The 72089-nt window shown below is 45.9% G+C and overlaps 1 protein-coding gene across 1 annotated transcript; it reads left to right on the forward strand.

The window, feature by feature from the left end:
- Positions 1–16676: 16676 nt before the first annotated feature.
- Positions 16677–32720, forward strand: LOC144719477 (ras-related protein Rab-34-like). Its single transcript, XM_078595428.1, has 11 exons — positions 16677–16807; positions 19018–19119; positions 20754–20845; positions 23424–23489; positions 24211–24312; positions 26308–26372; positions 27278–27329; positions 27497–27578; positions 27701–27791; positions 28582–28701; positions 29124–32720. The coding sequence occupies exons 2-11, from the start codon at positions 19048–19050 to the stop codon at positions 29180–29182; spliced, it is 801 nt and encodes a 266-aa protein (XP_078451554.1). The 5' UTR covers positions 16677–16807; positions 19018–19047; the 3' UTR covers positions 29183–32720.
- The last annotated feature ends 39369 nt before the right edge of the window (positions 32721–72089 follow it).

Here is a 72089-nt window from a genome sequence, read left to right on the forward strand (position 1 = left end):
CCAGTGGTGGAAATTACACGTTCCTGTGGCAGGGGCGAGTGTATCCATGGGGACAATCGCGTTTGACTTTTATCTGCTGCTGGGCCGCTGAGTCAACTCCCGAGCGGGGGTGTCAACTCGCAAAACCGTCCGGTTTGGAGGCGCTCACTCTGCCGCAACGCGTGAGTGACGGCGAGAAATCATCGTCCTCCTGCACAATGCGCACCAAGAAGGGTTGTCGGCTGGCGCACGCGGCAGGCTATTCTCGACGCAAGACTCTCGCAGTGCGAGTTCGTCTAAATTCCACCACATCGCCTTCAGTCGCTCGGCGTTAACTCCTGCGTGATAGGCCGTGCCGCCGCTGCCGCTGCTGCTGCTGCTACACCCCTGGGGTAGCAATTAAGCAGAACTTGCAAGCAAGCGCGTTTCTCCCTCCAGGAGCTCCTTTAGAGTCGGATTGGCGGGCGGTGGGGGGGATGGTGGAATCAGCGCAGTGGAAAAAAAATACACCCTTTAATGACCACCGCGTCCGCTGCAATGATCTCCGTGTACAACCACGTGCGGGTGGTGCTTTCATCCTTGGGGATGATGCCTCGCACCGCCTCGCAGGCACGGAGCGCAGCAGCAGCAGCAGAAGCGGGCGGTTGCGTCTCCGGCTGCACACACTCCCGGGCTCCGTGTTGTGCTCGGGGCGCACAGGGAGGCTCCGTTAATGAGAAATCGTCGGCGTTTTTAGATTAAGGCGCAGTCCTGCAATTGCCTGGCTCGCGCCGCTGCACGCGAATGCCGAACCTCGGTGCGGTTGTTTAATTCTGGTCACCCTCGTATTCAGCAGCGTCGTCGGCGGCGGCAGCTGCAGTGGCATTGATCGTTCCACTGCTGGATGAAAGCACCACCCCCTCCTCCCCCCCTACCGACACATCATCACTCACGCTCTAGCGGCGATGCAACACAATCCATCTCGCTCGTGCGCGTGAGTTGGTCTCATCGCTCAGCTCCTACGGGCGTTCTTCCTTAATTGGGCGTGAACTCATTTGGCTGCCGTTCCGTTACCAGTCTCGTCCATCTGCTCTCATCCCTTCTGAGCGACGCGCACTCCCGAAGACTGACTTCGGTACCTTGCCCCGCGATATGATGTCTATAATTTTGAGTGTGTTTTGTTTTGTTCACGTCTGACTCGTACACAGATGAATGCATGGCGGCAAAAATAGCTCTCTTCGGTGGTCGCAGGTTGTGTCGCGTGTTGTACCCCATTTGATGCCAACTGAAGAAGCTCTTAGCACGCGTGGGCGAAACGTCGGACATCATGCGCGGTAGAACCCGAAAACAGAACCCCGCCCCGCAAAACCTAATAGAGCACAACAGCGAAAGGCTGCGTGGCAAGTGGCACAACGCAACGCGTTCTTGGTCTTAGCGGGAGAGCGTAGTAATGGTCTTTGCCAGCTCCTATCTGCTGCGCGGCCTCACGGATAGTGCCCCCCCCCACCACCACCACGACGCATGCACCCCGCCGGGACCCCCCCCCCCACCGCCCCCCAGCGCCCCCCACGAAGAGCCGTGATTATTATCACCATCGCCGTGTTTGTTTACACATGGCGAGAGACACCTCCACTCCTGGGCTCGTTTGTTTTCCGATCATTATTTTACTGGCGTGTTTGCCCTGCCGCTCCGTCGCCACCACGACCACGACCACCACCCACTCCCGTGTCCTCCTCCTCCCTTGAGAATGCGCGCGACACGAACGCGCAATCACGCACACGCGCTCCCGAGTGGGCGGATTACACCTGCCCGTGTTTATATAAAGGTGAGGAGAGACAGAGCGCAAGACGGACCTGCTGCTGGCTTTCGCAGCTCCCAGACGCGCGTGCCCGCGTTTGCACGCACGCGCGCGCGCGCGGGTGCGTGTGCGTGCGTGCGTGCTTCGAGTCGTGCCGCGTGTTGCTTCCGTTCGGCGCGAATGTCCGACGTTTCGCTGCACGCGCTGGGCGCTTCCTCGGGAACTTGATTTTGAGCAGCGATAGCTCGATTGCGTTGGCGTATTTGAAGGGAAAAAAAATGCAGCGGATGCAATTGCATCTTTACCGAGAGAAGCGTCTCCCCCTTACGCCAAGCGCACGGAGAGAGACGTCGGACATCGCGCGCGCGGTACATTCGGAAAACGCGTCGGTCCGAGAACCGTGCGGCACAACGGAGGGCTGCTGTGCATCAGTGGTTAGCGTCTCGTGCACCCCGCGTGTCGTGGCACCTCGATGTGGGCTCACTGACCAGGAGGGCAACGCGAACGCTGCTGTGCAAGGCGCCGGTGCAAGCTGCTTGCCGTGCGATTTCACGACGTGGGATCGTTCCCGTCTTCTTCTCTCTCTCTCTCTGTGTGTGTTGTCGGATTATGACTTCGCGTTTCTGTTTTTGGTTCATAGTTCTATTTATTTAAACACGTAGTAGGGTTTTCGCGACCAATATTGTCCATAATACAGTTTTTTTTTTTGGGGGGGGGGGGGTTAGATCGTGTAAATATGTAAATGTGGCGTTAAACCCGCCACCACCCGACACAACCAATTAGTATCGGGGTTTGTCACGTAAACAGAACGTGCCAATTCGTTACTAGTACAGCACACCGGTGTGTTGGAGAGCAAAGCCACAACATTTACAATCTGAGTAGCTAGTTGTAATTACTGGCGAAACGTCGTACTCAGATTGTAAATGTTGTGGCTTTGCTCTTCAACACACCGGTTAGTGCTATACTAGTAGCGAATTGGCATGTTCCTGTTTACGTGACAGACCTTCGTAACTGTCTGTGTCGGGTGGTGGCGGGTTTAACGACGCATGTATATGTTTACGCGATCTAACCCAAAGAACCTGTATTGTGAAGTTTTAAGTATCTTATAATATCCGCCGCGCGAGGTGTTGTTATGTGGACAATTCCTCGGCCACGTAATTTCAACTTGCACGCATCTCCTGGTGAATAGCGCAATGCAAGGCATCGTGTGTGTGTACACTGTGTGTGTGTACTGTGTGTGTGTACTGTGTGTATGTACTGTGTGTGTACGCGTATGTGTGTATTGTGTGTGTGTACTGTGTGTATGTAATGTGTGTGTGTACTGTGTGTGTGTACTGTGTGTATGTACTGTGTGTATGTTCTGTGTGTATGCACTGTGTGTATGCACTGTGTGTATGTACTGTGTGTATGTACTGTGTGTGTGTACTGTGTGTACTGTGTGTGTATGTACTGTGTGTGTACTGTGTGTATGTAATGTGTGTGTGTACTGTGTGTGTGTGTACTGTGTGTATGTACTGTGTGTATGTACTGTGTGTATGCACTGTGTGTATGCACTGTGTGTATGTACTGTGTGTGTGTACTGTGTGTATGTTGAACTTCTTTTCACACCGTACCTCGCCAATCCGTGCTCATCGGAGGCGTGGGTTCGATTTCATAGTCGCTTAAGTGTTTCCTCCCGTCGGTTTTCGCGGCGGTGCCGTCGGTCTACAGCTCTCCGATCGATGCGTTTTCGGGCTCGCGTTGCCGCGTGTTGGCTTGCAGCACGCGGCAGCGAAACGTCGGACGTCGTTTGCCCGGACAATGCGCGCAGTTCACTTCGAACACACACATTCGCAGAGCCTTACGAGTCCTTGTGACACGAGGTGGGTCAGTGTCGTACATAAACGCGACAGCTTCGTCACTGCGTCTTGAAACAATGTGTCGCGCGTGATCGCAGTTGCTCGAACTGCATTTCTGTTATCGCGAAGTCGCTCGCAATTGGGTTCATCCGGAATTACAATATACGCGTCTTGTTTCAGGATGCACGTGGACAGCCCTTGTGTGAACCCACTGCCGGATGAGGGTCTCCCTACGCTGTGCGGTTCATGGGGGGTGGGGGGGGGGGTACTTGATCATACTTCACCACGCTGGTCATTGCGTGTTGGTGAAGTCTCGAGGCTGGAGCGTCATCAGTGGATGTGTAATATGAACAAGAAGACTAGGTGTTACCCTTTCTGGCAATAAAGCAGGTGTTAATGGCTGTGTAATATATGGTAATCAAATTTGCGTTGCGGTACTGTGGTTGCGGCGGTGGCGAAATGTTAACTACCTCTCTTGATTTACAGGAAGTCGTGGGTTCGATCCCAACCCTGACGCGTGTATATTTGGAGTTTAGGTGTCTCTCTCCCCGAGGTTGTGTGGATTTGTATCCGGGTCCTCCGGTTTTGCCCTCCACATTTAGAAACGTGCGTTTAGAATACTTGGCTGCTATACATTTTCACATGATGAGCCACATCATTAGGTTGTCATTTGTGGCCAGGTCGCTTCTGAAAAGAACAAAAACAGCTCAGTGGTCCTTATCTGCAAAAAAAAAAAAACTAGTTTAGTTTGGTATATATTGGCGCTGGATTTTGAATTAAATGTTATTTCGTTTTGTCATTTTGATTCATGCGTGATTTTATTCCACCTATTGTCTATATACATTTTTTGGCCTAGGATGGAACCGCAAGTGTTGGTGCTATTATTGAAGATCCCTGCTCCAGACGACGGTGCAAAGTGTCCACGTTGCATGATATCTAGAATTCCCTGCTCTGAATGGTGGGACAAATAAGGTGGGTTAATTGCCAAACAAACTGGAATCTCTCTTTGATGGTCCTGAATGGAAAACGCTTCCTAGTATTCGTTCTCGGATGAACCGATATATTGAAGATGCCCAGACCATGTGCATTCGCCGATTGCCAATGATTTTGCGTGGCTGAGAATTACACACTGATTATGAACTAAATGATTAAATACGGAAGTCGGCATACACTCTAAACCCATTAAACGCCTGAAATCCGTATTACATCATTTATTTAACCATATATATTCTTGGTTCTTTCGGTAAAGTCACGTAGAAGGGAAATAATAAAATAAAAATATTTTTATTATAATATTTTTATATTATTTTATTATTTCCCTTCTACGTGACTTTACCGAAAGAACCAAGAATATGAATCCCTGCAGTCACGAAAGCTTTAAATCAAAATGTAACCATATATGTTAACAACAAGGTCCAGCCTTTTGTCAATCTACTACCCTCAAGCACGCGGTGTCGCTCATGGGGGTTGTTTAACCATTCTTCACCACACTGGTCAGTGCGGGTTGATGAAAGCGGGTGATGAGCCAGGACAGGTTGCCGTGGGCTGGAATTCAACTCCGGTTGCCGAGTTTATAGCGACGTTTGCGAACCACTGCGCCACCGCTCCCCCATCTCTTTGTATATTGATAACCTGCAAAGCCAGTATAGAAAGCAATGTATACGTGGAAATGCACGACATGTATTTGCACAGTAAATAATCCACGAGTCCCAAGACTGTTCCGGGAAAGGTCTTGCATTGGGATGTGTTTGACCAGTTCCATGATTGGGGCGTTTTGATTCGTGTTTGGTGGAAACTGGAAATCCCACCCAGAGGTAAACCACCAAGCACACTCAGACGTCACACCACTCGAAGGTCCGCCCAGACCCGTGCTGCCCACTGTTGGTCACCTTGCAGCCCCACAGCCGCGTATGAGCGAGCTCCGTATCACAAATCTCGACGTGATCCACCGACCCTTCCCTCTGAAGCGCTTGCTCGCGGGCGTTCGCCACCGGAATCGAACGTGTGTTTCCGAAACTCGAGTAAAGCCAATCGAGCTAAGAAGCCCTTTGTGTGTGAAGCGCGGCAGATAAGATCGAAGCAGCCCGGCACTTGCGCAGTAAACGCCACTGCCTCTCGCGATGGGAATCGGCGATGCCAGTCGAAGGCCGTCAGCTGTCCGCGCGAGACGGGGAAGCGCCCCCGTATGCGTCGTGCAGCGGGGGATGAGTGTGCATAATCCACACTCGAGCTGGGAGAAAAGAGTCGCTTGAGACCACGATCACTTGTTTTGTGGTCAATCGCCCGGGGCCCCGTTACAAATGATGGCCGCCCCAGACATCCTATCTATACCGAAGGCGGGCAACCCCCCCCCCACACACACACAAGCCACGCTCAGCGTGACCACGGTCTGATGATGTCACCAAGCCCGGCCGATTACCTCCCGTCCAGCGGCACACTTGGGAATAAAGATGATACTTTTTCCATTCCCGCCCCCTCAATACCCACGTGATAAATTCACGGCGCTCTTGCGGTGCCAACCGCTGCCGCTCTGAAATACCACGCGGCAACCGATGACGTCACATGGGACATGTCAATCCATTGCTGGATAGAGGGCCTCCCCATGACGTGTTGGTGACGGAGTTGTTTGAACAGAGCGGTCGTATTTACTCTTTGGTTGTAGACAGCAGGGGGCAGTACAGCCAAATCAAATTGTTCAACCAATCAATATGCCTGTACCAAAATAAAATTATAGGGTTTTCCCCATTTTTTCTGGCAACAAAACTGAAACCTTTTAACAAGGAATCATGTGTGCATTAACCCCGAGCCCTCATTACTTTGATAGTGCATTGTCTTTGAGCTGTACGCCTTTTGGCGTCCTCTGGTCTAGCACCAATTGATACGAGGCTCAAAAGAAAGCCGTCTCTGGTGTGGACCAATCAGTTTCAAGGACAATGCATATATTATCAGAGTGTGTTTTTGTTTGCATTTTGACCACAAGTATTGTGGTTAATGCAGACATGGTTCCTTGTAAAAAGGTTTCAGTTTTGTTGCCAGAAAAAAGGGGGAAAACCCTATTATAATCAATACGCCTGTTTAGCCAGGAAATTCCGAGCGAGTCTCATGACTGGCTTTTTCAGCAGGTCTCCTGCCAAGTTTCCCCAGTAGGGTGTTGTCCTGTATTATCCCTGGCATCACTAAACTTGCAACGTGGTGAAATATGGTCAAATCCCCCCCCCTGCCACTTCACGCGACCTACATGCCACGGGGATGCCTTAAATCCATTCAACCACACAGGCTCGCGAGTTCGATTAAAACAATAACTAGTTGTTTTGTTACGGGGAATATATCAGGCCTGGATGTGACTGAAAGTATCACGTGAATCCATTCGATGCGACATGCACGAATCGAAAAACGCTTTGAGGCGCGTGTCGTGAGCCGATACTGAATCGATGGTTACAATCCTCCTTGTTTGTACAACAGCATCTGCACTTACGCAACAGCATCTGCACTTACGTTTGTACAACAGCATCTGCATGTGTGTGTGTGTGTACGTGCTGCTGTTGCGTAACATCATCTGCACTTACGCAACAGCAGCACGTACACACACACAGACGTGATAATGAACACATTGGATCCGCACGTATTTGCTGTACATACTCCTACTTTAATTACAACGCCTGTTTGCCCAGAACATCCTCACTCAGTCTCATTAGTCTTTTTTTTCCATGAGGGTTCTGTGACTTTTTCGCATTGTATAATTATAACTGAGTAATTTGCTGGTATTTTTTTTTATAAATTGGATAAGTTTGAACCATGACGCCGGCACACAAAACGGCCTACTCTTGCGAATGACATCACTGAATATTCTTAGGTTTTTTCGGTAAAGTCACGTAGGTAAAAAATTTAAATTAATAAAAGTAAAATAAAAAATAAAATAAAAATCACGACGTTTCGGAGGCAACACAAGCTTCCATCTTCAGGTGTAACCGTCACAGCACGACTGCTGCATCAAGTAATCTGAATCATTAACGTTCACTGTCAAGCAGACGACGCATATCTCTACGGTTAATACAGCCGCAGTATTAACCAGGGCGGCCGCTGGAGCAATTCGGCCAACGCGCCGCCGTTAGGCCACGTCACCACTGCACGTCACAGTTGGCCCAAGAACACGTGACATAATGTTTTACCTCATTGCGTGGAGAGGTGCAACGCTTTGAAGTTACATCGAATGACAGGAAGATGAACACGTCCATCAGAGGGCAATATGCAAGGTGGAGACTTAACATTTACCGTTAAAAAGTAATTGAGCTTGAGAAAGATATGCGCCAAGGGGGTATGATGATGATGGCCTGTTGCCCAGACTGACGTGTGGCAAACTATCCATGATGTATGTCTGGCTGCAGCTCGCTCAATAGCGATACGGATGGGGCAAGTATTGCGTGTAAGTAGTGCGAAACATCAGTTTGAATCCATCACCTTGCAGTCCCGCTGACCAAAATACTGTATGTTCACCCAGGTCACTGAATGTTATCATTTATTTAGTACACATCATGCTACATGCAATTTATAGCACAACAACGCACAACAAATCATATTTTATATTCGTTCGTTTGCCTTCCCGTGCAACGCGTTATCGGCAAAGCTATTATAAAAAAAAACCCTTATACAGTTTACTACAAATGTTATATGTACCTGTCTATCACGTGAAGCCTTTCTTGCACAACCCCATCCCCCAACTCAAATCGCGACCCTTCTACGTGCTAGAAATTCATCTTCTTGGTTCTTTCGGTAAAGTCACGTAGAAGGGAAATAATAAAATAATAAAAATGAAACATAATAAAATATTTTGTTGTTTTTTTTTATTTCCCTTCTACGTGACTTTACCGAAATAACCAATAAAATGAATCCCTACAGTCACGAAAGCTTTAAATCGAAAAAAAATGCTAGAAATTCACCGAAAATGAATCCGCGATCTCCAATCTCATTGGAGTCTCGTCAGCTACGCATGGCTGAGCCTGGTCAAATACGACATTTGAATTCGTAGCCACCAGGGCTTCGTGCCAGGTGTTGCAGCGGTCGGGTTACGAGGTGTGGTCGGGATGCGTCAGTGTTGGGTGTCATCCTGTAATCAAATCTCTGCATTGTCTACCAGTTACATTTCGGGTCCAATTTAAAGTATTGCTGCGAACATTGCACTATTTTACATTTAACAACTGATACACCTGCACGGACCGTCACGACGTCTCCGATCCGCCGATTTACATCTGCTCCACGTGCCGAGAATTTGGTTCTGTACCTGGGGTGGCCGAGCCTTTGCATGCGCTGCGCCAAGACTACGGAATGCCCTCCCCACAGGTGGTTATACAGGCGAACTCACTCGTCCTGTTAACATCTCGCCACGATGGCCACAGTAGCAAAATGTAAACTACCTCGTCTAGTCTACAAGGAGGTCGTGGGTTCGATCCCGACCCTGACGCCTGCTGCATATTTGCAGTTTGCATGTTCTCCCCGTGGTCGCGTGTATTTTTCTCCTGGTCCTCCGGTTTTCCCCTCCACATTTAGAAACACGCGCTCATAGTATTCGGCTGATGTACATTTCAACATATGCTACTTCATTGAGAGATCAATTGTGGCCAGGTCACTTCTGAAAAAGAGCTATATAGCTAAGTGGGCCTTACCTGGTAAAATAAAAAATAAAAGTTTCATTGAATTCAATTTTCCTAACATCCCCATGCAGCAATCTCCAGATACAGCATCCACAGTCTTGGGAGCTCAGTGAGACTTTCCTGGGTATATAAAAATAACTGAACGACCTCTGCTAGAGATGTAATACGTACTTTGTTTTAACCCACGCGTGTGTAAGGATCGACGTGTTTCATGCCCCCCCGGTTGTTGCTCCTGCCATGGTTGGGCAGTGGGCCCAGTTGCTCTCTCGTCCGTTTCCTAATCACGAGGGTGTCGTGGACTCAAGATGACAATCGCGCCCCCCACGATGTCATTGGCGCTTGAAAAAAAAATTTACGCAACAAAAATGTTGATGTCTTTTCATTGATATGCGCTGTCCATAATGATGTAGCCACGAGTTGGCTGCCCCAATCACTCCGACGTAAAATGTATCGAATTCGCTACGATGAAACTAGAAGTGGTCGTTAGATCACAGGAGGCACGGAAATCGCTACCGCCATATCACTGATGAATTGTCGCAATTCTACATACGGTAAGTGTTCGCTTAACGCGTGTTCACACAACGCGCTTTCGCTATAGCACGGTGCTGCCATTAGGGAATAACTTTTTACATAACGCAGAACGCGTCCGTTAAAATGCAGAACGGTCCTGTTACCACGTGGGTTCTGAGCAATCGACGACACACTCCTTCCTTGAGCTGCGCGGCGGAGTGGTATGATATAGTCGGCGGAATGACACAGCAACGTAGCGCCATAACCTCAGCTATTTGTCCCGCAATCTCACTGCCTGTGCGTGCATCGCAACTGGCCAATCTTTATCGTTACATTATTTGTGGGAAATTGTATCTTCGCCGAACGCGTTTTTCGCTTAAAGCAAAGCATCGCTGAATCAGCAGTTCCACTGCTGGATTATTTTTTCCGCCTGAGGATGACCGCTTGTGATATATTATTTTTGTTACCTACTTGACTTTACCGAAAGAACCAAAGAGTACAAAGCAGCGCTCTAAGGAACGCATCTACCGCAATAAACGAGGACTTACTGTAACATTCACGATTGCCTCGCCCGTTTAACATTGTCTGTTAAAGATTCTCTGTTGAACATCGTGGTTATTCGTAGGTTCACCTGGTGGCTCGCAGGAGTCACCTGAACCAAATATATGCAACACACACGAATGAATTTTTGCATTACCAGCGTAATAATCAACATGAGTCGACGTCATATTCACAGGTCACCTCAATAAACAAACCATCCCACCACGTGCTCGGAGCACGACAATGGAATCGGGTCACGCGGTCTCGTCACACGTGCCGTGGGCTGACGTCGATGGCAGATTGTACACTCCCATTCACGTCCACCCTGCGTAAACACACGGAAGCCACACGACACGCGCGCAATATAATTACACACACACACAATATAATTACACACACTCAAGAGGCTCTTGTCTTCGGAGCTGAGCTATCTAAATATTTAGGTCACCGATTACCCCGTTGATGATCGGTTTCAATTACTCGACTCGTCGGATAACACAAAATTCACAGGCACGATTTTTGTCGGTGTTGTTGTAGCCGTTTGTAATCCACATTTGGCAGAGCGTTGGGTATTTCGTCTCGTGAACTTTCACAGTGCAGTGCCCGCGGGCATCTCTGTTTCGGGAGTCGAAGATCATCGCAGTCGTGCATGGCGAGAGCTTCGGAGCAGAAACCCTCAAGCACGCGGCCCAAGTCGGAAAATCACACGTGGGATTTCTATAATTTCGATTTAAAGCTTTCGTGACTGCAGAGATTCATCTTATTGGTTCTTTCGGTAAAGTCACGTAGAATGGAAATAATAAAATAATAAAAATAAAACATAATAAAATAATTCTCACGACGTTTCGGCCACAACGCAAGCAGCCATCCTCTGTCTTCTCGACAGACCTGTTCTTCACCTGAGGACGGCTGCTTGCGTTGTGGCCGAAACGTCGTGAGAATTATTTTATTATGTTTTATTTTTATCATTTTATCATTTCCCTTCTGCGTGACTTTACCGAAAGAACCAAGAAGATTTCTATAATTGTTAGGCCGGGGGGGGGGAAGGGGGAGGAGGTTTACCTCTGCTCCCACGTGCATCGCCGCACGCGAAGCGATGAGCTGGACTTGTTGATGCCGCCGTCGGCATTAGCATCAAACACTGAGCGTGGATTGTCGGGGGGGGGGGTGGGGGGGGGGGGTCCCGCCTTCAAAACGGAAGACTGTCGGGGCAGCTGCTATTTTAAAGGGGCCCAATTAATTGACCACAAAAGGTAGTCGGTTATAATTTTTAGTCGAGGCATCTATTTAATTGACTGATCGTAAGAGCTCTGGGTGGCTTCAACAGAGAAGCAACATTCTAAGCACGTTAAGATTGCATAATGGCCATTCCTGCGCATATAGTGAATAGCAGCTTACAGCACAATCTATTCAGCATTAAGGTTAATAACTGAATCGGTCAACATCTTGAACCTGGGATTTCTCAAACGTGTCCTAATTTCACTCCCTCTGTTTTGTGGATCGGTTTTCTCAAATCGCAATCAGACTCGGTATGAGCCATTTATGTTCGAGTTGGATTCTATTCATTACCCAGTGGCGTCGCGCGTTTGGCACGAGCCTTGGTGCGAGGAATTGGAACGAGACCCCCCCCCCCGCCTCCTCTGCCTCATATCCAATTCCAGACGAGATGTGAGCGCGTATCCCGGGTGACGTAGTCATTGTCGTATCGTGGCACCTCGCGTTTTTTTGTATGTAGATGAACACCGAATTCCGGGCAACGAGTTGCTCATCGACTTTGCAGTAGCAAAGTTGTCACGCTGTTAGTTACACGAGAAAGTAGAGAATGGGTGTATGCATTCAGTGTTGTGTTGCGATGGCCTAGGCTTACTGTTTTAAAGTTGTTTTGTGTGGAAAACAAGCACACAGCGTTGTATGTGGACTACTGTATAGCTGCTGATATTAGAACTTTGTTAATTGAGTTTTTATTTTATTTTGCATTTGTGTCAGGAAATAAGAGACAAAATGACCCGATATTTTAGCAAGACGGACGATGCAATTATAGTAGACACCTTCTTCATCGCCCCAACCCCTAGGCAGCAAGTCAGTGAAGATTACGCTGGTGATGATGGTGATGGTGCTGCTGGTGATGATGGTGATGGTGGTGCTGCTGGTGATGATGATGACGGCGCTGCTGGTGATGATGATGACGGCGCTGCTGGTGATGATGATGGCACTGCTGGTGATGATGATGATGCTATCGATGATGACAGTCGGTGGTCTAACCGAGCATTGGCTTTGCACCACCGCGGTAGCAGACTTGAGATGGACTTTCTTAGCGCGTTGCTGCAGGCGATGTTGATAGCTGGCGTGGTGACGGATGTGAGAGTCCTGAGGATGGTGATGGGGTTGAGGCCGTAATTGGGGAAACGCGGGCAGAGATTGAACATCAAGCACACCACCATATAGATGTACGATGGGCACCACAGTACCATGGCCACCATGGCCACTGCGATGACCGAATACGAGCTCGGGGCACCCGTGTCTCGTTCGTTGGGCTGTCTGCTCGCGCGCTTGGCGTGGCTTCTGGCGATCAGGCATAGCTTTACGTTCATGCCGCCCATAATCACGAACATGGCAATGTTGGCCAGCAGGGTCGAGATGGATTGGTAGGCGGCGGATGTGCTCTTGGGCCCGGCGTTGATCAACACGATGGGCACGACGGGCAAGAGCCAACACAGCGATACGACGACGAGTGTCTTGCACCGGGTCACCCTTTGCACGTAGCTGAAGGGCGACTTGATCGCGTAGTAGCGGTCGAGTTGGGAGAAGAGCACGGACATGCAAGAGATGCCGACGAACGACGGCTGGATGAAGCACGTGTCGAGTTTGCCCGACGCGTCGTCGACGTCGAAGATGCCGGCGTAGAACCAGGACGCGCCGCAGCAAAGGTCGCTCATGCACGTGCTGAGCACGTACACGAAACGGTTCTGTTTGAGTGGAAGCCGCGCTTTGATCAGAGCCGCTATGCCCAAGGCATTGAGAACGGTGGCCGAGGTCGCGACGGCAATGTGGAAGAGCAGCAAGAAGACGTACCCGGCGGTATTCAGCGGCGCGAAGAGCGGCTTGGTGACCATTGCTGCAAATTGGTAGCGGCGGAGCGGCAGCGAAGGGAACGAGATGGAGATGGAGCGATGAAGTCAGCTGGAGCGAGAGAGTCTGGACGGGGGGAGGGGGGTGTTAGGTGGATTGTTACATCGCAGGAGGATCGTGAGAGACGGCGGCTGCTTCGGGGAAGACTTCATCCAACGGTGGAATTGACCGAGGCCAATGATGTTGAACGGTTCAGGTCTCTTCATGAGTAACGCATCTTATACTGTGCGTGCATATATAAGGAGAGAGAGAGAGCTGTGCTTCTGAAAGCGAGCCATTCAGATGGTCGATAGTCCCACAGGTGACCATTAAACGAACAGTGTGAATCGTTAAGGCAATTAGTGATGAACCTAGCGTAGTGCTTAATTAAACGAGCCCGTCCCGTTAATTTACTACTCATATAATGAATTAATTAATCTCGCTTTGCCAAACGAGGCGCAAGGAATTGAATCAACACGCGGGTGCCCATTGCGGGATTCGGGGATCGTGGGTGGTGTATACATGGCCGTGGGTGGTCAAGGTGCAATGTCTTGGAATTGATTTCCATAATTGGTTGTTGCACAAATTAGCAAGCGACAGAGAGCCGTTTTATTATAACCGCGACGACCGCACAAATCGACAGCCTTAAATATAAACGGTCACAAATGATGACGTGGTGAAAACATTAATTGGCTACTTAAACGTTGCTCCTAATGCACGCGTGTTTAGTGAAATTAAAAGCGTCGTTTGTCGCGTTTGTTTTCCACTCGGCGCGCGGCTCTCTCCCAGGTGGACACTTAAATTTGAGTTCGTCTTAATCAATCTTGATTTGAAGCTTTCGTGACTGCAGGAATCAATACCTGCGTGACTTTACTGAAAGAACCAAAGAATATGGATTCGCCTTCGTATTTGCTGATGTTGATGTAGAACAAGAAAAACAACAACTATCATTTTACATTGAGGTAGTTGAGCCAGATGATTGCCTCGGAAGCAACGGAGTGTATCGATGTCGCTGTGACGATGCCTCCATGGTATTTGTGAATCAGGCAATTGAGTCGTTCAGAATCAGAATATGTATTTATATTGGAGGAATCCGACGAGCTATAAAGCTCTTCATCACAGACTTCCAGGAGGGTCGATTCTGGAGGACCACAGTCGCCGCACACTGACAGTAGAGTTTTTCATTTCCATCTGTGCATCAGGTATATCCGCATCTGCTGCCATGGTGTGTGCAGTGGATGCGGTTTAAGGTTGCACCCAAAAGCTTTGCGTAAGCCAGTGAGTGGATCTTCTGCCCTCGGGTCTTGTTTTATGAACGCCATGGCTAAAATCATTCGAATTGCGGCCACACCTCGTCTGATTGTGCAAGGTAAGCAGGTCTTGAGCCTGCTTGGATGGGTGACCACTTTGTGCTGAAGGGGCCCAAAGTTACCCCCCCCCCCCAGATATGGGGGTAAAAAGTTCATCCAACAGGTTTCCAAAAATTGTCGACTCCGCAAAATGTTCTTCACCCCCCCCCAAATAAATTTATTTTGTAGGCATATATGCCTACACACCCTACAAACAGCAGCAGAGTCAGTAGTATCTGCACACATGGGGGGGGGGGGGTGGAGCTGAGGGCATCGGTGGGGGCGACGGGCAAGGCGCAAAGCGCTGAGATGCCCTCCCTAGGACCCCTGCGGAGGGCAGCAGGAGGGCAGGAGGGCTTATCAAACAAATGGAAGTGATAACATTGTCAGCAGAAGGCAGTACAGAAGAGTATATTGCTGGGCGACAGTATCACGCCAACGTGCATACTCATATACCGAACCCGGCTCTGGTCAGTGTGGTGAAATATGGTCAAGTCACCCCGAAACGCCTTTCGTATAGATGAAAGAATTGTATTACTTTGTTGCTACCGGACACAAGTTTGTTAAACACTTCCAGAACGCCGTGGTGTTGGTGGGCTGTGTAAATTATCAGAATCTTTATTTAGACTGCAGAAGGAATCCGATGAGATATGAAGCTTTTTGTTTGTTTGTTTACAGATGCCCAGTATGGGCGTGTCGACAAGTCACGACAAACTATTCCAACAACACGATAGGAGTGAAAATAGAGAGAGAAAAAAGTAAGCAAGTCATAAAATGTTCATAAATGATTCCTTCATTAATTTGATAAGTTCGCTTTATCAAGCTTGGGCAGGGCAGCAAAAACAAGAACATGATAGCCCCAAGACCACACCAAGGTAAACACACAGTCACTCAATAAAATATACATTTTATAAGTGTTGCACACTCGAAATGAGGGACGTGGGCAGGTGCTCCAAATCGAGGGCAAGCACATTTATTTATTGTGGTTAATATTAATCTTGGGAAGAACAGCACCGTCACTCTGTAAAATGCAACAACACGTGTGTTACAACCAGCCTTGCTCCCGAGCCGCCATTCACCATGTGACTGGTATATCCGCGTGGTCATTCAATAACCCTGCCAGCCACCTACAGGCCCGACTCAGTCATCACATGCTGCTGTACACACATGCATTGATGCACTGCACAGCACATCAGGACTTTCACAGAACCACACTTTACTCCCTTGCTGCACAAGGACATTCTTAAAAGAGTGATCCATTCCTAATGTGCCACATAAGGGGCGACGTATTATCTGCTTCTTTATATAATTTCTTACGACTTATAATCCGGAATGTGTGTATGTTGGCACAGTAGGGGGCACAGGTGGTGCATCGTCGGCCACTCATCTCGCTCAGTCGACACATGGCACCTGCTGGGTCTGTCCCGTGACCTCCTGACACTTCACGTGGCCTCAACGTGCACCTAGCCTGGCACAAAGAGCCGTGGTGACGTCACCGCCACTTAGTGGCGAATGGCGGTTGTTGTTGTATATCAAGAGTAAGATTTGCATATTTTTTATGGAGAGAGAGAGAGAGAAAAACAATCTTTATTGGTGCGTCTTATAATCCGGTAATTCGTCATCGTGAAATATCTACGACACCGGTGACTTCATTCATCCGATGCGGGTGACGTCACCGCCAGTTGAATGCGGGGGGGGCGGGGCGTGTTTAAATAAATAACTCACGACCTACGATTTACATTTCCCAGCGCGGATAGTCGCGCAGCCCCACCCCCCCCCCCATATTGACCAATCAGCGAACGTTCTCCGCAACGCTCCAGCCAACCGCCGCGCAACTCGTCTCGCGCCACGGGCGACCAATCGGCGCGGGTCCCCGCACCGGTCTATGTTAGGGAATTGAAAGCCCCCCCCCACTTACCCCCCCCCGCGTGGTGCCCGCGTCGCTTCCTGGATACAGCGGCCGGCTGATTTCTCTCTTCTCGGGATTTAATTCGCGCTCAGCGACGACGACGACGACGCAGTTTCGACCATCGAAGTAACTTTATTTCGCCTGGAACGGTGAGTGCGAGCGGTGGAGTCGAGCGAGCGGAGACGCGGGAGGGGGGTTGACGCGCGGCCCACCTCTAGATCGACTCGGCCTTTAAAAAAATGTTTTTTTTTGGTTTTCTCTGCACTGTACCGGGCGCCCTTGTGGGGTTTTTTGTTTCGGTTTAAGTCGTCGAGGTCGCCCGCTGGATTGTGAGACAAAGGCGGCCCTGGGTTCGTGGTGCTCAATCACACACACGTGTGTGTGTGTGTCCTGGCAGCTCCTAGGGGAGCGGTAGTGTAGTGGCTAGCGCCACGAACACCCGGTGACAATGATCTCAACCGGTGCCCTGGGCCTCCCCTAGGTCGACTCGGCATCAAATGAGTACCCGGTGCGATGTTGTGAACATCGCCACTAGGGAGACAAAGGTGGCCGGGCGTGGTTCTGACCACAGCCGCGTCCCAACTTCTTCTGCACCGTTAACGGTCTTAATAGGTGCTCGCTAACATAATTTTAACCAACGTGTTTAAAGCCTGTATGGGAGATCTTAGTCTGTTATGTTTTCTTTGGACCGTGTGTGTCTTTGTACAGTATTCATGGTCATTGTTTGTGCGTGACCCGATGAGTTTGAAAGACTTGAGGTGGCATCGAGGTGCACCTAGCCTGGCACGGTCGCCACGGTACCACCAACCCCCACTTAATTGGGGAAAAAGATATCGTCAAACTAATCTTGTTCTTCAACATTGCGGGTTTGCCGATAAACCACGTCAGTGGTCGTGGTTTTATCTACGTGCCAAAGTTCTTATATCGGCTCTGTCGGATGGTGGAGGGTTATGGTTAATAACACTGGTCAACACACTTTTTCTGGCATAAGGTACTCCAACGGTTTTAAGGTAAATTTGGGGTGCTGATTCCAAATCTGGCATCAGTTTTTGTCTATCACATCAGGTTTTTGAGATATCAAATATTGCCTTTTCAATAAAAACTGCAGAAGAAAAATATTAAATAAATGTGGATATCTACATAAAATGATATTATATACACACTATCCTAAAAAATACAGTAGCATATTTTAACACGAAATCAGTCACTGACTCGCAACAACTTGCAATCATAAGTGACAGAGTTAATTTCGGGTAAAATCAATGAAAATGGGGTATGCCGATAGCATAAAAATGAGATGTGATAGAGCAAATCTGAGATCGGATTTGGAATCAGCACCCTGAAATTAGTCTAAAACAGCTGCAAAAGTCCAGGCCAGAAAAAAATGTTTTTTGTTGTTGACCAGTGTAATTATGGACATGACACCTACACGATCTTCCCCCAAAGAAACCATGAATCGTGTGCGTGTTAGTTGTGCAGCAGCTCGTGCAAAGTTCTATTAACCTTGGGGGGGGGAGGTGGGGATGTGGGTTCCGATTTATATCTGAAACTCGACCTTGTAACTTGGGCAAAAGCGGACGAAGGCGGGTCGGGGTCCAGGTGCTGCCCGCGAGGCCACGTGATCGGTAACAGCAGCACCGGTCCCCGCTGTCAAATAATACAAATAATACGACGATGGGGCCGAAAAGTGAGAACCCCAAGTAGAACTTCACGTACTCCTGAAGCCCTCCGTCCTGGCTAGCGGACGTAGGCATCGGCATTCGGTCCCCTGGGACGTGTGTGACACGTTGCTTCCGTGTCATCCCGTGACCACCGCAATAGTCGTGCAAATGTTGCAGGTAATACGATGATGGCGCAATGCCATCGAGGACTGCGTGAAGGATGTGTTGACGTTGTGCAAAGGGGGTGTACCTTGTACAGCTGTTTTGTTGAAATCTCGGATGTGTGGTGACGTGCTTGCGATGCGGTTTTTCTCTTGCTATGTTTAGCATCGTGTGTCAACCGTGGGTGGAATTCTTTTGTTTATATTTTTACATTTCTGCACACACGTTGGTTACTAAGCGGACACAACACATATAACGTCGGTGTGTGAGCTCAGCCACAGACATGAACCTCTTACGTGCGTGGTTGCTTCCGTCTTCACACACTTGGACTCAACACTCACTATATTTACATTGCATCATTCCGGACACCTGTCAAACTTTTGTTACTGCTGAGGTCAACTGAACGTCTCAAGGCTACTCGACTGTGTTTTATTATTATGGACATTGTTTGTGCTGATCACGTGCGCACGTTAAATATAGCATCATGCTGGGAATTGGTACATCTGTTTTTAATTGCGGTGTTCTCGTTTCCACAGGCTTTACCGGTAGACATCCAGTAAGACAAAATGAGCGTGAATTCTGCCAGGAATTTCATTCCGCCTGTGAGCAGGGATCGAATCATATCCAAGATGCCCAAGGTATGTGGAACGTGAAAAGACGACTTTTCAGTGAAGTGGTACACATTTTGAGTGTAAAATGAACTAGATTTGAAGCTTTTGTGACTGCAAGGATTCATACTCTTAGTTCTTTCGGTAAAGTCACGGCTTAATCGTATTTAATTAATTTACCCACCCAGCAGCATAACAAAAGGCGGCTTAATCCTAGCTACATATGCCATCTACATTACAAAGGCTCAGTTCCAGCAGCAGTAATTACCATCTCACAACTCCTCTCCCGCGGCCTTTCCTGGCTCCTTAACCAGTATATAAGGTCGTACCTCTTGGGACTTATCTCCACTTGATACAGAATTTTTGCTGTGACAGTTTCACCTGAAGACGGAAGCTTGTGTTGCCTCCGAAATGTCGTGATTTTATTGTTTTTATTGTTTTTATTTTTTATTAATTTTAATTTCATTTGTTACCTACGTGTCTTTACCGAAAGAACTAAGAGTATGTAAAATGAACTGTCTTCAATCTACAATACATTCAGGTCCATTTCGTATAATTCAATGTTCACGTCCAATATCTCCTGAGCAGTGTTAATGTGGATATATCGCTCAACACATTCATCGATAACGCTGTGGACTTAAAATGAAAAAGATTTAATAGGTGACGTTTTGGGAAATGGCCCTTCATAGCACATAAAGGCAAGAGAGATGGAGTGGATAATAAGAGTTGGAGCCTGCACTTTACACCACGGGGCTAATGAGAATCGATGAGCCCCCAAGGTTTCAAGTGCAGTCTCTTAACTCTTATTATATCCACTCTGTCAAGCGGCCTCTTTGTTCTATGAAGAAGGACCATTGCCCGTAATGTCGCCTATTATATATATTTTTCATCTTAAGGCCACAGGTTTATTGACAAATGTGTTGTTGTTTTGTTTTAATTATTCTTGAGCACGCACTGCCAATGTAGCATCAATTAATTTGGATCTGTATCTAGTATTTGCTGTACATTCTCTTACCGAATAATAGTTAATTTAACACATGTCGCTTCTGTAGTCGTGATTATGCAGTTTTCGGCAACACTGCGCTGTGAACCCAGCAACCTGGTTTTGATTCCTAGCAAAGGCTAACATCAGCACGTGATAGATTAACACTTTCCCATTCCGAGACATCTGCAAGTTGCCAGGTGGGTCCCACTGAATCTCGGAACACACAAGTGGTTAGCGGTAATTTTATTTAGAAGCATAGCGCCGTTGTTTTTAAAGACATTGTACTGAACGCAGAGAACTGTAGCGACACGACCGCACTCTATGATTGCTGGCACCAAATTGTGCCACACTTCCTCTCGCATGGCCTTGTGGGAGCCTCAGTACGTATTCCGACCTAAAGACGTACCGATAAAGTTATTAAATTTCAGTACGATGACGTACACGCACGTCATCGGAATGGCAAAGGGTTAAAAGTCCCTGGACACACCTTCCCCCTCCCGGCACTGACGAACATGAAGCCGGCACTAACCAGACCAGCATGGGGATGGATGTTCAACAACCCCCAATTGACCAAAAAAAATCTTGAGGTTGATTGACAAATGGCTGTAAATATGATTACTTTTTGACCTTGTGTGTGCTGTGCATTAATGTCTGTGATAATTTTTTCGTACAATTGCAGTGCTACACAGAGGATGCCTGCATTACCTCAAATCCGCAGTTCCATGCCAAGGTGAAAACTGCTTGCCAGGAGCACAGGACTGGCACAGTTGGGTGAGCCAAGCGCACAGGGAGAGCAGACTTGTGATCTCATCTTAGTCTAAACTTATATTCGGTTAGACAATGTAATGCAGATGTGAGCACTTCGGAGCAAGTCAAGTGTGCTTATGTAAATGTGTGCTTGTATCAGAAGCTTCCCTTTGCTTCCCTTCCCACTAGTGTATGGTAATGTAAGGATGTGTTACTTATAAGAGAACAATGTTTATATGAATCTTGATTTGAAGCTTTCGTGACTGCAGGAATCCATACTCTTTGGTTCTTTCGGTAAAGTCACGTAGGTAGAAAAAATTACTTTACCGAAAGAACCAAAGAGTAATGCTTATATTGGGTGTGCGTATATCCGCCTTCCACTGTACAATACAATTTGGATTTATGTAACGTGCATCTCAAAATGTTGTACAGTTGACGTACGGTTATTTATTTGCGTACAGTTGTGCAACGTGTACTCTATTTGCATAATTTAACATCTACAGTAACTGAATGGGGGGGGGGGAAATACATGCATCTAAAAAAATATAACATTCTTGCGTGTCAAATTAAGACTTGCACTGCTATGCAGTTGCCTCGTTGTCTTAACTGCTGTCCAGATTAAATTCTGGTGAGCTCGCGGCCGTCATACCAAGGCTGCGTGTGCACACAAGAATGAGGATGTCTTGGCATGCAACGTGGCCAGAGATTCTTGTTTCACTGTTGAAAATACACTTTTTTTTCCCCATATCAGCATTCCTGCTCCGAGAGTGACGTGTTTGTGAAATATGGTAGCAGTTTGTGCAAGCCTCCCTTTCAAGTTATCAACATTCCTTGGAGTTAAACGAGCAGCTGCTTTGGTTTTGCATTAAACAAGTGGTGCCCTGCGCTCCAAAGCATTTTGTCTGAAAGGACGTCAAATTAATGATGTAGTTTAATGTTGTACATCAACATAAGTAGTCGGGTGAAGCATTTTTAGAAGTTTGCTTGTGGACTGATGATACTTCTATAAATAAGGCAATCACTGCTGTACTCTCTAAAAGTCTACGTTCTTACAGCAACATTTTTTTTCCTCTGACATTAATGCAAACCAGATGTTCCGCATTGCCAGCCAGGGGCATGGCCCCTTGCTGGCTTTAGCAGCAAGGGAGTCTTGCATCACCATGAGCAACGGGTTGGGGGTAGGGAGGGGACATCTACTCTCTTGACGTTCTACTTCGGCAGTTTGAGATGTTATTACAATTTAGATGTTCTAAAATGTTTCATGGACATTGGGCGTGTAACCCGCACTTTTATGGAGTGACACCAAAGGTTTGAGGAACGTTTGAATAAAAGTGTCACTGCCTTTTACCTAATCACCTCATCTGCAACCGATCTTAGTCACCCGAAAGACTTAGAAGTTAAGCGTGAAAAAGGGCCTGGGTAGGAACTTGGATGGCTGCAGGTGACCAGGTCTTGCCAGGTGTTGTAGGTCTGTGGGCTGCAAGAGGTGTGACCAGGAGATGGCGGTGTTGAGCATCACCTTGCTTCTGTATACAGTATATACATAGTCTCCAGGTGAAAGTCAAACACTCTTTAATGTTATTGGTCTAACTTTCCAATGCAGGACCCACCTGAAAAATAATGTTGAGACTAAGTGAGGCTTCCCTGGGTTAACTGGTATTATTTGTCGGTGTGTTCATTTGTTTGACTGGTATTTTACATGGATTTCTATCTTTGTCTGTAGTCTGCATGAATGAACAGTTTTGAATAAAGCAGCAGTCCCCAACCTTCTTGGCACCAGGGACCGGTTTCGTCAGACAATTTTTTCACGGACCGGGGGGGGGGGGTCATTATTGGGTCTTTCCCCCTTTTCAAAGAAGCTCTCCAGCGACATTTGTTTTTTACTCATTTTGGCTACTAGGGGTTAGCAGCTTGTGGGCTCACCAAAACTGTGACTGAGACAAGTGCGCAGTGCGGGAAAGAGGCGCGGATGGAAGTGGTAAATAAAATAATGGGGGCAGGCAACGTGCAGACTCACCGCTCACCTCCTGCTGTGCGGCCCGGTTCCTAACAGTTTGGAGACCCCTGGAATAATGCCTCTGAGCTGGGCAGTACAGTGCATGTCAGTGGAAAAGGACACTTGTTTTTATTTGCCATTTGGGCAGATTTTAAAGCCACAGCAGATGTCTGCAAACATGCACTGTGTATTGTGAATCATTGTGGTCCCTGTTATGTAAAAAGCAGGAAGTTTGTTTTTAAAAAACATAACATATTTATATGTCCAACCCTTTTTCAATCCACTGCGTGATGAGGACCCCCCACCAAGCCTTGGGAGTTTAGTTGACCCGGATTCGTATCGCTGATCATTGTGGGTTCGTGAAAGTCGAGTACAACAATGGATTTCTATGCATCCTACCACTTAGTTCCGCCAGCCTATAACACCTGATGTTATGCATGGTGCTCGTCCCTTTGTAAACACCAACGACGCTCAAACGTGCTTATTTTCCAAATCTGATGAGATCCAGCACATTATGTAGCAATTGGTCATATGCATGATGTCTATTAAATTTTCACGAAGTAATTTTGCCAAGTATAAGCCGCTGCTGTGATCTGTACGTTACAGGTTGAAGATCTCCAAGGTGGTCGTTGTAGGTGATCTGGCAGTTGGCAAGACGTGTCTGATAAACAGGTACATTTTAATTATAAATTAAACATCATTGTATGCTCGCATACTTTTCACGTTCTTTTGAAATCCTTCATAGGGCCATGTGATACTCGTTTAGTTAGTGAAGTTAATTTGCTTAAAACGCATTTACTTTACATAAGTCATCACTTAAAATTTTTTTAACTATAACGCTGAAATCTAAAATTAATAAGGGCCTTCAGTTGAAATAGTTTGGAGTTGAACTTGCACGTTTTACGTATGACATTTTGCACCATATTACTTTTCCCTTTCCTGGCAGGTATTATATTTATCAATGTTGTCGATCGTGGCCATGTTCTCTAACACTCGGCATTATCTTCTTGGTTCTTTCGGTAAAGTCACGTAGAATGGAAATAATAAAAATAAAACATACTAAAATAATTCTCACGACGTTTCGGCCACAACGCAAGCAGCCGTCCTCAGGTGAAGAACAGGTCTGTCGAGAAGTCAGAGTCTGAATGAGGTCTGTCTTTTCGACAGACCTGTTCTTCACCTGAGGACGGCTGCTTGCGTTGTGGCCGAAACGTCGTGAGAATTATTTAATTATGTTTTATTTTTATTATTTTATTATTTCCATTCTACGTGACTTTACCGAAAGAACCAAGAAGATGAATCCCTGCAGTCACGAAAGCTTTAAATCGAAACTTGGCATTATGTCGCCCCATGCTTTAAAAATTCTTGTTGCGCTGGTTCTGTAATCTTGCAGGTTTTGTAAGGACACATTTGACAGAGACTACAAAGCCACCATTGGTGTGGACTTTGAAGTTGAGAGGTTTGAGATCTGTGGCGTTCCCTTCAGTCTACAGATGTAAGTCGGTGCCTTGGGAGTGAGAAATTTACTCATTTAGGTTTATGAAGTCCGTTAATAATTACCTTGCACCTTCATAAGACTTTGCCTTAGGCAGTCATGTTTTATAATCATGGATTTACGTAATGATTTTGTTTGAACATGCCCTTGTACTGTACGTGTGAAACTGCACATTTCATTTGAATACTTCCTTAACAATTACCGCAGTGGCATGTATATGTATATACCGATGTATTCCAATACATTTTATAGGGATGCTGCGTTTTGTGCAATGGTTAGAACATGAATCTTGCAATCCAGAGGTCACCAGTCCGATCACCTTGGTCAAACAATGGTGCAATATTCATAAAATCCCCTTGCCTGTGTCCAGCCAGCAGTATAAATGGGTACACTTCAGTTGGTCCATTGGTGGTTCACATGTGGTGGGGTAAAGTACGTGTCCAACCACCTCTTCGAATTGTCTATACAGCTTGGAAGAGTAGGCCAAATAACCTTTTGGAGGGGCACTCTAGAACTCCCTCTTGATAGATTCTCGTCAGCTGTGGCATCATTAAGCAATTGTGGGGCTATACACGTATGAAATCCTTGCGTTTGAAATTCTGTTTTAACATCAAATAAATGTATGTTCTTCATGCACACCAGCTGTAGATTCTCTGATAAAGTAATCTCTCTCTGTAAAACATGAGCAATGAGTGTCAACAATGGGCTTATATACTATGCCATTATTGATTTTCATGTTCAGCTACGCCAGTCACACTGCATCAATTCAGAATGTCAGTTGTGCCAGGTGATGACGGGATTTAATCCACTTTGTAAAGTATTTCATCCCTCCGGTGCTTCTGTGAGGATTACTGCTTCCCTACAAGGGATGCCCATCCCCACAGGAAGAGTACACTTTCAAAATTTGCCGTGGCTGGTATATTTAACATTTTATAGAAAAAACTATCCGTAATGTTGGAACATGCTAGCAAATAATTGCGGGTAATATCACAGGTTCGTAAACATATTCTTTATAACAATGAGCACTGGCGTTGCCCTCCGGTATTATGATTGTACAGCGCTTTGTGACTCCACTGCTCGATGAAGGCCTTCACGTGCCATTTTGGTCATTGAGGTCCTTTAACCATATTTCACCGTGCTGCTCAGTGCGGATTGGTAAAAGTTTGGAGCATTTATGTGGGAGCACAAAAGTACAGGACTATATATATATATATTGCTGCACTGCTCTCTGCTGCCCACAATGTGTAGCCCCCACACATCCTATTACACCTCTTGTGTGTGGCGGTCACCCATCTAAGCAGAGTCCAGGCTCAGGTCAGCTTAGCTTCTGAGAACTGAAGCTCTGGCACATTTCTGGGAGATTTGGTCGTAGATCTTACAATATTACTGAGCAGATTTTGGATGTGTCCGCATGTTGCTGCCTCCAGTAGAAAACATATTAACCTTGAGGTCCAGGTGTTCTTTCTGCGGTACATTTTCAATAAAACCTTTTGCAGTTAAAACCATCTCCACTCGGCCGATTATATTTTTTTACCATGGTTTCGTGTTTTATATTTGTAGCGTGTAAACTTGTCATAAAAAAAAATTTGTTGTTGAAATGAAAAGGCAGCTACTGTGCGAGTAGTATTCCTAGTTTTGCTCCGTAAAATGTATATGTGGGGTGCCCGACAACTTTATCGCCTGGTAAACAGGAGGTCGTGGGTTCTATCCCAACCCTGACGCCTGTATATTTGGAGTTGGCGTGTTCTCTCTCCCCATGATCGCGTGGATTTTTCTCCAGGTCCGCCACTTTTTCTCTCCACATTTATAAACAACATCACACGTTTAGAGTGTTTGCTATACATTTACACGTGATAAGCCACTTTGTTGAGCTATCGTTTGTGGCCAGGTTGCTTCTGAAAAAGATATGTATAGTTCAGTGAGCCTTACCTAGTACAATAAGATGCATTGTTATTGCAAAAACAAACCAAATGTTTTTTGTTTTGTTAAATTCAGATGGGACACAGCCGGACAGGAACGATTCAAATGCATTGCTGCTGCCTATTACAGAGGGGCACAAGGTTTGTGTGCCTTTATTCACACTTTATTGTGTAAAAGCACTCTTCCATCACAGGATTGCTACAGTCGAGAGTGGCGAAACCCATTGCCAGTGGGCTATATCTAACCCACGACTTCATTTAATGCAACCCGCAGCCACATGAAGCACACCACTTTGAAACGGCTAACAAACTATATAAAGTGGTCCGTGCAAGTATGGTCTAGAACTGTGACGTGACATTGTGTTAACTTAAAGAAAGCGGGCACAGGCATTGTTAGTGCAATAGTGGTGAGCCCTAATTATTTGCGTCGTTGAATAACGCATAAGTGTGTCTGTTCATGTGGGGCCGACCAAAGGTACTTTGATGCCATATTCAGCGCTCTGTAATGAAAAGGTTGCTCACTCCTGGCTTAGGCATTCACAATGCAAGTATTTAATTGTTTTGAGGCTGAGCTGTAGCCAGCACATGACCTTTGCTCCATTTACTCACATGTTGAGCTACATTTGCAGGGAGTCTAATAACTGTCATTCACGAAGTGATTGAGAAAGTTAGGTTGATAAGTGGTTGGCTGAATGTTTTGGTACTTTAGTAGCATTAGAAATAATGTGCATCGTATTCTTATCAAAGAATAGCATTTTGCCCAGTGAAAAAATCAATGCATTACCTAAGCATTTTAGTCTTGACTGAAGAGCAATACTTGTTCCCATGTTCTCGTCATCTGTATGCTGAGTGATCTGAAGAAGGGCCATCGCTGTAAACATCGCCTATTATATATATTTTCCTTTTAAAGGTCACGGGTGTTATGGACGAATGTGAAGTTTTTTTAAAATTATATGTACCCATTAAATATTTCCACCTTGCTTTCTATTGATTAAATATTGTTGCTCCAAAGTTTTTTGTTTTTAACAAATGTCTCTCCATTGCAGTTGTGCTGGTTGTCTTTGATTTGGCGGATATCGAAAGCCTTGATCATGCTAAGTAAGTGCAACTCGCCATCTGCATTATTTTATCCACGTGTGTTGAGCTTCTTTCGCACCGTACGAAGCCAACCGTGCTAATCGGAGGTGCCCGTTCTAAATATGTTTTCAGAGGCTTTGCTTTGCCCCGACTGCTACTCACTCCACTTCTGCTCTTCCTCTTCACAGACAGTGGCTGAAGGATGCGATGAAAGAGAATGACCCTGATTCTGTGCTGGTGTTTTTGGTGGGGACCAAAAAGGATTTATTGGTAAGTGTAACGTTTCCTAAATAATGGAGAAATGTAGGCTTGAGATAAATACATCAATCAGACGGGTGTGCGCGAGTTGTGTTGTTGAGAATTGATTTTCCGTCTCCTCTGTCTCCCCGCAGTCTGAGGGTCAGTGTTCACGTGTCGAGAGCGACGCCATTAAAATAGCCAAGGAAATGAAGGCTGAATACTGGTCTGTTTCTGCAAAAACAGGCAAGTCCGTTACAAAGCAGAGAACACACGTCGCTTAAAAAAATGTATCTTATCGGGTCATTTCTCGTGCAATTTTTGTATACAGTGAAATGCCCTATCTTGCGGTGATGTTGGGGGCGCTAACACTGGATTTGGTTATTTGTGACTCTCCGTAAATGCAATCCTAACTACAAAATGAATTGTAGGATTATCCTCCATTAAATGTGGATTAAAGGATTATTTTTTTTATACAACTCTTTAAGTCTGAAAAAAGTGCACATAACAGGATACATTAAATGCCTCTGACAGAGTTCCGCCAATGTCTGGGCATTTTGCCTATACTGCAGGCCATATATTGGATTTGTGGGCATGCCTCTATCTTGAATAAGTAGGCACATCTGAAACAGCGGGAGGGACCTTGCCTTTAACATCTTGCACTTTTACCAGCATTGGTTCAAGCAAGCCTGGCTGCTGATGAGACTGTCGAAATCGGTCCACAGTTTTTATTGTATTGAATCAATGCTGCTGAAGTTATGCATTCCCAGAAGGCCTTGTGGTTGATGGGAAGAAAAAAATATACTTTTATTTTTCTTTATGTGGTTGGACATATATGAAGAATATATATTATCTGAATTTTTATTTTGATGCAGATGATGAGATTGGGTTAGCTGCATTATTTTATTCGTGCAAAAATGTACTGCTGTCAGGTTCATGTGCGCATCCACTGTGGGCCACTGTGAGAAAAAAAGAGCAGATAATTGGGTCATGGTAAAGAGACGTTTCACGCGTTAATTAACTTTCTATTTTGCAGGAGATGGCATTAAAGACTTTTTCTTCCGCATTGCGGCGCAAGCGTTTGAGGACTGCCTACTCAAAGAGCTGGAGAGACCACAAGCACCGTCAGCAAAAATAGGAGGCGGAGATTTTGTCAGTAAGTGGTCACTCTTGTGCAACGCGTTTGAGAGCAAATTGTTCAATATTCTCACATTCCTGCTCGAAATATGTTTATGCATGAGCTGTGTTCGTCATCAAGATGATCCAGTATGGAAAAGAAGCTGCGCATTAAGTTGTGTTGCTTTTCTGGACCTACTCGATTGAAAATCGGCTGCGTTGATCAAACGGTTTCTCAAAACTTGGAAGATGCAGATCAGAGCAAAATCTACATTTGAAAATAGTAATGTTTTTGCTTTTTTCTGGACAGTTATCCGTCGGCTTTCACACTGTTAATCACAACCGAAGACAAAAATACATGTCAGAAAGCGTTGCAGAATTCATGTGGCGTGCGTGATTTTTTCAAACTTGTTTTCTTTTGTGTTTCATTCCCCCTTTATCATTTTTTGTTGCCTTTTGCAGAGGTCGACCGGAGTAATGCGAATGTCTATGATGAAGCCAATCAAAAGAAATGCTGCTAACATTACAAAACGTTCTCAGACTGTGAGCTGCGAACTCACTCAACGCAGACCTTAAAAGATCACGGTTAAGGGAATAGTCAGGGTGTTTTTTTTCAATAATTATTAACCTGACATGTGTTATTCCTGCACAGTAATTAATTGACCAAGGGGATTACTACTATCCTAAAGAACAGTCATACCGAGTAATGTTATTTATCTGTAGAATCTGAAACTGTCTTAGCAACAAAATTGCACTTTTTTAAAATGCCGCTTTACAATAACAAACAGTGGAATGTAAGTTCACAGCCTGTAAGCTAATTTTTTTATTAGTGCTCTACTTAAGGTTTGTTCTGTTTTAGACTTTTTCTCTTAATAATGGTTAATCAAACTCACTTGACCTGCAATAATTGCCACTAAGTGTCATGTATGGGATAATTGTGGAAAAGTAATGTCCAGTACTTTAATTATGGGTATTGTAGCAGCAATGGATTTATTAATAAATGTGTGCTCGCTTTTTGATATTTACTCTAGCTAATGTGAATGCTGCAATATATATATGCCTTACATTATCATGAACATTCACACTTAAACAGTCGTTTTGTGTATAAAAGTGGCTGCATGAATATTTGGATATTTAAACCAGGTGAGAACCACTGAGACTAATATTCTCAAGGGAGACCTGGGGTAGAAAAACCATAGCGAAATATTCATAGTTTTTATTTTACCAGGTAAGATCCGCTGAGCTTATACAGCTCTTTTTCAGAAGTGACCTGGCCACAAATGATAGCTCAACGAAGTGGCTCATTATGTGGAAATTATAGCAGCCAAATACTCTAAATATAAAAGCACATGCCATCCAACTTTACTTTTACAAAAAAAATGGCATCTAGAAACGTGCAAAATTCTAAATGCTTCAAGTAAACTTCGCGACAATGTTCTGAAATAGCATAGTAATAATAACTAGATTATATTCGGTACGGAAATAATAAGAATGCTGTTGTCACTTAAAGCGTTCACGTAAAACTTTTTTAAATCAAAGTTACCACGTCTTAAAATAGCACAAGTGTGGGAAAAATGTGCACAGCATTGCATTATTTTTAATAACCATTATCATTGTGACAAATCTTAACTAGCAATAAGATCAAAATCTCATGCGACATCAATGCTGTTGATAGCTGCAGTTCTCAAACAGACCCTGCAGAGATAATTGCCTTAAGTGTTTAATTCAAAACACCTTTCACAAAGCCTTTATTTGGTAACGATTGTGCGGAATGTTAGTTGCCAGTAAAGCAATTTACAGACGCATCGTATGAACGGGACCCTTACCATAAGACGTTTTAATTCTTCAAATGCTCCCTGTGTATAATCAACCATTCCAATTACAGTGACACGCCTGTGTAGTCACACTGGTCTTTAGTAAATACATGTTTATTGAGTCACAATTGAACAGGAATAACTTTGAATTGAAGTCCAACTTTTGGTTGCTCTGTTAAAGCCTGAATTGTGAATAGCATTTATAGCGCTAACGATTTGATTAATTTCATCACGATTTGACGTGATTCAATTGAAGATTTGTTTTCTTAACGCATAAAATATTTGTGTTTGAGTGGTCACATGAACCAATTACATGCAACATATACAATAAAAAAGTCTGTTCTTGCACTCACAAATCGATGCTTGATTGGTATTCAGCACCCATTGAGTGTTTTTGCAGTCTTTTCTGACTTTTGAAAGTGCCTAGCAGAAATGAGAAACGCAAGGTACCTTCTATTGTGCAGTGGCATAAGCTGGTCTTTAGTAAATATGGACTTATAACGTGGTAAACGTTTTATTTGTATCTTTGGCCCGATGCTTATGGTATGCGCTTACCGGCATTGTCAAAGAAAAAGGTTTTGGCAGGCGAGTGGCAATCTAAACACTTTGCTAAAATACTAAGTAATCGGTGACCTTCAGGAGTAACTGTACTTAAATAAATAGTTTTTTTGAGCAATGGTCAATTGTCATAACTGATTACGTGTTTGAAAATAACCTTTCCGATTTAAATGTCAGCTATGTTGCAGAAGTTACTGACTCGGTTATATCGTCAGCAACATGATTATCGCTTATTATTTTGCCCCATTCAGAATGCCAGTGTAACTGTTAAATCTGTCATACATATGTGTGGATTCTTAAGCTGAAGTTGGGCACATGCATTGCACATTAACTTGACATTTTCTTGACGTTAAAAAGAAAAAAAAATCAACAATGCTCAACTTATATTTGGAAGATGGGACACGAATTCTACTTCAAGAGTAAACTTGTCATGTGGTGCATGCTTCGTGTGCGCCTCTAGTGTAGTGCAATATCTGTATAGACGTTTTCTTCCATATATCCTTGTATTTGCTCGAAGCTAACTCTGATGCATTATTGTTCCAGTGGCCATATGGTTACACAAATTGTCCTTGCCAGCTGTGAGTTGTATTCCAGACAAAATCGACCCTCGCTTTTTGTTATCCATTTTTTGTATCAATTAAATGAAGTTTACAACCAGTAACTTAACAGACTCGGGATAAGTATGGTACAGTCACGTTCACCACAGTGCTCGTACTAGCTCACGTTGATCAGTCTACATTTATGGACCCTGACATTTCGGCCAGGGTCAAACCCATTTATCCCAGAGTTTGTCCTTCTAAAACATGATTATTAATTAATGTTTGCTTAAGAAGACGTGTTTTTTTTTAATGATCGCCCTCTGCAGAAACTTTGGCCCACCATAGGAATGTTGTTTTTAATTCGATCTTAATGTAACAAAGTTTTAAAAGGGGAATAACTGAAAAGCCCTGCAAAGGAAATACATTTAATCAGCGGTGATTTAACAAAGATTGTTGCAAGGTATGTCGTGGGGACACTGGTAAGAATCAGAATGTTTATCGTGGAGAAATACAATCTATGATGCTGTTTTTCAGTAGGGGCGGGTCAGAAAGTTGACATTTATTCAAATGAGTCACCTTTGCGAAACTCCTTAAACTCCTTATGTATAGTAGTGTGCAAATGTACAACATTCTTTGCCTAAGTGACCTACCAATTTCTAACATTCCAAGACTTGTGGTCTTTTACGTGTGTAGACATATATTATATTCTTATAAACTTGGTGTAAACAGGGAACATTGCGCCATATGAGAGGCAGAGGACATGAATGAAAATCTGCTGGACCTAATTGTAATGTTTCTTTATGGAATAACATTCTATCAGTCATCCATGCTATTTGAAGTGGCATGATTTGTTTCTGCAATATAATTGTAATTCACGGCATAATTGTGTTTAGGTTTACAATATATTTTCATAGGAATTACAGAGTAGTGTTAACCTGTATAGATATGTTTTTGTATAGTGGCATTGTTCTAATATTGCAGTGTCCATAGAGTAACGGCAAACATTCCGTCATTGTTATTTGCAAAGATTATTGTCCCTTGTTTTTTTTCTGGTACGTACGTCCAAATTAAAATTCTTGTTTGAATTGTTTCATATCACCATGTAACCTTACATTTTTCTGCATTTGTATTAAAATGTTTTGTAAAAAGTGAGATTCATGCTTGTTTTTTTTTATATTGCCATTGTCAGAAATCATTGTTCGATATGATGAATGCACAAGGCACGTTTCTTATCGGAACATTCCTGAAGAACTACATATATTACAATTAGAATTTATACTTAGAGCTATTGCATGCAACTGTAACCAGAGACTTGATAAACAATGGCCGGTTCGAAATAATTTCGCACCTCTGATGAGCATGGTTGCCTCTGTCCGGTGCAAAGTAAGTTATACATACAATTCTATCCCAAGATGCTGTTCCCGAAAGGCAACAGCGGAGGAAATTGTCAATTGGAATACGAGCTAGTTAATGCGTCTGCTTTATATTTCGTGACACGACCGTGCACACTGTTACAAACCAAGTCAGTGCTTAGTTATTTGAACTGAGTCTAGGCCTCCCGTAGGTCGACTCGGCCTCAAATGAGTACCTGGCGAGGTCGTAAAATAGTGGCACTTGGGGAGACGGGCAAGCGCAGCGCCAGACGTAACACCCCCTCCCTCGTGTGCTGTGCCAGTATTCATAGGCGCTCGCTAACAGCACGTGCCCCAACAGGCTTTGTGGACTCCACAGGGGGATCGTTTTGTTTGGACATTTCCTTCCACGTGGAACGATGTGCTTTCTGGCCTGGCCTGTCTGGCACAAATGTGTGAAGAACTGTGGGTATTCTTGTAGACGTAACCAGTAAAGCTGTGTGCACGACTTCAAATGCCCCTTATTTTCAATTGATGTATTTTAAATGGCATTTTAGTTTTGTGTTTTACATTACAATGGCATTATTTTGTAAGGAAAATACGTTTTTCATACCTGCATCCCTTTCATAACTTAACATCTACGCGACTTTACCGAAAGAACCAAAGAATATCAACTTAACATCCCAGTGTTCACTTTTTAAACGCATAGTAACATGGCCACTAGAGGGCACCGGTGGTCGATGGAATTCGCCACACCAATGTTGCATTGTGCAATAGTTTCATTGTCTTCTTATTCGTCATCGATTCCTGCAAGGATTTTTGCCACGGTATACTTCCCAGGTGAACCACAGCGATGCTGTGACTAAATAATTTTCGATTCGGCTATTTATTTTCGAACCGGCCGTTGTGTATCAAGTCTGATCAAATGTAAACTCGTAAAGTTACCCTCGGAGTAAATGAACAACAGTGATTAAGTACAAACTTTCCAAATACTGTACTGTATAGCTATTGCATCCATGCAGGGTATGCTAAAGTACTGTGCATGTGAATGTCCTTTTCAAGTTACATTTGTTGCGTATTATAAATGCATTAATGTTTGAATGACAGTGTTCAGACCATTTATCAATCCACTGCTTTGGGAGCGTCCTCATGCCATCCCTATCATGGGGGTGATGTGAACACTTCATTATGCTCATTCGTGCAGGTTGCGAAAGGCGGGGAGCGGTCATGCAGCTTCAAAGTTCAAAGTTAATTTATTAGGTATAGCCCTGTGAGCCATTCGGCTCTTGAATCGGGTGCAACCGCAACAAACAAAAAACAAAAACATTAATAAGAAAACATCTTAAAGTGACTATGTGCAAACAGAAAATCCAAGAAAAGACAGCAGAATATTGCAGAAAAATCACCGTACACCAACCCTGTGCAAATATCCCAGTGGGATGCAAGTCAAACAACAACAACCACAAGACAACTTAGATAAAGGCCATCCGTCTAACTCTGTACTACAACAAACAAACATGGCCAAACCGAAAAAACTTTTCGAAAATCACCAAAATAAAGCCATAAAAGCAATGAAACAGTGATCATAGGAACTGTGACCGAATTTTCACAATAAACGACGTTAACAACATGTACGTACTACCAAACTCTGCAGCCATAGCATCAGTCGGAGTATCAACATTTTTCAATGCACCTTTAAGATCAGCACACTAAATCACAGCCAACACTGGTGACGATTATCTGAATGGGTTCTGGGCCTCCCTCCCCTAGGTCGACTCAGCCTCAAATTAGTGGATTGTGTGTTGTGTAAACTTGGCGTGGTGCTGGCCACCCACCCCCTCGTGTGCCGTGTACACTCCACAGCAGTTGCCCGAACGATCTGTTTAGGGATTTTTTTGTCTTCGGAGCATATACGTGGTAGGATAGTACATCACAACTGTGGATTTCGCTGTCGTGCTTCTTGGCCGACATTAATAGCTGTGCAGCAGCCCATGTTTTGGTTGCCTATCCAAGCACTCTCGACACTCAGCCGTGCTTGCCTTCCAAGGTGTGATGAGGGCATCGCTTCTGCTGAGACGCCATCCCCCATTTGATCTTCGTTACAAGGACAGTGGCACGGTCTTGTCTGCAGGTGGCAGATGTTAACTGGACTGCACGTTTTAATGGTAATGCACCGGGCGTTTCCCCAAAAGCCAACACGTTTGAATGTATTTTAAAGGAATGCGCATGGATGTTAATCGCGAGACATTTAAATGTAGCACGTCACCTGTCCAACCATCACATATCTATCCTGATCAATGTTAACCCTCCACACGCATTGCCGTAGTTGTGCATGTTGTCATTTGCCTCGGATTGTTCTCAAATCGAACCTTTTCACACGCACGAACGCCTTCTTAAAATCAAATAAATGTGTCGTAACCCTCCACCACCCGACACGGCCAATCAGCAAAAAAAGTGTCACGTTGACAAAAGACAAATAGTTCACTACTTTAGCCCACCGGTGTGTTGAAGAGTGAATCCACAACATGTGGATTCACGCTTCAACGTGACATTTTTTTGCTAATTAGCCGTGTCCGGTGGTGGATGGTTACGACACACTTATAAATAACGCGATCTAACCCAAAAACGTTTATTATTTAGTGGACGTTAATATTTCATACTTTCAGCATACGAGCATTCACAATTATATATACATTTTTTCTGTGACAAGATATAAACTGCCCACTTCTGGGCAAAGGACTACGTTATTTTATTTATTGAATACAAATTATGGTGATTTTACATTGACGAACTTTGTTTTAAATGCTCAACATATTTTTACTCAAATCAGTTTAAAAGAACAATGTTTGTACCAAATTATGGGAGATAAATAATAGCGAGTAACATTTTTCGACGAAATATATCCATATATTATCGTATGTGATTATCTTTCATATTTTCTCTCTCCTATGAATTAGTATGTTGAGATGTTAACATTTTCCCCATGTTTAATTTTAAATGTAGTGAAGCTCAATATACTTGCAATATTGTATGCGTCAATATACGACACATTAAGCAACACAACGTTTTAATCCGTTTAATTTATGGCGGTCTATTGCACTCATGTTTTATGACACCAGTATTTTACATCAAGTTTATATATTTTTAACACGTCATCTTGAGCGCAAAGAAGTATAATAGCCTCCTGTATTTCCAACATCACGGCCAATGCTGTTGTACAACATTACCAACCCCTTTGTGTGCTCGCCGCAAACATCATCGTGAGAGTTGTGAATTGCCGTGCTGCTGAAATATAAATGTTTATTGTGGAAGGTACAATATAGCGCATGTAGAGAAGATGGTCCTTGCCGTTACATAAGTTATTGCTGGTGTGTTGCGGTGCAAAACTGCACATCACTGATAAAAAAAACTTGGTTTTGTCGTTTTTCAAAGCAACCCCCCCCCTCAGCGCATCCCTCCAAAATCGATACTCAATCCACCGCATCGCATGCAGCCGTACACATGTCCTGTCGTTAATATCCCATTATTTGCCATACATCACACAGGCAATGGCAAGGTATAAGGGGGGCGGGAGCGGGGAGGTGGAGGGGGGGGGCTGGGGGGGTCAAAAAGGGAGGCGTCCCAAAGGGTCTGGAAGCAGCGAGGGGAATTGAGCATGGGATGCACTCGGGGCACAACATGGGAAGACACAAAGACAAAGATCCCCCGTGTAGCCTTCACAGACTGACGGGGGCCAGCGCTGTTGACGAGCACCTATGAAGGTCGGCGCAGCACACGAGGGGTGGTAGGACAGCACCACGCCCGGCCGCCTTTGTCTCCCTCGTGGCGATGTTGACGGCACCGCACGAGGTACTCGCATGAGGCTGAGTTTGACCTAGGAGAGGTCCACGACCGGTGCAGATAATTGTCACCGGTGATGGCCATGAGCAGGAATCGAACTCGCGTCGCCAGGTTCACAGTGCAGCGCGCTAACCGCTAGACTACCGCACCCCATTAGGAAGACACGGACAGTTGCACACACACACACACGCTGCCGAATGCGCACGCCGCACGCATTTCTGTACAGGGCACGTGCCCTCTCGTTGTTCCAATCGGCCCGTAACTTGCCAACTGCTAAGCAAAGGCCTTTCCACTGTGTTCTTCCTTTTCGTCTTGGTCCCCCGTGAAGTAGGGGCCTTCTCACTCCGTGATTGCTTCGCCGTCACCATCTTTCGCTTGTCTCTTCTGCGTCTCTTCTCTCGGCCTCCACTCCGTTGTGAATTCGTCGCTCATCTCTCGTCCGTTCTCATCACGTGTCTTGCTCAATTGCCACGAAATAAATGTTCCTTTACACTCTATTATTTTCCTTCTCTATTCATATTTTGTTTCTCTTCGCATACAACGTTTTCTCTCGCACACCTCCGATTAGCACGGTTGGCTACGTACAGTGCGAAAGAAGTTCAACATACACGCATACATACACACACACGTGAATAATTATTTAATGGGAGTGATTTAATTGTTAACTGCTCATTTGTTAATTCTCTGATTGATGAAGGCCTACCCATGCCGAATATCGGCCATGGGGGGTTGATTGTCCATACCTCACCAGGTTGGTTCAAGTGGAGGCCCAGGACCGGCTCAGATATCGTCACCACCAGTGGTCGAAATGATGAAGGCCTGCCCATGAAACTCGATTCGTCCTGCAGACCATGTTAGACTTCCATTTTACCTCGAAAAATTGCTCTCGACGCTTTTGGTGTAAACGTTCTGAAAATTGCCGATATGCGCGTTTGGTGTTCCGAGAAGTACCGGTGTGGCATAACCGTCGTGTACCGGCCCATTACAAGCACTATTGTTGTGTATGGGAAGACGTTCAGGAGCTAAATGCCAATGTCGAGGTCTGATAGCCACGAGAGGACGGAGTTGTTGTAGAAGGGAAACAAAAAAAAATTATTACGACGTTTCGATTGTAACACAAGCAATCATCATCAGGTGTGAAAACCACAGCAAAAAAAATTAAACCACGTTTTTCAAATTTTCTTGCTGTGGTTTGCACACCTGATGATGATTGCTTGTGTTGCAATCGAAACGTCGTGATAATTGTATTGTTTTATATTTGTATTTTATTGTTTCCCTTCTACGTGACTTTACCGAAAGAACCAAGCATATGAATCCCTGCATGCAGTCACGAACGCTTTAAATCAAAGAGTTGGTGTAGTTTTGCTTTTCCTCCTCCGTAGAAGCAATGCAGACGACAGCGGTTTACTCGATGGTCCATAGTTCGAGTTGCATCACCACAATCGCACTACTGTGGCTTGGCTTGAATTGTGCACATTGGCCTGTCGATTTCAACCACTGTTCGCTGCTAATCTTATCCATTGCAGGGAATCGAACTCGTATTACCAGCTACATCGCGCAGTGTGATAAGTACTATTTTATTGGTGTGGGTCGAGAAAATCTAAAACCATTTGCGGCGCAACACTTACGTTCTACCGCCCGCTGTTTGACGTGATGTTCCAACAGCTCAAACACATCCGAGAGCGATGTTTTACCAATGGCCATGCGCTCACAATGTTTTATCGACAATAAGCGAGATTGTAGGAGAAATGGCCAAATGTGAAACGGATGAACGTGGCTGGAGATTGGGAAAACCCTGCTGTAAATTATCGTGCCTTTTTTTGTGGTTGCCAATCAAGGCAAAGCTCAATATTTCGAATTGAAGCCTTTGGCATGGTAAACGGCTGCAATGCGATACTGTGTATCTAATTTCAGTTTTTTGATGGCATCAATATGAAAAAAAAAATCTCTAAGCACCTTGGTTAATGCACTAACGACTGACTACTTTTTTGTTGTCATTCAAATGTTTCACTGTCAAAGACGACCACCTTGCGCTGTAAATGCATCAAGGGGAACCCGTTTCCCTACACGTGGTAGAATAAAGCGCAGCACTCCCGACTTCCGCGAGTCACCCAGCGAGTTTGACTAAATTGACGGTAACATTTGCAGACGACAGAGTACAACGCACAATTGAAGACGCATGGAGTTCGTGGCTCTCCGGTGTGCTGTCGGGCTGGAGTGCGCGTTGATTGGCACGATGGCCCGGTCTTTCGATCCACGGGGATGAAAGCTTGTTGAAATAGTTACCCCAACAGCGAGCGATACTATTTTCGGCAGCACGTATGGCGCTCGCCCCAGGTAAATTGAACAAGAACGTTGTATTCCGACGTTACCCGTTCCTTTCACACACAATCCATGCAAGGACAAACAATAGAATGCAACAGACATCCGTGTGTGTTTGTGCCCTTATTGCTTGTGCAGTCGAAGCGACGCGTCGCCGCAAATGCGCATCTGGCATGCACTCGCTCTTATAGTCTGAGAAAAATAACTAACTGCAACCATTCTTACACAATGTGAGCATAGACATCAATACGCAGCTGACCTTACAGCGGTCGGCGCGCGCTCATCTTTGCAGTCCCGCGACGCGCGCACGCATTTTCGGCGTTGAGATTTCTTTCGATGTAGAAAAAGAAGAAGAAACAACAGCTGGAATGAACGCGTACGCCAGCCTCTCGGCATCATTAGTTGGTATAACTAAACACGAAGGTGAATGTATAAAACAACGGGGGGGGGGGGGGGGTGGAGGGGGGGTGGAAAAAAAATCTATGTAGAACGTATGATTTTAGTTCCGAACTTTATATTGATATTTGCTGCTTCCAATCGATGCACGCCACCACCATGCATTGCCTCCTTCAGTTGTTTGGTGATGGTGGGGAGCAGGAGGAGGGGGTGGGGGGGGAATTGCTTCCCCCCCCCTACCCCCTCCCATTCTAAGCCACGCGACACCTCCACCACCTCCTCCCCAGCCCCCCATGCTCCATCCACACCAATTCCCTCCCACGCCAAACCCTTACCCCCTCGCCCGCCCGCTCGCCCGCCTTCCACCACCCACCTACCCCCCCCCATCCCTTGTGAAATATGATTTATGCTCCTAAGGCTTTCGCTGGCCCCCGAATATTTGTCAAGCTGACACGCTGGGGTCGGAAAGCCTTGTCGTGGATCGTTTGTTTTCCGGGCCTGTGCCTGCTTCTAAAAACTTACACGCACAACACACACACACGCACAACACACACACACGCGCGCACACGCACACAACACACACGCACACGTTAACACACGCGCGCGCGCGCACACGCACACAGTCCAACGCACGCACTTATACGCTCATGAAACATTCGTTCTCCAAGGTTGACTCGTACGAGTCTATGGGGGTTCCGGTGATCACGACCTGCCTGCATTCTCTTCTCCCCGATTGCACGGCGCTAGGATAACGCTGCTTCTGGGGGGGGGGGGGGGGTGGAGGGGGTGGACAAGTTTTGACTTGGACAACGAATTTCCTCCACCCCCCCGCCCCCCCCCCGGTGCCAGCGCACGTGCTTTCACGCGGCTCTCTGTTGCTCGTCCTTGTGACTTGGGACGCCGAGATGGCGAGATGTTAACTACCTCGCCTGGTATACAGGAGGTCGTGGGTTCGATCCCGACGCTGACGCCTGCTGTGTATTTTTAATTTGCATGTTTCTCTCCCCGTGGTCGCTTGGATTTTGCTCCGGATTCCCCCGTTTTTTTCCCAACTCCATATTGAGGATCAACAATGCGTTTAGAGTATTTGGCTGGCTATACATGTCCACGTTGTGAGCCGCTTCGTTGAGCACTCATTTGTGGGCAGGTCGCTTCTAAAAAAAGAGCTATACAGCTCAGTGGGCCTTACCTGGTAAAATACAAAGTTGTGGTTTCGTAATAATAGTAAGAAACTAGTAGTTGCAGCAGCAATCAGAGGTATACTCGATGGTGTGTGCCGGATGCGGAAATATGTTCCCATGTCTGCGCTCCCCGTCTTCACCTGGTAGTAGACTTCGCGCCGTTCGCTTCCCACCAGCGGAGTCGCGTTCTTTCCGAATCGGTGCGCGCCAATTAAAGCCATCGCATCCGTGACCCAATTAAAGGCTACCCTTTAATAGTGCACCGCGGTGCTGCACGCGTTTCGGCGGCAAGAAATGCAACGTTTCAGTCGCTCAGCTGCAATATTCATGGATCAAAAATGTGCGGTATAAAATTGATACACTCCTAATAAGTTTTGAAACGTTTTCCAAATTTGTCCTTGGCAATGATGAATTGAAAAAACAGCACAACATATTATTGCATCAAAACAAATCTGGTCATTTTAAAGTATATATCGCAATGGCATATATGTTCACTAGAACATACGATATGAAACACATATGTAACTTGGTTGCCTGATAACAATACCTGGTTAAAAAAAAATCTGTAATCTTAATTTTTTCGTGGTCTTTCAAAAATTGGATGTGACGAGGCCATAAACACGCGTGTCGTTATTTGTTCGAGCAAATCATCCAGAGGGGCTTTGAAGTAGATTTTTTTTGAAATACAGCGTAGGTGGGTGGCAGGTGGGTGGGTGGGGGCGGGGAGAACCCTTTGCCATCCCTCTCCTGAAGATTGTAGAAAGATTTAGGCCGGGCAATCATCCGAAATTATCCTTGAGGGGAGGGGACGGGGGTAAAGGCTTGTTTTCTATTATCAACAAAAACACCGAAAAAAATATCTGTAATTTGTTAGTCTGAAATTGCCGTAACTGTTCACAATTTGACTAATGGCAGACTGCAATTTGTTTTATGGTAATGTCAAATAGACGAGCGCACGGCTACATGGACTACCTCGAGTATTTGGAACAAGAGCTTAATAAAGGCATTTGGAGAAAGAAAAAAAGCAGATAAATTATTGTTCATTTTGTATAACATTATTACGTTATTATAAATAATTTTGCAAACAGTTAAGGCTGCACTCTTTGTAATCCTCTTCAGGGAAAAGTAATGTTTTAATATCCTTAGCGTTCTGTGCTCGTTCAACAAAGGGCACCATAGTAACACAATCATGATGGCTGCAGTCATATACAAAATGCTGTGGTGGTGGTGCTGAACTACCGTGCAGGTTTTGTCCACGGTGGTGCTGTATAGCTACCAGATATATATTTTTCTGGTTGTACTGCGTATTGTTCGGCATGATGTCCGACGTTTTGCTCCATGTGCTGTGAGCCTCTTCAGAAATTGACGTTCATCCCTTGGACAATTCAGGCTGCTAAAACAAGGGAAGCGAGATGCTCGCGGTCCGTTTTTGAAGAAGCTCCCAGCACACGAAGTGAAACGTCGGACATCGTGCCGAACGACACGCTGCACCAAAAACGCGTCGGAGAGAGCGATGCAGCACAATCGCGGAAACATACGTGTTTTTTTTCTGTGTCATGAACATTCGCGTGTGCACAGCGTCTGCAACACTCTGCCAAGCTTTTGTATGCAGCTAAAATTGAGTACCCATACCACCTGTTGCAGCTCTGATAGATGGGCTCATGCTTTTGGCATGTTTGTCTCTCAAGGGCCATCCGTGACTTTTATTGTAATGATGATGATTATTAAGATAATTGTGCTGTGTGCCCAGTGGCAGATACATCGGCATGCCTCCGACTGTGGTCAAATCGCCCTGGATTCGCCCAAACGCAACGGATCTCCGAAGCTAATCGAGGCCGAGCCTGGTTAGTGTTTGGATGGGTAACCACCAATGCATGCCAGGTGTTGGGAGGCGTGGGACTGCGGGTTGCAACGTGCCAAGAGATGGCAGCACAGCCGTAGGCTCATTCCACGCGTAAATTAAATGTATTTGGTTAGTGGATTGCATCTTTGTCGGGAACTTTGAGTGTTATCCCATCATAGACGTAGGTGTTCAAGGGTTACTCCAGTATTCGCCGCTTAGAAACGGTATTGGCCAAACCTGCCAATGCAGGGCCCTCCTGGTGGAAAATAGCCTTGCGACTCAATGAGGCTTTCCTGCGTAAATAATTGACATAATAGGTACATTTTATAAGTGACGAAAATTAAGGGATTGCATTGGCAGTGTCGGATAGACGCAGGTAATGACGAACATAATAACATCACCACAGTCATTAAAACTGACTTGTAACAGGACGTGTGTCGTAGGCTATGGTTTGTGGCAAGCAAAGGCCTTTATTCAAAGCAGAGAGAACGGCTGAATTGTAGTTGACACTTTTTACACAGTGGGGACCTGATCGGCCTGGTAAATTATCATAAAATAAAATAAAAGAATCATGGACATAAGCAGTTTGAAATAAGTTGGCATGCTGCTTCACTGCGTGCTGGTTTATACCAACACAACGTGACACCGCTGCTCGTCACAAGCACCTTTGTACATGGACATCCCTTTTGCTAAGCCACGAATAGATGAGTCTTCCTGCGGCATGCAAGTTATGGGAATCATTTGACAATATTTCACACACACTGATCAATAAAGGAGAGTAGACATGTGGGCATATTTCCGCACCCGGAACACGCCATCAAGTATACATCTGATTATTGCTTAAACTACTAGTTTATTACTATTACTAACTACAATTGTTTTATTTTACCAGGTAAAGTCCACTAAGCTATATATATTTGTTTTACAGAAGCGACCTGGCCATAAATGATAGCACAACGAAGTGGCTTATCACGTGGAGATATATTGCAGCCAAATACTCTAAACGCGTGTTGATTCTAAATGTGGAGGGAAAAACCGGAGGACCTGGAGAAAAATCAACGCGGCCACGAGGAGAGAGAGACATGCAAACTCCAAATATACAGGAGTCAGGGTAAAGATGGGAACCCACGACCTCTCTTGCATGCCCGGCGAGAGCATAAACTCTCCAGTCTACCAGCGACACAACTGCTATACCACTCACGTTTATCAGCTCGATTGGTTTCAGTGATTACTCTGACCCAGGGACTAAGCTGTGCACCAAAGCCGTAATAATTACAAATGTGCTCAAAACGTCCCCCCCCCCCCCCCCAATATATTGCTATAAAATAGATTTCTGTTTATATGATTGTGGTTATGGTTGTACTTATGAATCCCTAATCTTTGCCATTACATACAATGAAACAAGAAAAGGCAAATAAAAGAAAAAACGGAGCAATGTAATGCAATACACTATTAGACATTGTAGAAAGAAAACAAGTCCATCCCGTGTGTTAGTGAATTTTTTTTAATATTTTAGGCAGGAAATGGCAGGAAATTCGTTTTCAAATTTAATTTTTTTCTGGGGGAGGACCCCCTGGAAGATTTAGTCCCCCCCCCCAATGTTGACTCCATGGCTACGGCCTTGCTGTGCACAGAGGCTCACCATTGCCCGTGTGGTCTTTGCTTGCTGGCTACCGAACTTCGTTGGCATGGGGGTCCACAATTTGAGTCGTGCAGTGGCCGGCAAAACCATGCGGCAAATAATCTATAGACCTGGTGTACTATAAGGCAAGGTGTTGTAGCCTCATCATCTTCAGACATGCTCAATCCACTGCTGGACGACGATGACCTCCCCAATGCACCGCCATCTGCAGCGGTCCTGCGGCTGTAACAATAAACTTGGCACTTGCACGCGACCCGATTTGATTGCCACAGAGGTTGTCCTCACAGACCCGTTCCATTCCTTGGCTGCCACTGTCATTAATCTTGACCATCAGCCACCAATCCTTCTAACGACGTGCCCTGCCCAAGCCTAATTACTTTTATTAACAGTTAGAATAATTCCATTAATTTGCATATAATATATCTAATGTCCCATTGCCTGTGTCTCAGTATAATGCCCATCATGCATCTCTCCATTCCTCTATGTATGATTTGAAGCTTTTGTCCATGTCCACCTATCTAAACCATGTGTCACAGCAGGTAGTTCCTCATCGATTAATCACTTTTTTAGACACTGTGTGTGTTTTGTTCATTTTGTCACGCTCTTTGAACGCTCATACACATCCCACATTTTAAAATAGTTAGGATAGTACAAGCAATATGCTTCTTTTCATGCACGGCTGCTCAGTACTTTCTTGCAACATTTTTCTTCAAACCGAATAAAATAAAATTGATTTTAGAAAACAGGCTGCTTCCACCGAGACTGAACAGTGACTGGTAAGAAGTATGACATTGTTTTACAAAGCATGTCCCGTGCCTCCACCACTGCGGCATCATTGGCATCATCAGCGAAACCACGTTTCGGACTGGCACGCTTTCATCAACACGCAACAATCGAAAATATTCTGACAAAAATAACATTCTCCAGTCGGGTATTTAATAACCAAAAACAAAGAGGGGAGGGGGGGGGAGAATTACCAGAGCGTGGAAAACCACGCACGAAACATCAGGCGTAGGCTCTGGTTTCAGTAACCTGGGACTTTTATATTTAAAGTATGCAATAATGCAGAGCCATTTGTCAATCCACTGCTTGGATGAAGGCCACCTCGTACCGTGTCAGTCATGGTGGTTATTCTTTGGGCCTTTTGGTGAAGTCACTTAAATAGGTTGAAAGAAAATAACAAAAAACTACGACTTTTCGATCACGACACAAGCGATCGTTCTGATGACGTCCTGATGACGATCGCTTGTGTTGTGATCGAAACGTCGTAGTTTTTTGTTATTTTCTTTCAACCTATCTACGTGACTTTACCGAAAGACCCAAACAACATGAATTCCAGCAGTCGCGAAAGTTTTACGGTTAACATTTAGTCATGGTGGTTGTTTGACCACAGGATCACCATGCTGGCCGTTGCGCGTTCAGTCACACAGGTGAAGGTTCGGGACCACTTCAACTATCGCTCAGTACTGACGTTAGCCGTGACCGGAAAACCAAGAACCTGGCATCGGGTGATTCACAGCGCAGTGCGCTAACAACCACGCGGCCGCACCACCCAGGGTTGTATACACCGCACAGGTAAATCGATGAACACTCTTATTTATTTCCAGGTGAGAGCTCGTTCGGGCGGCGGTTTTTTCTCAGAAGTTGAAAGGGGGGGGGGGTGGGATGGGCGTCAAGTTTAAAGGTCGGCTGCACGAGGATGGAACTCTCCGCTGGTTTTTGTTTGTTTGTTTTGGTTCTGCTCCTCTTAGGTTTTTTCGGTAAAGTCACGTAGGTTAAAAAATCAAAATTAATAAAAGTAAAATAAAAATTACGACGTTTCGGAGGCAACACAAGCTTCCGTCTTCAGGTGGAACCGGAAGCTTGTGTTGCCTCCGAAACGTCGTGATTTTTATTTTATTTTTTATTTTACTTTTATTAATTTAGATTTTTTTTTACCTACGTGACTTTACCGAAAAAAACCTAAGAATATGAATGCTTGGCAGTCACGAAAGCTTCAAATCTAGAATTTCTGCTCCTCGCTTTGTTCTCCTCTCACCTGCGCGGCGCGCTCATCGGGGTGGCGTGCCAATGAGCGGCCAGGTTGGGTTTTGGCGGTTGGCGTGCGCGCGGTGCAACAACAACAACAACCAAGAAACGCGCGTTCACATAGCGCAGCTGTTGTGCACGTGCTAACACGCAGCACTCGCCCTCTCCTTCTCGCATTTGCATGTGGGGGGGGGGGGGGTGTCCGTGGAGCGACGCGCGCGAATCATTTAGCGCGCACACTTTCGCGGGGAGCCAATGTTGGGTAACGCAAATCGATTAGGTTTATAAATGCCATCGCACCGGCCGTAATGTTCGCTTGCGGGGGGAACAATGGGCGGTGGAAATTGCTCGTCGCCGAGCGTAATGAGAACGCGGGCGGTAATTGGGCAAGCGGCCAGGCGTGCAAATAACGCGTGGCAGGGAGACCAGGGGTTTCCGTGTGTGTGTGCGTGTAAGTGCACTTGCCCGGGTGGCGTTCGCTGGAGCTTTGCCCGCTGCGTACACCGCCACCGCTGCTGCTGCCACTACCGTTGGCTGACACTTTACAACAATTGACAACAATTGTCCCGCGCGTGACGCGCTTATTCTGCTGCTGCTGCTGTTCACGTGCGATGATGGACGCAGGCCTGCGTTACGAAGAGCCGACATGTGATGAGCGCTGACGCGGTCGCGCGCGGTGGTTGCCCGCGTCGCGCTATGAAGCTGGTGGCGTGAGTTCGATTCCCAGGCAAGGCTGTCATTTGTGGTCAATAAAACTGTGACCTTAAAAGGGGATTTTTTTTTAAATAGGTGACGTTTCGGTCAATTGCCTTTCTACATCGCACGAATGTGTTGGGGATTGTTGTTGTTCTTGTTTGTGCTGGTGCACCACCGCCAATGCAGTATCACTCAAAATATGTGTTTTAGCATTGATGGTTAGCGAACTCTAAAATGGTTCTGGGTTCTTCACATTCAAACCCGCACTGACCTCGGCGGTGTAGTATACTCCAGCAATCCCGATGGCCAACTCGATGACCAACCCTGATGAGGCCTCGATTAATACAACCACGGGTTAGTGTCGCAGAACTTTCAAATTATTCGAGCATTGATTTGTGTAACTTATCGAAATCTCGTAAATCGTGGCATCATTTGTGTTCATGAAAAAAACCACCTGGGATATTTAATATAATAATAATAATGCAAATCCCTTGGGATGGAAGGTCTTGTTTGCATGGATTTCCATCGCATGGCATTGAATTATACTACCATTTTAATGGAGGAGGCGGTTATTTCTGTAGTTATAAAAGCGTAGTATTATATTATTATCATATTACTTAATATTATTATTACATTAGTATATTATTATTATATTATTTTATTAGTATTTTATTATTATTTTATTATTCTTATATTATTATATTTGATTATTATATTTGATTATTATATTTGATCGAAAAAATGTTGCGAGGATGCAATATTTAGAAATAATTAATGCATTCATGGTGGCATTTCACACGGCCATAATGGTAAACGCTCATCATTATGAAACGCGTAGTGCAAGTTTATTTTAAGAAATTACACAAGAGCCTCGATTTATCTCGAGTTTTATTTCATCGTCATCTTTCATGCCCTCTTCTTCACCTGAAAATAAAAGGAATAAAAGACCTAAAAAAAAGGCGTTACAGTAAAACAGTCAAAGAGTGGTAAGTAAAATTTATGGGGTTATTTTAATTTGATAGATGCCGGGGTAAGAGGTAATAAATGAATGATATTAAATGTATATTGAAGTGTGTGTAGCGGCAGATTGGCTATTGATTCGTGGCACGACATACACGCGTGAAATATGTTTACTCGCGATAGGAACGGCCGGCGTGTGTGATGGGGTCACGGAGCGTTGGTTTTATACAGCCATGACGGCCACGTGGCACTGACCTCCACACCTCCAATCCCACAAACCCACAATGTCCTGCGGTGTCGAACACACTCGGTGCCTCCACACACACACACAGCGTGAAACTTGTGGACCTCAAGATGATTTGTGTGTTGTTTCACACAGCACTGTATATACCCGCACAATGCAGCGGCACAATGGTTTGAGTGCTGCGCTGTGAACCCGGCAACCAGAGTTCGATTCAACAGCCACGGCGAACCTGTGTGTACGTTGAACTTCTTTCGCACCGTACGTAGCCAACCGTGCTAATCGGAGGTGCGGGGGAAGGACAAAAACACTAAACACAAAACGCAGTTCTAAAGAAATTAGTTTAAATCTATATTTAAAAGTGCTTAGCTCCAGTGGCTTCCTAATATCGGAAGGAAGAGCGTTCCAGACGGCCGCAGAACCGCATCTGAAAGCGCGCGATGCGGTGACCGCCTTTGTTCGACGGCTGAGCCAAAAAGCCGAAGATCCAGTGTGCGATTGAAAAGCTGTACTGGGTCCTGCTGGGCCCACTCGCTTTACAAAACCAGCGTAGGAACGCGCGGTATCGTGAGGAGGGAAGAGGAGGAGGCCTTCGTTCAACAGTGGGGCTCTGCGTCGTTCTCGTTCTGTAATAACGTACGTGGAATCACCGATTTCACAGTGTCGTGCTTCAATGGGAAACAGGGTTCGGGCTTCATCTTCTTGGTTCTTTCGGTAAAGTCACGTAGAAGGGAAGTAATAAATAAGAAAAATATGTTATATTTTTTATAATTTTATTACTTCCCTTCTACGTGACTTTACCGAAAGAACCAAGAAGATGAATCCCTGCAGTCACGAAAGCTTTAAATCGAAAAGGGTTCGGGCTTCATCTTCTTGGTTCTTTCGGTAAAGTCACGTAGAAGGGAAGTAATAAATAAGAAAAATATGTTATATTTTTATAATTTTATTACTTCCCTTCTACGTGACTTTATCGAAAGAACCAAGAAGATGAATCCCTGCAGTCACGAAAGCTTTAAATCGAAAAGGGTTCGGGCTGTTTTGTTTTTAGGGCAGATGTGTCTTCACCTGTCACAGATGAAGGGGCGTTAATGTACACAGAGAGAGTCGATTGGGCTCCTGGCACTAATGCTATGGTTCCTAATCCGCGATTGTGGGAGTAATGAGAAATATTTTAACAACAGACTGTAAAAAGTAGTGATATCGCAATGCATCCTGGAACCTTCCTCGGTTCAATAAGCACATCGGTATCTGATCTCCTACCACACCGGTCGTCTTTTTTGCCGGCAGCTTTGCCGTCAGGTTTTCGACGGTGCACGGAATCGTCATCGGTTTAATGTCCCTCCTTACGCTCACGATACGCGCAACTAATTGCGTAAGAAGCGATGCTTTACGAACCGTACGCTGTATACAGTGCAGTGGTGGATATCTGCCGATACACGACGGACGGTACACCATACCGGCAACTCCCTTACATACTCTTTGTTTTTTTCGGTAAAGTCACATAGGTAAAAACATTAAATAAATTAAATCACGACGTTTCAGAGGCAGTACAAGCTTCCGTCTTCAGGTGGAACCGTCACAACAAAATAACTGTATCAAGTGAGTGAATTTTGCTGTGACGGTTCCACCTGAAGACGGAAGCTTGTTTTGCCTCCGAAACGTCGTGATTTAATTTATTTGAATGTTTTACCTACGTGACTTTACCGAAAAAAACAAAGAGTATGAATCCTTACAGTCACGAAAACTTCAAATCTAGAATTAACTCCCCATACAACACCAAAGACACTCGTGAATTGTCACTCCGCAGGACGGTTCCTGTTCACACACTACGATGTCTCCGCAGAGAGGGGGGGGCAGGGAGAGGGCATGGCAGTGAACGTGGCCTGGATGGACCTCCCTGCAGCACCAGTAGGTTCCATACCGGGGCACGTCTATCGTTCGACTTGGAGCACTGGTCATCGCACCGCGTTGTACGAAATGGGGTTCACGCGACCCCTGTTTGCCACCAGATGCTGCTACTTTCGCTGCAATGTTTAAAATGCATCGATTCTACCAATCCTTGTAATCGTGGCAATTAATCAAATTGGCGTGATGGGGAGGGGATGAGTGTGAATTGCGTGTGAATTGTTTCACCCCTGTAATTAAAGCATGTATATATGCTTTAATTATAGCATGCATTAAAATATATGGAGATATAATGTATTTATAAATAATGGGTACATAGTTCATCATTAGACGTGGTCAGTTAGGACTTTGTAAATTACTCCTTTTTATCAATTTTTTATCCGTACAAAATTACGTGTGTGCACGTGGTTATGCATTTTTTAGGGCTAGTATTCTTTATTTAACCAGGAGATTGATTTAACCAGAATGTAGGACCTGTTGAGATGCATGTCGCGTTGGATCTTCAGTAAGGACGACCTGGGTTACATTGAGTCGTTTAGAATACAAAAAAAAATGTTTATTCGATATGTTCATAGAGGTGGTCACGGTGGTGTAAGAATGAGACAAGAGTGAAGTGCGCCCTTGCATGCGTTCTTGTATTTGTCAGTCCCTTCGCACGTATTAACAATCTGGCATGTAAATCAATTGCATTTGATTGCTATGATGCTCTGCTGTTTGGGCCGAAGCTTAGTAAATCCTCATCAACCATTGTCTATCCACTGCTGCATGAAGGCCTCCCCCACTCCATCGCCACCCCCCCCCCCCACGCTTTGTTTAGCGATGCCATAATCCATCGCACTTCCTGCACATGAACTGATTTCATCGCTCCATCTCCGCAACGTTCGTGCCCTCCGGGTCCGTTCCCTCCTTTGACTGCCATTGCGTTGTCTCTTCCACCGGCCATCGTTCCTCCTATGGATTCGTTCTGCCCAAGCCCGTTAATGTTTCTTAACAAAGCCAAGCGGCACGGTGTGTGATGCCTATAATTTGCATTTGTCGCTATCTGTCATCAATGTAGTTCTTAGCATGCGGCTATGACCGTGCACTTTTGTTCCGATTTCGTTTGTTCCATTAGCTTTGTCAGTGTCCACGTGCCTGATCCAGGTCATTGCTGGTAACATGTATTGATTGATAATGTTCTGCTGATAAATCTTCCTTTTTTTTCAGTATCTCTTTCTGAAAACGTTTTGGCCACCCACGAAACATGCTGTATAAACGCCAAATATTACCTTTCCATAATATTGGCTTGAAGGGACAAATGCTGCACAGGTAGCGCCGACAAAGTCTGGACATATACAAGACATTAGGATTCTGTGTTGACATTCGCTAGGCACGCAAGCTGTTGGCTTATGTAGGCTGGGGTTGACTGGGTGGCTTAGAGGTCAGCTGAGCTGCCAGCCGCCTGTGCTAAACCAGATTCTCAAGTGTGTAGTTCATTGGCGGTTTCAGCCCAGTTGCCAATGACCATATACAAAAAATAAATATATATATAAACTGATATCAAATTTGGTTGTGCACTTAATTTAAATTACAGCACTGAGAATTGAAATATTGGATTTATTTAATTTCACGTGACACGGATATTGCTCTCATACTCACAGCGGGTGGTTAAACGCTGCCGTCTCCTGCATGGGTAGACCTTCATAGGTGCTACTAGCTAACAGCACTTGCCCCAACAGTCTGTTGAGCCTACACGGGGAATCTTTGTCTTTGTTGCGCACACCGTGCACGCGCACGCGCGCGCCCGCGTTGTCACAGTCACTATGGAGGACACGCGCGCGTGTATGGCAGCCTTTTCAGCCGTGCATGTCTGCTGATCCTCGCAGGCCGTTGGAACAAATCCGTGACGTACGGCGCTGCCTTGTCTGCGACACGCGATAATCAACGCACCGCCTCAATTCCCAGCGGTGTCCCCCGGCGCGCGCGGCTTAACGCGTTTTGTTGGCTTCGAATCAGCATGGAAATGGGATGGGGGACGGAGGGGGGTCTCATGGAATTGCTTCATTTCCTTTTAATCCACTGCTGCCCTTTCATCCCTCGATCTAATCAGCTGAAATGAGAGAAGTCCCAGCAGACAAGCCCACCAGAGTACCCTGTATGCCACTGTGCAGTAAACAAATGAATGGTGCCGCTAATTCTTCATTTCTCTCCTTTGTCATTCATCCCCGTGTTTTTTTTCTTTCTGTTGTTGCGATTTTTTTGTAAGTATAGTTTGTCACTTTTATTTCCCGCGGATATACTAATGCGCGGGCTTTTGCGACAGCCGTGTCATATACGGTGCAGTCCGATATATTAACAACGATAACAACAAAATAACAACACGATTTTACGTGATCAACACAAAAACTTAGTAAGTAAATAAAGGAGAAGGCGTGGACCTGCAATTGCTACAAGAAGGGCCTCCACTCCGTAGAGGCTGGCCAGACCTTTGGGAAGCTGTGGGAATACCCACATTTTACCCCACCGAATGCAACCTGCTGGCTGACTGTGTCATTGTAATATTAACCTTTTTCTTACCCAGTAATCCTTAATCGAGTCTTAAGAAAAACAATTCTGGAGAATTCTGCATCGGAATGTTTGGCCAATTCCAGTCTAGGGATGTGTGTCACTTAGGAATGTGATAACCCACAATGCAACCACAAGCACCATGGACTACGTCGTACGCCACTTCCTGCTTCGATCATTCGCTCGCAGTATTACAGATATTCACCACGTGTGTGCGTGTGTATGTGCACGAGTCTATGGGTGTCTATGCGAGTCTTGGTATGTATGTTAAACTTCTTTCGCACCGTACATAGCCAATTGTGCTAATCGGAGGTGCGTGGGAAAAACAACAAACGAAACACACAAATCAGATCAAGCGAAATGAGTTTCCATTTCAGATTTAAAAGCGCATAGCTCCAGTCGCTTCCTAATATCGGAAGGAAGAGTGTTCCAAACGGCCGCAGAAGGGCATCTGAATCTCCATGGAAGTCTATTCCACAAATCACGGACCACAAAGTAACACAACCGTCCACTTCAATCATTCACTGGCAGCATATCAGATGTTCACCAGGGTTTACTCCTGAAGATGTCTACCGGCTCATTCACCAGCCTCGAGACGAACGTAGTAAACACACCGCATATCAGCTCCCCGCCATACGAAGAACATTTGAGAACCTTTAAGCTTACAGCCACAGCATTCTCAAATATTCATTACTTTATACATTTTTGTAGTAATGCTTTTTTTAAAATAGAATTTTAATGATGGCGAGCAGCCAGGCTCAGATGCGCACCTGTTCAAATCAGGTTTTATAATTGTTGCCGGATCTGTAAGCCGGCATCCACGAGAGGACACTGTGACTAACGCTGCAATCCTACACACGTGCATTTATCTCAACTCTTGAATGGCGAAAAGTAATTTCAGAATTACCACGGTCACTCTTTAGTTCAGCTTGACAGAGGCAGTGCATTATTGGTATTTTATAAGTGGTGGCACGTGGACTGTGTCAACCTCAAATGATCTTCTTGGTTCTTTCGGTAAAGTCACGTAAAATGGAAATAATAAAAATAAAACATAATAATAAAATAATTCTCACGACGTTTCGGCCACAATGCAAGCAGTCGTCCTCAGGTGGAGAACAGGTCTGAAATTCAGGTCGAGAAGACAGAGTCTGAAATTCAGACTCTGTCTTCTCGACAGACCTGTTCTCCACCTGAGGACGGCTGCTTGCGTTGTGGCCGAAACGTCGTGAGAATTATTTTATTATGTTTTATTATTATTTTATTATTTCCATTCTACGTGACTTTACCGAAAGAACCAAGAAGATGAATCCCTGCAGTCACGAAAGCTTTAAATCGAAACCTATAATTATTTAATAGCCCGTGGTCAGTCCACTGCTGGATGAAGGCCTCCCTCCCCAAGCCGCGCCGGTCGTGGGGTGCTGTTTGACCAGACTCGACCACGCTGGGCAATGAGGGCTTGGTGAAGGAGGGGAGAGGCCAGAAGTGGTGCGCTTATCACTCACCCGCTCATGTTTGTCGTCGCCGGGAATCAAACTTGGGTCGCCAGGTTCACAGCGCAGTGCTCTAACCACTGTACTCTTACTCCCCCATAGTTTATGCACTCGTATTTCATAATTACAGTATAAAGCATTCATAATTTGATGTGTTAAATGGAGATGTTTTATAAATATGCAACTTATACGCATCCCGATCCATATTTGCCAGATTAGAAAAATGACCTGCAATTTACTTGATTGGGCGTGTATGTATTTATGCTGAACTTCTTTCGCGCCATACGTAGCCAACCGCGCAAATCGTATATGCGTGGGAAGGACAAGTAAACGCACAGAGCAATTCAACAGAAATTCGTTTTCAATTTAGACAATGCAGCAACGTATGGTAGACTATACATGTCTGTGCAACGTGGCTCCTTCACGATAGCCTTTGTGCTGTAACAATAGCTATATTGCTGTATGGTAAAAGCTCCACACATCCGCTGTGCAGTCTGAGAAGCATTACCCTATGCCCCCCCCTCCCCCACACTTTTTGTCGTGAGGCTCTGCTCCTAAACGTGGACTGTGCTCAACTGCGCAGTCCAACTGCGCAGTCGTCTGCTGTTTACTATTCAGTGTTAAATACAATTGGATGTATCGAGCGTCTTTAAAAAAACTCTAAATGTGACCGCATCTCAGGAGGCTGCAAGCCTCCCGTGCTACGCTGAGGCCAGTGTAGCACGGTTCGGTTCGGCACGGTAAATAGCCGGTGGGAAAAAAACAGCAGTTCTACTGCTGGATTATAATTTTTTTTATCTGCCTGAAGACGACCGCTTGTGTTGCGATCGAAACGTCGTGATTTATTTTATTTTATACCTACGTGACTTTACCGAAAGAACCAAAGAGTATGGACACCTGTATCGTGAGGACTTCGCGCTGGCTCTGCCCTGATGTGCCGGTAGAACAAATGGGAGGATGAGTCGAAGCAAAATGCATGGACGCAAACGCAACACACGCACAGGGGGACGTGTCGCAACTCTGGTTTTGAACGAGCAACATACTTCACTTCAAATATTTCAGTCTTGGCTTTGGCGTGTGTGCAGGTGGTTGATTAAGTAATTGGAACGTGATGGCGGAGAATTCATCAGAGCTTCCCCCCCCCCCCATCATACGGATCCTAATTTAACGACGTGTGACTTCCCCAGAGTCGTGGGTCAGGTGGGAGCGAAGCACGGGGGTATTATTTTTATTCTACATTGACTCCCCGCGTTCCAATTAATCAATTACCCACCTGAAAATCTCACCTCCCAGCAAAAAATAAAATCCCAACGTGTGTGTGTGTGTGTTTTTTTCCCGTCAAAACTACCGTACTGCCAGGAGTACCGCGCCTGAGATAAACAGACAAGACCCTCTCTGGGTTTTTGTGCCAAATTGTGTGCAAATTGTTGTTTACTTTTAGTATGGGATTTGCTTTAAGTACGGAATCCGAGCTCAATGGGCCGCATGCAGCTTCGGGTACATCCAGTATTTGCCAATTTGAAATAATGGCACTCTTGTGGAAATGTATGTTCCCAAAGCTAGAACTTACCAATGATGCCTCTGGTCGCCAAAACAAACAAAAAAGAATTCGTAATTCTCGTGGTTGCTAAGTTACCCCGAAGACACGTTTTCAGGTCCAGGTTCATGACCCAGATCTGCATCTCCCCCACTGCTGATCGCATGACCTCATCGCCTCCGACAAATCCACGATGGCCTTCCCTTTATTTCCTTTTGTTCACGACGAGACTTGAAGGGGGCAAAGGTGCGAGGATCAGGAGCAGCTTTTTTTTTATGGAGCTGCGCACATTGTTCCGCACACAGTCCTTGGTTAGAACACGGTGGTGTAGGGTGGTTGACATGGGTCCAGGTGCAAGGATTGACACCCCCCCCCCCCACAACTCTCTGCACCCCCTCCCCTTTTCCTCGTCCGGTTACCTGGATCCATGCCAACGGTCAGCGCCGGTTGCATTTGCATCACCCGTGCACTCCACAGCTCCACGACTGAGTGTAATTGTTAAGCACCAGAAGTATTATGGCTTTTTTTGGGTCAGAATAAAAATGCAGAGAAAAAAAATCAAAGCCCCAAAGGTATTGCAGAGGCAATGACTTTGAGTCCTGCCATAAGTTATTAATGTGCTATAAATGTGTAACTACGCGGCGCAAGGACCCCCACTCATATAAAAGAGTTAACCTCTTAATAAACAGGCAATAAAAAATAAGCTTTGTGTGCAGAATATTATATATTAACAGCGCCACATTAAAATCGCAGACTTGGCTCTATTTGTGTCATTGACTAAGGTTAAATGATGTGAAGAAGCTCGGCTCGACTCGTGGCCGCAATACTGCCCCGTTAAACGTGTGCGGTGAGACTCTCTGTGCACGCTGATTAATTGAATTGGAATCGTCGGTAAATATGAAAGTGATGATAGCAAAATGTGACGATTCATTTAACTGTAAGATAATTAGAATAAAGTGTGATCTATTAAACAAAACAGTCTGGCTTATACGCTTGTTTATTGCGACTTTGTGGACGCTTGTCCTGATGATCATGATGATCATCATGATCATCATCATGATCATGATGATGCTTGACGCAGTTTCAAACGAAACGTCACGTATTAAATTGCTAACTTTGTGTGTGGGGGATGTTTTTATTCTTCAAATTTTCCCAGTCGGTGAGCTGAAACAATAGTCATAATAATTGACGTATTGAACGCTTGTACACCATTACAATTAATGTGTTTGGCTCTGTCGGGTGGTGGAGTCATCACGACACACATGTGTGATCAGATCATTTTGCGGGCCGGTCCCAAAAATCTATTCCGGATTGGAAAATAATAATGATTATATACATTTGACATAAATTACAATGACTGCATACAACTTCCACAGCCCTGGTTGAGATTGCTGGTTGGTTAGCGAATCGCGAGCAAGGGTTGTGGACGCATGTTGCTTTTAAAACATAACCGTCAGTTCACAGCCCTTTGTCAATTCACTTCTGAATGAAAGCCTGCCCACGACCGTGTTGGTCACGGGGGTTACTTGACCATACGTCACCACGCTGGTCAATGCGCATTGCTGAAGGAGAGGCCATGACAGGTTAAGTTGTGAGCCGTGGCCAGCAATCAAAATCAGGTTGGCCCGGTTCACCGTGCAATGTGCTACCCGATGAGCCACCGCTCCGCACCACTGCAAAAAAAAACCCACGAATAACGTTGTTTCATTAGGAATTAAAACCACGGAAGAAACCGTCCTTAAGAGATAATGTTGCTCGATGCCTTTCTCTCCCCGTGGCTTTAACCCACATTAATCAACGCGCATTTCGCACAACTTTCTTTTGGTGTTGTGCATCGTAAATGAAATCTGAAGCCGTGGGCTTGAGACACAATTTGCTCGCAAGCTCAAGGGCAAGACGTCAAATTACACGACGACCCGGTTAAGCCACCGTCGGAGCCCTTCCTGCCACACGATTCTCCGCGTGACCTTAGCGATGACTCCATCAAGTCAGAAACTGCACGACATTTCACACGTCCCCTCTCGGACCAGCGGACGGCCGGCAGCGAGCCTCGCCGCAGCACGCGACACAGGTTGCCTTTGGTGAGTCGACCGCTGTGAACGACTGCTGCTGCTGGTGGTGTCGGTGAGTCCAATTAACAAGCTCGTGAACCTTAACGAAGCGTGTACTCGAAACGCGGAGGCTTCACGCGCAAATTTGCCCGTACGCTGGCGCTGAAGTTTTTTGCGCGTGCGGGAAATGTTATATACTGCACGGAACTAAAAAGTGAACAGCTTTTTTTTTATTCAAAACTGAGCAATTTGAATTTTAGCAGGCAACGGGCCCACTGAGCTATATAGCTAATTTTTTTCATAAGCGACCTGGCCACAAATGGAAGCTCAGCGGAGTGGGTTATTGTGTGGAAAGTTACAGCGGCCAAATACTCTAAACTGGTGTTTTTGAAATGTGGAGGGAAAACCCGGAGGACCCGGAGAAAAATCCACGCGACCACGGGGACATACACGAAAACTCTAAATATAAAGGTATCAGGGTCGGGATCGAACCAGCCACCTGTACCATAGTACCCCGGCTCTCGCATACTGTCCGTGATGCAGTCAATCGACTCATCTCGACGAGCTGTACACGATGCACTATTCAAAGTTGAATTTTTCGATAACGGATTTTTTTATGCTAATGTTTGGCGTTTCGACATCGCGGAGTGTGGCACTGATTTCGGGTTGATCTGTGCCCCAGTCACGGAGTTAAGTACACCGTTGGAAAAAAATAGTGTCCCAGAAATAAAATATTTAATTGCCTCGGACATTTTGTATTATTTAGTACCCCGGGGACCGCTATACGGATCATTTGTAGCTACTTTTTGCGACTACGATAATCCGGCACTGCGTGTACGGTGTAACGCTGATCTGCACTGTGTTGGTTGATTGCCACTTTGTGTCCCAGGTCTCCCTTGCTGAAGAGACGTGCATCCTCAGTGGGTTCTCACCCAGTGATATCAAGTCAAACAATCAACATTCAGGGTTCTTCGCGCAGGGCAGGAACCACTGCTCCACCGAGCAGCCCAGTGAGGCAATAAAGGGCATCTTATGGAGGCAAGAAATGGCAGCCCAAGAGGAAAAACATGGCAGCCCAGGGAGGCAAGAACGGGCAGCCCAGGGTGGCAATAAAGGGCACCTGAGGGAGGCATGAAAGGGCAGCCCAGGGAGGCAATAAAGGGCACCTGAGGGAGGCATGAAAGGGCAGTACAGGGAGGCAAGAACGAGCAGCCAAAGGAATCAATAAAGGGCAGTTCAGTGAGGCAATCAAGGGAAGCCCAGGGAGGCAATAAGGGGCAACACAGCGTGGCAATAAAGGGCAGCCCAGGGAGGCAATAAAGGGAGGCAGCCCGCCGCAAGCTCCCCAGCGCCACCCTCAGGCGGCGATCAGGCGCTGTGCAAACACTCAGCCGCTTAATTACTGCCGCCGCCTGCCCTGGGAGGCTCTGCGCCATTCCTCACACCACGCCGCACGGTAACCTGTGTTTCAATGCGGGGGGGGGGGGAGTGTTATGTATTTAGCCCGGTCACATAATGTAGATTTAAGCCGGTACTGTTTAACCCACAAGCGTTTACAATAAATTTCAAACGCTATTTTTTTTTACAACAAGACGCATTAACTTGTAATCCTAGTTCTCTGCGGTTTTTATTGTTGTCTATTTATTAAAAGTTTCTGACCCTAACGCCACCCCAGAGACGAAGAGCATTATTCATGGGGTTTTTTTCCCCAGGCTGCTGGTGGTGTGGTGTGGGGTGGGAGGGTAGCGGTGGTGGGTAATAGTGTAGTACAAAACTGAATTCGCTCATTGGCGTGCTGCGCTCTGCCACCCCCTCATGAGAGTTCCCAACGGGGCAACCTCCACCCACCAGTCACATCGCGCACGCCCACTGTCATCAACCTTTTATCAGCTCGGCCGCTCATCCACCACTCGACCCTTCGTGCATTGCAGCATGTCAGCTCTTCCCAACATTGTCCACCCCCCTTGTCAACCTCCGCACGTGTTCTCCCGGACCACCACATGCTTACTTAACTGATTGAAATTGTACGCATAAAAATATATTTTTAAGATCATCTTGGTTCTTTAGGTAAAGTCACGTAGAAGGGAAATAATAAAATAATGAAAATAAAACATAATAAAATAATTCTCACGACGTTTCGGCCACAACGCAAGCAGCCGTCCTCAGATGAAGAACAAGTCTGTCGGGAAGACAGCGTTCATTCAGTCGTGAGAATTATTTTATAATCGTTTATCTTTATTATTTTATAATTTCCCTTCTACGTGACTTTACCGAAAGAACCAAGATGATGAATCCCTGCAGTCACGAAAGCTTTAAATCGAAAAATATTTTTAATAAATAAGGCCCACTGAGCTATATAGCTCTTTTTAAGAAGCGACCTGGCCACAAATGATAACTCAACAAAGTTGGGTATCATCATCATCATCATGTGGGAATTGATAGCAGCCAAATACTCTAAACGCACGTTGATTCTAAATGTGCACGGAAATACCGGAGGACCGGGAGAAAAATACACGCGAGCGTGGGGAGAACATTTCAACTCCAAATATACACCAGGCGTCAGGGTCGAACCCACATGCTCCTGCACACCATGTGAGGTAGTTCACATCTTGCCACATCTTCAGCACATTGCCTTGGTAAGGATGTTATTATTTTTCCGCTGCTTTATGTCTGTCTAGCATAGTACTTTGGTTGGTTGGTGGAGTAGAAGTACAGTACACTGGTTAGAGTGGCTGCTCTCATGAACCCAAACGATTCGATGTATTCCATTTTCGTCTCAATGTGCAATTCGTGGGATCTGTTCAGCAAAAATAAAAGTACCGCTTGTTTTATTCCGTGTGAATATCGTTCAAACGTGTTAGGCTCAACTATGAGAGCTCACACGACAGGCAATATGTTGTTTTAAGGGCGATTCATGAATTTAAATTATTATTATTGATATGGGTGGAGCAGCTGCCGAGTGATTGGTACTCTGCACTACGCACCTCACGAATCTAAGTTCGATTCCCGACTGGAGGAGAGGGGTTTCGGAATCGGTCCTGCCCCCCCTCCCCCTCTAACCAGCGTGGTGAAGTAGGTCAAAACAAAGCCCGTAATCGACACAGCGTCGGGACGACCTTCATCCATTGGTGGATTGAGACCGGCTGTGTTTGTATGATTACTAATCTTGATGGGGAACCACGGCGTTGTTCGCAACAAAATAATTTACATGTTTTATTTTCTCGTTTCTCCCCCCCCCCCCCCAAATATATTACGATTCTGTTGTTGGCATCGCGAGACAGAAGAGAATTTCACAGAGCCTCTGAGATCCCCGGCAAGTGAGCCCCCTTTTAACCCAGACACGAGTACGGAGGGATATATTTTTTTTGGCCCTGCTAACACAGAATTGTATGTATCCTGAACTTCTTATGCACCGTACGTAGCCAAACATTGATAATCGGGGATGCGTGGAAGGACAACAGACTAAACACAACAAGAAGTTCCAAATAAATTCGTTTTCAATATAGATTATTTTAAAGTGCATAGCCCCAGTGGCTTCCTAATATCGGAAGGAAGAGCGTTCCAGACGGCCGCAGAAGTCCATACGAAAGCGCGCGATGCAGTGACCGTGTTTGTTCAATGGTCAGCTAAAAGCCGCTGCGAGGAAGACCGCGGTTTGCGTGATGCTTTATGCCCCTTGACGAGATGAGCCAGGTCTCGTGGTTCAAACCAACGTTCGTGATTCTCGGAGCTGCAATTGAGCTAAATGTTCTGAAAATCCTAAATTATCACGAGATCATCAACTCCTTGCACTTGGGAACCTGGTTCAATCACGGTCGGGTGACTAAAATCCCTGAATTCCTCAAATTCAGGCTTTCCGTGGTGCTGGCTCGGTTGCTTTGACCCCCAAACCACACGGCCACCCCAATCACCTGGGCTTGCTGACAAGGTGCACAGTGAAGTGAGTTCACACCTTCACTCACCTCTTGGACGTTGAGAACTCTGTTTCATTGCTTCGTCATGTCAAAGTGATTTCCTGCCCCCCAATTGATCAATGAGGCGGTCCTTATCTCCTGTTTAGAGTCCTGAAGTTGTGGTGTCAATTCCATGTTCCTATGGTAGGGGGGGGGGGAGAGTCTTTCAGCTGGACAACCGCTGTTGACTTCCCCACAAAATGGTACTTGTTTTATCGACCCTCGATATATTCATTCAGCGTGTGCGTCATCACCGAGCCATACGATAGCGCCCCCGGTGGCCATGTGCAGTTCTCGTAAACCTCCGCTGAACAACAGATGACTTAGTCATCAACAACACGCGACATTACCTACTGTAATCACCCTGAAATGTCTGTCCGTCCCGCGCGTGACGTCACTCCGCATGAGGCCCACCCCCCTCATTCATATTCATGAGTGGGTGGATTTTTACACGAACGCAGAGGAAGGTCAAGTTAAATTAAATAATTTATTACGCAAAGTCGCTTCAAATGTGACGTTTCTTTACAGAAAGTGACGGTAAAACATAAATATAAGCAGCACAGTGCTACATCCGTGCGTGACGTCACTGCAAAGGAGCCCCCCCCCCCCCCCCTTCATTAATATCCATGCCCGCGTGGAAATTTACACTAACGCGCAAGAAGGTCGCGCACTCCACGTGCCGCACCCCTCCCCAATAACCATTAACGGGTGACGTCACTTCACATGGGGCAACCCCCCCTCCCCTCATTAATAATCATGAGTTGAACAATTTTTCTCTTGAATATTTCAGATTTACTGAAACATACACCCGGGCAAAGAAGCTAGTCGATTATATAGTGCGACAGCTGCAGCGTGGGTTGTCATCAAGACCCCCCCCACGGTGAAGGCTGGTCGCACGGAGACCTTGCCCTGTCCGTAACCTGTTCGGCGAGGCCAACCGAAGCGACATGGCAGGTTTGGAGCCTCATGGACATACTGCAGGATCCGCGATATAGGGAACCGGTTTGGTGCCGATCTTTGCACCCCGTCCCACCCGCCAACCGCCCTCTGCCAAGCAGCCCTGGCGCGGCTGTCCGAACCGCGGTGGGTGCCAGAGGTCGCAAACGGGTTTTGATTCCTTACCCGTACCCGTACCCGGCCGCACCAGGGTCGCAAACGTGTACCCGTTCCCTACCCGTACCCGTACCCTACCCGAAATGAGTGACAAACGGTCACTCACCAGTGACTCACGGCCTACCCGTACCCTACCCGATACCCGGCTACCCGGGTACGGGTAGCCGGGTATCGGGTAGGGTACGGGTATCGGGTACCCGGTTGCGACCTCTGGTGGGTGCCGTGATGGTGGAAGGCGTGCCGACGTTGGAGATGTTGACGTTGATCGTCCCAGGCAAGCTCGCCCGTTGCAACCTCCGATCAGCACGGTTGGCTACGTACGGCGCGAAAGAAGTTCGTGGTATGTACTTACGCGCCGATGTGCGCGGGAGCAGTGTTGCTCAGGACCTGAAGCCACAGTTCGAGGGCTCGGCACTAAGAAGAGTTCCTCGAGATGACCACGACGACGGCGACGTCGAGTGTAGCTGCACATCGACGAGTTTTCGCCGGACGGATGATGGAACCGAGCCAACCCCCCCCAACCAGGATTTGAACTCGCAACCATTTGTATTTTGCACTGCGGTCTGCTCAGTGTGTGCCTGACCCCACCACCTCCCCCCACCCCCTCCCCCCCCCCGGTGTCACCCGGCCACCTCAATCACGGCGACTTTTTGACGGGGCGCGTGGAGCGAACCGATGGCAGTGGGGCGCGAACCCGCCTCGCTATTTGCATGCCATTCATAAGGCAGCATGCTAAACGCTCTCCAGGGCAGCGTTTCACATCATTACGGGACACGCGGGGTTGACAGATTGCCCGGATCTCATCTGCTGGGGACACACGCCCAATCAGCCCTCGGGGCCCACACAACACAACCATGTCATTAGCCATGACCCAGCCATTTGCGGTGGAAAATAAAAATAAAAAAGCGTGCACACATGCTTCATTGCCTATGAGTTTATTCTTGTTTTAAAAAACGTGTGATTGATTATTCTTAAATGTGCTGCGCGCTCATTGGTGCCCGTTCGGTTTTTTTTTTTACAAACGGCGGCGTTGCGCCTGACGTTTTCATTTATGGAGATTTTTTTTGTAAGTTATCTTTGTTTGCGAGCAGTTTTCATCATCCATCATCATCATCGACAGCAGCAGCAGCAACCATGGTCAATCCGCTGCTGGATGAAGGCCCTCCCCAAGCCCCCACGGTGGCTTGCAAACGCTGCGTATAACTTGATCACGAATCGGGCTGTGCAATGTAGCGAGTCAATTGTGCGCACGTTAAATGTAAACGTGCGTATTTGTTCGTACCGTGACACCGAATTTCCATTTCCGTAGAAAAGCAAATATCCCTTGTTTACTTTTATTGCAGAATACTTTGTTTCCCCTTTGCAACCTGTCTCATTGCTAAAAAAAATGATAATGAATGGCCGGTAAAAATAGCTAATTCATTAGTGTCAGCCTTTTAATGTATCATCACATTTACTCGCTCTCTTCATAAAAATTATCTGTCAACTGCTCGTAATTAGGACTACGCCGCGCTGGAGCATTTTATTTTGCCAACAATTTATGTCGGGGCGACCCGTGATTGAGCAGTTCCAAAAGGGCCCCCTTTTGTCCCATTGTGGCGATGATGGTTATTTAATGTGGGGGGATGTGTGTGGGGGGGGGGCGTCTACGCTCGGCACCGCACAATCGCCGCGGCAAGGAGAGAGAGAGAGCGCTCCGTCCCTCTGGCGCTAAACGCGACGGCGGCTCTTCAAAAAGCGATAAATCACAAATAAATAAATAACATAAATAAAAGCGCACCTCGACAGAGGGAGGGGCGAGTGCCGATACCACCGCGCCAATAATGAGAGCACGCACGCGCGCGCGCGCTGCAGACGCCGAACGACTATTCCCCGTTTAACGGAGGCGACGATCGATCCTGGCTGGGTCAGGGTCAGGGGCTGTCTCCTCCCGCCGCGTGTGGCCTCCGTGGCCCCTCAAGGGAACCGGTCGCGGAGGTCGGAAGGTCAAGAGCCGCGGTAGACAGGCGCACGAGTGCGTGGCAGCGGCTTAAGGACGTGAAAATGAGATCCCAAACGACAGGGCCGCCGCGATAGGGGCATTTCTCGACAATCATCATCTTTGACTCCGTTGGATTGTAGTTCACACGAATAAACGGCTTACACGCTTATGCAAATCGCGGACCACTGTGAGAGATGCCTTGTGTTGTTTCATATGTACTCGAACAGTGACGGGCATTACGTGTTTTAATGAGTTGCGCTTTTGTATATATATGAAATGGTAATTGGTTTACGTTTGTTTTGGCACACAATAATTCAGAACTATATGTTGAGCACGTCTCATTTTGTCAATCCACTGCTAAATAAATACCTCCCCACGCTGTGGCGGTCATGGGGGATTTCGACCATACTTCACCATGGCAGTCAGAGCCGGTTGATGTTTCAGATGTCACCTCTGATGTCAGCCGCGGCTACGAGTCTAACTCAGATAAAAACGAAACTATAAACTAAACTATATTTTTTTACCAGGTAAAACCCACTGAGCTACATAGTTATTTTTCAGAAGCTACCTGGCCACAAATGAGAACTCAAGGAAGTGGCTCATCACGTGGAAATATATAGCAGCCAAATACTCGAAACGCGTGTTGATTCCAAATGTGGAGGGAAAAACCGGGGAGAGATAGGGACATGCAAGCTCCAAATATACAGCAGGCATCAGGGACGGGATCGAACCCACGACCTCCTGTATACCAGGCGAGGTAGTTAACATCTCGCCACCGTGGCGCCCAGATCTCTGAATTTATAGCACGGTGTGTAAACCCCTGCGCCACTGACCTCCACACTGCTGGCCCTGCTCAACTATTTTTAAAATAGCTTCTCCATACCGTGTGGCTTGTGGGAGTTGTTCTGAGCATACTTCACCAGGCTGGTCATTGCGGGCTGGTGAAGGAGGGGAGCACAGACAAGGGGGCATTGAAGTACTGTAATTTAACAGTAGTGAGATTCCCATTGCATTCGGTCTTCTTTGTAATTTATTTTGGCTGACCCTTCCAGAGCAGGAGTCAATTAACACTAAACAACCTTCACGTGTATCACTCCGAGTTTGAAGAGAAGTGGAAGAGAGGAGCCACGTTGCCTCCCTGATTATCCTAATATCCATCTACGCGAATCTTCCTTCTTGTATCATTTTCAGTCCAACAAACGCACTCACTGCTTAACATTTCTCCGTTTTATGGAGGTGTCCCTGGGAATTTAAAGCAACGGCAGCAGTGTGAAACAAACAGCGAAACTCGTGATGCAAATCGAGAATGCTGTCTTTGTAAATTCACGCTTATTACTTGAAAAGTGAGGTATAAAATTACCCCCCTTTCAAATCGTCGGGCTCCGCGCAGGACGCAATTTTTGCGAAGTAATATTTCATCGCGCACCTGAAGGAGCGAGGTGGCAGTGTCGGTATTAATCTCCTCTCGTAAATGTATTACATTTCTTGGAGATCAAACTTTTTTTGCTTTGACAGGTGGCTGGGCGGGCTCGGCTCCGTATCCTACAGCAGGAGCCCCAAACAACGACGTGATAAATATACCCTCGTCTCGACACCGCCGCAACGCTTCTCTTATCCCAGTCATTGTTGGCCGTGAAAAATATATGTATATACAACAACAATATATGTATGTACAAAACAAAAAAATAAGTGGCGTATTCAGTGAAAATTGAGCTGTACTTGCAACGCAGACCAAGGAGTGAAAATTACCAACGAGCCAACGAATGTATAGGATATGGGAAGAACACGGGGGTCTATCAGATGAAATGACGGTGAAACAAAAATGCGAGGCTCCATTTCAACCGGGTCCCTCGGGGTCGTCAGCGATCACGAATATATTTCGCCACTCGGCACACACACACGCCACACCCAGTATACCTTCTCGCAATGCCTGTGGCTGCTTGTCACTCCGCACCTCCGATAAGCACGGTTGGCTACTTAAGGTGCGATGGAAGTTCAACATAAGTACGTACATGCATTCGTGCCATCTACTGCAGTTTTATAGCGGTTCTGAAAATATTGTCGGTGAGAGACTAAACCCCTGACTGCTGTGCAAACTTAATTCACAAACCGTTGCCGTGGAGCATTGTGGGTAGACGGAAATATAAGCAGAAGCCGATTCTGTGTTTTGACGTAAAAATACAAATATGTTTCAGTCCATCAGCCGATTTGATTTCCAGATGAATGTGATCACAAGCAGCATTTGAGTCAGCGTGCCTAATCTGGAGCAGTTCTGACCTCGTGGGTCGCATCAGCAGAGTCAAGCTTGTTAAACAAACGCTGCTAGATTACCAGATGTTATTGGCAAGAGCACTCCGTGTAAAATATTGTACACCTTTCAGCACAAAATGCAACACTATACACGGTCACACTATCATGGCCTTAACCATATATATTTTTTAAACAATGTACGTTGTGATTTCAGCCAATGAATTGCCCTTTAAGGCACACGGTAGATATTTGATAAACTTAAGCAGCAATGTGTCAATCTTAATTTGGAGCTTTCGTGACTGCAGGAATTACTCTTTGGTTCTTTCGGTAAAGTCACGTATAAAGATAAAATAATAAATTAAATAATAGCTTTTGTTGCTATTTCTTTTATACCTGATGACGATTGCTTGTGTTGCAATCGAAACGTCGTATGCTATTATTTAATTTATTATTTTATCGTTATACGTGACTTTACCGAAAGAACCAAAGAGCAATGTGTCAATTTTATCGGCTATATTTTTCCTGAAATATATTCTTATTTGTCTCTATTTATAAGTGGAGATACAAAACGGGGTCGATGCTCCACGGAAATGCATGATGAGTTGGGTTTGTATGGTGGTCGAGGATTCATTTCTCACCAATTTTGTTCACGGTCACCGGTTGACTGGAGTAAATGGCACGTGACCAGTCGTAGCTACAGGTATCGCGATAGGTATACTGGATGTGATGTGCCGGGTGAATACATATTATCCGGGTTTGCTGATAGACGACATTAGATGGCACGTGGCCAATATTAGCAAGAGGCATGCTGGATGTTCAAAGTTCAAAGTTCATTTATTAGGTATAGCCCTGTGAGCCATTCGGCTCTTGAATCGGGTGCAATCGCAACAAACAAAAAAACATGAACAAGAAAACATCTTAAAGTGACTATGTGACTAAGTGCAAACAGAACATCCAAGAAAAGACAACAAAATATTGCAGAAAATCACCGTACACCAACCCTGTGCAAATATCCCAGTGGAATGTAAGTCAAACAACAACAACCACAAGACAACTTAGATTAAGGCCATCAGTCTAACTCTGTACTACAACAAACAAACATGGCCAAACCAAAAAACTTTTCGAAAATCACCAATGAAACAGTGATCATAGGAACTGTGACCGAATTTTCACAATAAACGACGTAAATAACAACATGTACCACCAAACTCTGCAGCCATAGCTGGCTGCATGAGTCACTCCACAACAGCAGGAGCATCAGTCGGAGTATCAACATTTTTCAATGCACCTTTAAGATCAGCACACTAAATCAAAACACAGATCATACTTTGCATACTTTGCATATGTGGTGTGCTAGAAGCACAAAGATGTTCGGAAACTCCAGAAAACTGCCTCTCGTTACCACCCCCTCCACCTCCCCCGTTTCTGGCGGCGTCTTTGGAGCGTGGTAGCTGCCGCCGGCAGGGGAGGCGCCTCCGGCTGTCTGAGAGGCTCGCTTATTTATAACCACAGCGAGGGTACCGAGAAGAAAAAACAACAACAACAACAGCAATACTCTTTGGTTCTTTCGGTAAAGTCACGTAGGTATAAACTAAAATAAATCACGACGTTTCGGGCGCAACACAAGCGTCTGTCATCTCTTTTTACCCACGTGACTTTACCGAAAGAACCAAAGAGTATGGATTCCTGCAGTCACGAAAGCTTCAAATCAAGAAACAACAGCAATAACAACGAGAAGAAGAGTTGACGAATTCCACCGATGAATGCAATGTAGGTTGCGTTGTTTGTTTTGGTTAAACGTGTGATGCTATTTTGATTGTGTGTGTGTGCGTGTCATCAGATGGGTATTTTTTTTTGTATAACCGGTTTGTGGATTCTTCCCGGCTTTATATCGGTTCGGGTGTCGAGACTCCATGGAGGCCGAATTACTTGGTTCACCGATTAATTATAGAGATTGTGTCTGTGTTTAGCCCGATACTACGACAATGGATAACGTTCGGCTGACCATTCCCGAGGAGTCCATCAACATTTGGGCCACCGTTGTATTGGGGACCCAAATGAGCAATTTTAGTTGTGGCAGATGATCGCGGTTTCGTGCATAAACTCCACGAGATGTGTGCGAAATGTCAGATTTCTAGCTCTTCGGAGACATCGTTAGACTTTTTCATCACTCACAATCGTCTCATCGTCGTCGTCGATGAGACGAAGCCATGGTCAATCCACTGCTGGATGACGGCCGCCCCAAGCCACCTCCACCTCTCACGATCCTGCGATGCAACAATCCACCGAGCACCTAAACATCAACTGATTCCATCGCTTCATCTCCTCAGTGGATACAATCTGCAAGCATCTATACACACACACACGTATTACAATGCACATAATTTAGAGAATTAACAATTCAAACAAATTTACAATACATTTGCTTAAAAACTCATAATATTCAACCTTGTGACTTTTCGCTGTATGAATTGCTGTCCTGTTCATGGTATGTAAACCAAGGGACGATAACTGACCTCAGGGTCCTCCCTAAAGTTGGATGATGACCCAAACAGTAACAAAATCATGCAGTCTAAACTTGGATAATACTTTTTTTATTTAAAGCTTTCGTGACTGCAGGGATTCATATTCTTGGTTCTTTCGGTAAAGTCACGTAGAAGGGAAATAATAAAATAATATAAATATAACACAATAAAAATTCTCACGACGTTTCTTTTTTCAAAATTTCTTGCTGTGGATTTCACACCTGATGATGATTGCTTGTGTTGCAATCGAAACGTCGTGATAATTTTATTGTTTTATTTTTATTATTTTATCATTTCCCTTCTACGTGACTTTACCTAAAGAACCAAGAATATGAAACTATATATGTTGTAGGCAGGGCCGGATTAAGGCACGGGGGCTTTAGGGCCTGCAGCCCAGGGGCTTCCACCAGCTGGAGGGCATTCATAGATGAAGTGAAAAGTTATTTCATTTGTGAACGCTGAATTTTATTTGTTGCTAGCTTTGTAAAAATAAATTGTATCTTTTTTCTTTTACTTTGTTTTCCTTTGGAAAATATTACTGTGGTTCTCACAGTACCTGTAGCCCAGGGGCCTACAAATTCTTAATCCGGCCCTGGTTGAAGGCAAACTATGCCTAACAAAATTCAACAAGGGACACAATAGTCACACAAAAGGTTGAGAAAGACTGGTCTACACCACCCACAGCACTACCCACTATGCCACGCACTATTCCACCACCCACTACACCACCCAATGCTTATACACACACCATCTACACCACCCACTACACCATCCAATGCTCTCTACACCACCCACTACACCACCCACTACACCACCCACTACACCACCCACTACACCACCCACTACACCACCCACTACAACAACAACAACCGCCATTCGCCACTAAGTGGCGGTGACGTCACCACGACGCTTGTGCCAGGCCATGTGCACCTTGAGGCCACGTGAAGTGTCGAACGCCCGCTGGCAGGAGGTCACGGGGCAGACCCAGGTGCCACGGGTCGACTGACCGAGATGACCGAGATGACTGGCTGATGCACCACCTGTGCCCCCTACTGTGCCAACTTGCTGTGCTTTAGCCACCCGGCGCTCCGCTCGTTGTTGTGAGCGTCGCTCCTCCGCCCTCCGTTGTTGTTGGAGGGCGACTGCCTCCAACTGCCCAGTAGCGTCCTTCACGAGCCTCCTCCACTGAGGCCGATCTTGACACCGCTGGTACCAGTCATCGGCAAGTCCACTCAGCTCCACGTCCTCCTGTACCACATCACTCCATCTCTTCTCTAGCCCGTGCCGCGCCCGTTTAGCCCCCTCGATCCGGCCGAACAAAAGCTGTTTAGGCATGCGGTGGCTGGGCATGCGGGCTACATGACCCAGCCAACGCAGCCTTGCCTGCCGGAGGAGCTCACTGATGGGACTTTGCCCAGATCTTTCAAGGACTTGTGAGCTCCTCACACAATCCAGCCTGGTCAAACCCAGGATGGATCGTAGGCAGGCCAGCCTAAATGTTTCCAACCGGCGAAGATGCTCCACTAGGGGGGTCCACGTTTCGCAAGCGTAGAGAAGGGAGGGAATGACCGTGGCCGAGAAGACCTGAAGCTTCGTGCGGAGCGACAGACCAGGTAGCTTCCACACAGCGTTACGCAACCGATGAAAAGATATTGCCGCTCGACTGATTCGGAGTGAGACCTCTGCTGATAAACTGGAGCTGGTCATGAGCACACTGCCCAGGTATGGGAAACTCTCTACTCTCTCCACAACTGCCCCATCACCGATTGGGAGTTGTGGGGGCGGAGTGCCCGATGGTACAAAATACCCAGGCAGGTGCTTAGTTTTGGTGGGGCTGATGGTAAGGCCCCACCTCTTAGTGGCACACTCCAGCCTCAGCAGCAGCGTCTCCAACTCCTCTTCTGAATGAGCAGCTATTACCAAATCATCGGCATACATAACGTGGTTGACCAATAGGGAGCCATCCCTTGATCGCACCCGGGCGTCGATCAGCCTCCCATTATATCTGTACCAAATGGTAATTCCCCCGGTACAGCTATTGAAGGCTTCACGAACTACGCAGTCGAAATAGATGTTAAATAATGTGGGAGCCAGAGGACATCCCTGTCGCACCCCAAGGTGTACAGGGAAAGGCTCCGACTCCCGGCCACGTAGTTTTACCCGGGCCCGCTCACCATCATGAAGGTCCTTAATGATCGTGAGCAGAGGGTCAGGGACTCCGAAAGCACGAAGAACAACCCAGAGCCCAGTCCTACTGATGGTATCATAGGCCTTGACCAGGTCAATAAAGCAGAGATGTAGGTCTTTTTGGAATTCCCTACACCTCTGCTGTAGCAGACGGACAGAAAATATGGCATCTGTGCAGGACCGCCCTTTCCTGAAACCACATTGGGGCTCCGCAAGCCTCTCCTCAGCATGCCTAGCAAGGCGATGTTGAATAATCCTTGCCAGGACCTTACCCGGCACACTGAGGAGTGAGATGCCCCTGTAGTTGTTACAGTCTGTGCGGTCCCCCTTCTTAAAGAGGGGGACCACCAGGGCATCCTTCCAGTCCTGCGGAACCCGTCCAGTGGTCCAGACTGTTGTTATGATGTCATATAGGGCAGTCTGTGCACAAACGCCACCCTCCCTCAGCATTTCGCCTGGGAGATCATCTCTGCCCGGTGC

The sequence above is a fragment of the Lampetra planeri genome, chromosome 6, assembly GCF_965212315.1.
Source record: "Lampetra planeri chromosome 6, kcLamPlan1.2.h2, whole genome shotgun sequence".
Lineage (NCBI taxonomy): Eukaryota > Metazoa > Chordata > Hyperoartia > Petromyzontiformes > Petromyzontidae > Lampetra > Lampetra planeri.

Coding starts and splice junctions, on each gene's coding strand:
- LOC144719477 (XM_078595428.1), top strand. CDS start 19,048: ATGAGCGTGAATTCTGCCAGGAATTTCATTCCGCCTGTGAGCAGGGAT. Junction 23,490..24,210: donor AAGACGTGTCTGATAAACAG/GTACATTTTAAT, acceptor GTAATCTTGCAG/GTTTTGTAAGGACACATTTG. Junction 28,702..29,123: donor AGGAGGCGGAGATTTTGTCA/GTAAGTGGTCAC, acceptor TGCCTTTTGCAG/AGGTCGACCGGAGTAATGCG.